Consider the following 72,089-nt stretch of genomic DNA (forward strand, 5'->3'; position numbering starts at 1 on the left):
ATCACTCTATTGGTGGGGATCTTTGTGGGAAGTGCCCCTGCACAGTTCCACTGCCACTGCCAAAGCCAGAGAATTCTGGTTGTAGGAGCAGCTCTAGGAGTGTGCTGCACACAGATCTGGCACCAGGGCAGGGTACGCTGCACGTGATTATGGCAGTATCTAGTGCCCAGTGACATCAGGAAGGAGAACACTACTCCACTGTCAATTCTGGTCAGGCCAGGCACAGAGGCAGGGTGGGCACGGCGCTTCAGCGGTCTCTAGATGCGTGGGGCACTGTAAGGGGCCTCAGTGGTCTCTGGGTGGGTGGGGCATGGTGCAGCCTCAGTGGTCTCCAGGCAGACAGGGCTGGATGCCTCAGCGGTCTCCTGGCGGGCGGGGCACAGAGCCAGCCTTCGCGGTCTAGAAGCACTCTTATTTCTTGTGATGGCAGATGGAGTTTTTGGACTCAGTTTTCCTATGTTACTACTATACATCATAACTTTGAGCTACAACAAAAGGAAAAACATAACTGAACAGGAAAGCCCCAAGCACCAATATTTAACAGAGAAAAGTACTATTGTACATATGTAGAAGTAAATATCATGGGTAAAATAGTAATGCAGTGTAAAAATGCATCTGAGAGCAAAGAAATTTCATTATACTTCTGAACGTATAAAGACGAAAATCAAAGTAGTCAAAGTATGACAAAGAGGGAAAACTTTATATCATTACCATCTAGTTCTTTGTGCTTCCTAGAAAACCTTGGCAAATGTCAAAACCCAATGAGGAAAACCTCATTCCAAGTGCCAAAACCCACAAGCTAGGGCATAGAAGTGCTTCACTGAGCTGCCATGATGAGGTTGGGTTGTGAGAGAAGTAGTCGGTAAAGCAAGCTCAGTGGGTAGGCTTTGTTCCAGGCCATAAGCTAAGGCTAACAAATTTACTTTAGCATTTGGGTAACTTATGAAGTAGCAGTCAATGTCTCAACACCTAATTCTGAGGTAAGACAATGCACTCCTTTGTTACTCAGAGAGTAGTATTTAGAATAATGTCTTTAAAAGGTTACCTCAAATCCCCCTGGGATGAGAGTAAGAAGAGTAAGGCTACCTACTTACAATCAGACCATCCTTGAAAGAGACACTTGACACATGATTTATACGTAAGAAGGATTAAAATTAGACATTACCTTTTCACTGACTCCACATATGGTAACCATCTGTTTTGCTCTGTTAGTTACATTATCAACATCCCTGGAACCACCTAATGAAACCCATTTAAAAATATACAACTCAATATTTTAAAAAAATCTTTAGACCTACACAGAAAATTTGAGCTAAAGGCACTCTTTCAAGCCAAACTGTGGTTATATGGTGCATTCCAACTATAAGCTTCTCTGCCACTCTTCCTCCCATACTCACATCCATTTCTTCAAGAAAGGGCTCTGCTTTCATTCCATCAGTCATTCTTAGGCACCAGGGGCACGTAACAAACTGAAAAACAATCATATCATAACCAAGGACGAACCCCAGATACAATCCTGAAATAGTGACATTGAAAACTAGAATTATCCGGGCGGCACCTGTGGCTTAAAGGGGTAGGGCGCCGGCCCCATATGCCGGAGGTGGCGGGTTCAAACCCAGCCCCAGCCAAAACAAACTGCAAAAAATAAATAAATAAATAAATAAAAATAAATTAAAAAAAAAAAACTAGAATTATCATCTAGCGCTAACTAAAGTAAGTGTTTTATACCATGATGCTGAATAATGAAAGCAGAGAGATAGCTATGACTGAAGACAAAACCATCAGTAAAAAAAATAACGTTTATAAAGTAAAATTTTATTTTGAAAACAATAAGTGGTTAACCCTGCAACAGGACTGTTTTCTCCCAAGTTACATAAAAATTTCAAAAATGGCTATAACTGAGGCTGGGCGTGTTGGTTCATGCCTGTAATTATAGAACTTGCGAAGTGGAAGCAGGTGAATTGCTTGAGCTCACAGGTTTGAGACCAGCCTGAGCCAGAGGGTGAGATCTTTTCTCTAAGAATAGCAGGTGTTGTGGTGGGTACCTGTAATCCCAGCTACTCAGAAGGCTGTAGCAAGAGAATCACTTGAGCCTAAGAGTTTAAGGTTGCCGTGAGCTATGACACCATGGCACTCAACTAAGGGCAACAAAGGTCTAAAAGAAAAGAGAAAGAAAGAAAACTACAATTGGAAAGATATAACGATAGACTTGCCGTGAATAGAAAAAAGTCGTAGAAAAACTGTTGAATCAATTACCACGACCCATAATTTCTCTCTTTTGAGAGATCTGAGAAATTTTAAGAACTATTGTTTGGTGCAATTACTCAATTAAATTTCATAATATGCACATGTAACATAAAATATATTAAGATAATGATTGTTCTTAACAGGGAAATATCCACAAATGCCACCATCTGATTTCAAGATAGCTCAAGACATTAAAGAAGAATGGTGAATTCTTGTATAAACGTTTCAATCAGCAATTGCCTACATAAGCTTTGTAAAGGATCTATTTGAAAACAAACAAATAAAATTTCACATGTCCATTTGCTGGCCCTCTGGTCCTCATAGTAGCTTTGTCCATAGGCATCTCATCTTCTGTGTAACATAAGGTAATAATAGCATCACCAGATACCACTGGTGGTCTTTTTTTTTTTTAAATCCATTTCCATACTTCTTTTAGCCCCTCATGTAAAAATATAAGCAAACTACTGTACTAGAAAGGTATATTTCAATCAGTGAAACTCACTTTTCTTTGCAAACCACAAACGTATTCATGAGGTTTTCATCCGTAGATTGGATTAATATTGAAAATATTGGTGGGGGACTAATGAAAAAATGATAGTTATAAAAGAACAATATAGGCTAGCAACTGGTTAAATAGCATTTATAGAGTAAAAATAAATAAATGTGGGAGGATGAGCATCATATGGCATCATGAATAAGAGATTTTAATTTACCTGAACTTTAGTATCCATAGGACACTAAATATTTTAAACAGCATAAAGGGATTCTTTTTTTTTCTATAAAAAGTGGGTATAATTCACTCCACAACACATGCAACTATACATATATACATGTACCACAATTTGTTAATCCATTCATGGGTCCATGGGCAATTGGGCTGTTTCCACGTCTTGGCAATTATGAATTGGGCTGCAATAAATATTCTGGTGCAAATGTGTTTTTTTGTGAAATTATTTTTGATCTTCTGGGTATATACCTAGTAGAGGAATTGTGGGAACAAGCGTTAGGTCTGCTTTTAGTTCCTTGAGTATTCTTCAAACTTCTTTCCAAAAAGTCCATATTAGCTTGCATTCCCACCGGCAGTGTAGAAGTTTTCCCTTCACTCCGCATCCAGGCCAACATCTTTAGTTTTGGTATTTTGTTATGTGAGTTATCTTAGTGGAGTTAGATAATATGTTTTGCTTTGTTTTGTTTTGTTTTCTGAGGCAGAGCCTCAAGCTGTCGCCCTGTGTAGGTGCTGTGGCATCACAGCTCACAGCAATCTCCAACTGCTGGGCTCAAGCGATTCTCCTGCATCTGCCTCCCAAGTAGCTGGGACTATAGGTGTGCACCACAAAGCCCAGCTATTTTTTGGTTGCAGCCATCATTGTTGTTTGGTCGGCCCAGGCTGGATTCTAACCCGCCAGCTCAGGTGTATGTGGCTGGCACCCGAGCCGCTTGAGCCACAGGTGCCAAGCCAAGTTAGATGATATCTTAAAGTGGTTTTGATTTGCATTTCTCTGATGATTAAAGATAAGCATTTTTTCATGTGTTTGTAGTCCATACGCCTGTTTTCTTCAGTGAAGTTTCTGTTCAGATCTCTTGCCCACATAGAAATGGGGTTATTTGTTCTTTTCTTATTGATTAGTTTGAGTTCTCTGTGGATTTTAGTTATCACACCTTTGTTGGAAGATTCACTGCAAAAATCTTCTCCCAAATGAAGGCTGTCTGTTTGCCTTACCTACTGTGCTCTTGCTCGTGCAGAATCTTTTTACTATGATCAGATCCCAGTAATGTATATTGGGTGTTGCTTCATTTCCCCAGGGTGGGGGTGTCTTCCTCATAAAATATTCTCCCAGACCGATTTCTTCAAGTGTTTTCCCTGCACTCCTTTCTAGTATTTTTATAATTTCATGTCTTAAGTTTGAATCTTTTATCCAGTGAGAATCAATTTTTGTTAATGGTGGAAGACAAGAGTCCAGTTTCAGTCTTCTACAGGTTGCCAGCCAGTTCACCAAGCACCACTTGTTAAATAGGGAATCTTTACCCCACTGAATGTTTTTGATAGGCTTATCAAAGATCAAATGCTGATAAGTAGCTGGGCTCATCTCTTGGTTCTCTATTCTGTTCCAACAATCTACCTCTCTGGTTTTGTGCCAGTACCGTGCAGTTTTGATCACTATAGATTTATAGTATAGCTTGAAGTCTGGTAACATAATGTCTCCTGATATGTTTTCATTTCTTTTTTTAATAGTATTTTTTAATTATTAAATCATAGCTGTGTACATTCATGCGATCATGGGGCACCATACACTGGTTTTATAGACCGTTTGACACATTTTCATCACACTTGTAAACATAGCCTTCCTGGCATTTTCTTAGTTATTGTGTTAAGACATTTACATTCTACATTTACTAAGTTTCACATATAGCCTTGTAAGATGCACCGCAGGTGTAATTCCGCCAATCACCCACCCTCTGCCCACCTCCCCACTCCTTCCCTGAGTAATGCATTGGGTATTTGAAGTTTTTCTGATTCCATTAAAATGAAGCACTATAAAGGGATTGCATTAAATCTGTAGATTGCTTTGGGTAGTATGGACATTTTAACAATGTTGATTCTTCCCAGTCATGAGCATGGTATGTTTTTCCATTTGTTAGTATCTTCAGCTTTTTCTTTGCTCAGAGTTTCATAATGCTTTTTATAGAGATCTTTCATGTCCTTTCTTAGGTAAATTCCCAAATATTCCATCTTTTTTGGCAGTACGGTAAAAGCAATAGAGTCCTTGACTATATTTTCAGCTCGACTATTGTTGGTACATATAAAAGCTACTGATTTGTAAGTATTGATTTTGTATCCTGAGATGCTGCTGTGTTTCTTGATCACTTCTAAGAGTTTTGTAGTTAAGTCCCTGGGATTTTCCAGGTATAGGATCATATCATCAGCGAAGAGTGAGAGTTTGATCTCCTCTGACCCTATCTGGACACTCTTAATTGCCTTCTCTTGTCTGATTGCTATGGCTAAGACTTCCATTAGTATGTTGAATAGCAGTGGAAACAATGGATATCCTTGCCTGGTTCTGATCTGAGTGGAAATGTTTTCAGTTTTACTCCATTCACTCTGATACTGGCTGTGAGTTTGCTGAAGATGGCCTCTATCAGTTTAAGAAATGGCCCATCTAAGCCTATTTTCTTAAGTATTCTAATCATGAAAGGATGCTGGATATTATCAGAAGGTTTTTCTGCATCAATTGATAGAATCATATGGTCTATGTTTTTAATTGTATTTATGTGACATATTATATTTATAGATTTACATATGTTGAACCAACCTTGTAACTCTGGAATAAAACTGACTTGATCATGGTGTATAATTCATTTGATGTGTTGTTGAATTCTGTTCATTAAGATCTTATTCAATATTTTTGCATCAATATTCTTTAATGATATTGGTCTATAATTTTCTCTCTTTGTTGGTTCCTTTCCTGGTTTTGGGATCAGGGTGATATTTGCTTCATGGAATGTGTTAGGAAGTATTCCTTCTTTGTTCCTTAAAAACCTATTCTATGTTTTGGAATAGGTTATGTAATATAGGTACTAGTTTCTGCTTAAAGGTTTGGTGGAATTCTGATGTGAAGCCATCTGGTACCGGCTTTTTCTTTATTGGGAGATTTTGTATAGTTGTTATTTCAGTGATTGATATAGTTCTGTTCAGAATTTCTACTTCTTTCTGATTGAGTCTAAGAAGGTGGTGTGCTTCCTGGTATTGGTCTATTTCCTTCAGATTTTCATATTTCTAAGAATAGAGTTTTTAGTAATCATTGAGGAATTTTTTGATTACTGAGGTGTCTATTGTTATTTCTCCTTTATCGTTTCTTTTTTTTCTTTTTTTATTAATATTAAATTATAGCTGTGTACATTAATATGGTAGTGGGGCACCATATATTGGTTTTATAAACAGTTTGACACATTTTCATCACACTGGTTAACATAGCCTTCCTGGCATTTTCTTAGTTATTGTGTTAAGACAATTATATTCTACATTTACTAAGTTTCACATGTACCCTTGTAAGATTACTCCTTTATCATTTCTGATTGATGATATCAGAAATTTTACTTTTATGGTTCTGGTTAGCTTAGCCAAAGGCTTATCAATTTTATTAATCTTTTCAAAAAACCAACTTTTTGTTTTGTTGATCTTCTGAATGATTCTTTTGTTTTCATTTTCATTTAATTCTGCCCTGATTTTAGTTATTGCTTTTCCTCTTGTGGGTTTGGGGTTTAAATATTCTTCTTTTTCCATTTGGTTGAGGTGACCCATCAAGTTGTTGGCTTCCTCTTTTTCTGTTTTCTTGATGAAGGCTTTCAATGCTACAAATTTCCCTCTTAGGACTGCCTTTGTGGTATCCCACAGGTTTTCATAATTTGTGTCTTCATTATCATTTAGTTCCAACAATTTGGTGATTCCCTTCTTAATCTCATCTTTGATCCAGCTATCATTCAGCCTAAGATTATTTAGTTTCCATGACTTAGTTTGAGCATGAAGATTCCTTTTGCTGTTGAGTTCAACTTTTATTCCATGGTAATCTGAGAAGATGCAAGGAATAATTTCTATACTTTTGAATTTGCTGAGGTTAGAGTTGTGTCTAACCTAAGATATGATCAATTTTGAGGATGATCGTGGGCTGATGAGAAAAATGTATATTCAGATTCATTAGGATGAAATGTTCTATAGAGGTCTGTTAATTCCAGTTGTTCTGTTGTCAACTTTAAGTCTAATATTTCTTTGTTTAGTTTCTTCTTGGAGGATCTGTCCAAAACTGTCAAAGGGGTGTTAAAATCTCCAACTACTATCGTGCAAGAAGATATCAAGTTGTTCATATCTGTTAGAGCAGTGGTTCTCAACCTTCCTAATGCTATGGCCCTTTAATACAGTTTCTGTGGGTCGTGACCCACAGGTTGAGAACCACTGTGCTAGGGTTTGCTTTATAAATTGAGGCACATTCTGGTGGGTGCATAAATGTTAATTATCAAAAATCTCTTCATGTTGAGTGTGTCTCTTGAGAAATATGTAGTTACCATCCTTATCTTTACTTTTGTCAGTTTAAAGCCAATTGTTTCTGCAAATAAAATTTCAACCCTTGCTTTTTTTTTTATTTCCATTTGACTGTATTATAGATGTCCGTCCCTTTACCATGAGTCTATTTTTATCCAAAGGTAAGATGAAATTCTTCTATGCAGCACATATGTGGATTGAGCTTATATATCCAGTAAGCCAACCTGTGCCTCTTCAGAGGACAATTTAAACCATTCATGTTAATTGAGAAGACTGATAAGTTTAGTGTTGTTTTGGGTGTCATGTTTTTCAAATGTCCAGTGTGGGACTACAGGTGCTTGCCCAACACCCAGTTATTTTTTGGTTGTAAGTTGTCATTGTTGTTTGGCAGGCCCGCCAGCTCTGGCGTATGTGGATTCAAACTTGCCAGCTCTGGTGTATGTGGCTGGTGACTTATCCGCTTGAGCTACAGGTGCTGAGCCTGTTTTTGGAGAACTACTATTTGGATTGCAATTTCTAATGTTTCTTCCATTCTATTCATCTTATTTGCCATCCATATTTTGAATGCTATTTTTGACATTTGTGACATTTGTCTATGCATGGCATCTTCAGTTGTATATCCTGTTGTATCTCAGGTGTATCTCCTGTATCAAGCCTGTTTTGATGGTCGATAATCATCCTCTTCTGGCTTGAAAGTTTTCAGCTGAGAGATGTGCAGTCATTCTAAGATTTCTCCCTTTGCAGGTAATGCTTTTCTTAAGCCTGGCTGCTTGCAGAATTTTCTCCCTCATGTTAACTTTGGCAAAGTTAATTACTATGTGTCTTGGAGATGCTTTATTTGGATTGAGTCTTGCTGGGGTTCTGAAACTGTCTGCTATCTGAATTTGCATATCTATTGCCATGCTTGGGAAATTCTCCTTCATTATCTCTTGGAGTAGAGCATCTGTAACTTCAGAACCATCCTCTTCTCCTTCAGGAATCTCTGTAAGATGAATATTTGTTCTTTTGAAGTGATTCCACAACTCTCTCAGGGAATGATCAGTTTTGCTCTCCATTTGTCCACCTCCTTGAGTGTTTGAGAACGTTCAACAACTTTGTCTTCAATTTCAGAGATCCTTTCTTCTGCCTGGTCAACTCTATTACTGAGGGATTCTCACGTATTTTGGAACTCTGCAAATAACTTTTTCATTTTATTGGGCTCTGCTGTCACTTTTCTCATTATCTTCATGTCTTTGGTGACTTTCTCTTTGAATTCATTAATATTTTTCTTTTATTATTTATTTATTTATTTATTTTGAGACAGAGTCTCATTATGGTACACTTGGTAGTGTACCGTGGCATCACAGCTCACAGCAACCTTCAATTCTTGGGCTTAAGTGATTCTGTTGCCTCAGCCTCCCAAGTAGCTGGTACTATAGGCACATTCCACAATGCACGGCTATTTTTTCTTTCTTTCTTTTCTTTTCTTTTTTCTTTTTTTTTTTTTTGTAGTTGTCATTATTGATTTTAGCTGGCCTGGGGTGGGTCTGAAATGGCAAGCCTCGATGTATGTGGCCGGCATCCTACTCACTGCACTATGGATGCCACCTGAATTCATTAATTTTTCTTGAGACAAGTTTAGAAATACTCTTTGGGTTTCAATTTCTAACTTTTCTTCCATTCTATACATCTTATTTACCATCCACATTAGGGATTCTATTTTTGACATTTGTGCCATTTGTCTATGCATGGCATCTTTAGTTCTATCTTCTTTGTCATTCCTTGGGGGAGTTGATTTACTCTGATTTTTCATGTTGCCAGAGTTCTTCTGTTCTTTCCACCCCATGTTTATTTTCCATCTTTTGGTTATTAAAACTGGTATGGGGAGATTTAATTGGTGGTCCCAGGTAGTAGAGTTAATCATCTCCTTGCAAAAGCACTAGGCTTTGTAATTGTGGCTTATTCTCTACAATCTTACAAAGCCCCCTTTCAGAGTTTTGGCTGGAGACTCTAGGAACCTACTTGGTGAGATAGCACAAGCTGGCTCTGTTTTGAAATCAGCCAACCTAAACCCTATCCTAAGAAGTCACGGTATTAGGTGTAAATCTCAGCTGGGGAGAGATACAGATTGCTGCAGAACCCTGCCTCCACCATTCATTTCTTTTCCTCTACAGAACTTCATAGGTCAACTTCAGAATGCCCCTGGGTAGATAGCCCTAGATGCACGTTCCAATCAAATTGTATCCAGCAGTACAAACTATGCTCAGCAGAGTGGGATCCAAGGGTCTCCAACTGTGGATAGAAATCTGCAGTCAGTTCTGTCCCACAACAGAAAGCATGGGGCCCGATTCCCTCTGGTGAGCTCCAAATTGCCTGCCAAAAGTCCCAACTAGGCATCCTAACAATGCCCTTGTCCCCAGGGCACAATCAATGCCAGGAGTCTGGAACCCTGCCTGCTAGGCTCAGTTCCCACCGGGCATCTGTGCCTCTGCTTGCCAGCTTAATTGGAGCTGGTGGTCTTCGTCCCTGCCTATTGGAGTCAGTCAACACCAGCCTCCACATTTCTGCTTGCCAGCTCATTTAAAGCCCAGAGATCATGCTCCTGCCCACAGGGCTCAGTCCACACCCAGCAAGCCTCTGCTCACAGGCTCAGTTGGAACCAGGGATCCTTGCTCACTCCCGCCAACCTCAGTCCACACAGAGACTCCATGTCTCTGCTCACAGGCTCAGTTGGAGCTTGGGATCCTCACCCCACCTGCTGAACTCAAGAGTCTACACTGGGCAACCACTGTCCTGCTTGTGGTCACCATCAGAGCTGGGGGTTCTGCACCTCGTCCCACCAGACACAGCCCGAACCAGGGGTCAACACGACTTCTGGCTGGGCAAAGTCATAACCAGAGGACTGCTCCTCTTCCCTCCACATGTCCCTTTCTTCCCATGCCCTCTTTCTTCCCCACTAGTCACAGATTATGTCCTGATGTTTGGTGGTCCACACTATGCCCAGATCTCTCAGGAAAAGGACAAAGAGTCTGGGCTCGGCAGGGGCAGAACTTTAGATCACCATGTGAGGGGGGATGGGTGGAGTGTGTGTTCAGAATTGCAAGAAAAATATTTGCTCAATTTTATGCTGGGCTGGGTGGTGTCTAGGTTCACAAGTGGGACCTCCCTGAAGGAGACTGCTGTATAGCAGCTCTTTTCAGTGAGGTAAAATGGGAGGCCTTTTGTCCTGTGCTTGCTTCCAGAGAGCCTGCAGCAAGCCTCCTGCTTGGGGGAGGGCTCTCCCATTCTCTAGGTGATAGGCTTTGTGCTTGTAATTTGATTTCTTTCTTTCCTTCCTTCCTTCCTTCCTTCCTTCCTTCCTTCCTTCCTTCCTTCCTTCCTTCCTTCCTTCCTTCCTTCTTTCTTTCTTTCTTTCTTTCTTTCTTTCTTTCTTTCTTTCTTTCTTTTTGAGACAGAGTCTCACTTTATTGGCCTTGGTAAAGTGCCCTGACATCACAGCTCACAGCAACCTCCAACTCCTGGGCTTAGGCAATTCTCTTGCCTCAGCCTCCCGGGTAGCTGGGATTACAGGAATCAACCACAATGCCTGTTTTTTTTGTGTTGTTGCAGTTTGGCTAGGGCCAGAATCGAATCTGCCACCCTCGGTATATGGGGTCAGCACCCTACCCACTGAGCCACAGGCACCACGCTATAATTTGTTTTCTTAAGTGCTCTTCTTTGGAATCACAGCTTGCCAAACTTCTTTCTTGGCTCAGCTCCACACCTTTGGTTTCATAGAGTCTGATTCTGTCCAGTTTTTCTCCATCTTGTCAGGAGCCTTGGCCATACATCCCTAACTTGTGCCCTTTAAGTGGGAGCCCCCCTCCTTCTCCCCCATTTCCTTTACCGTAAAGTGAATGGAATTAATTTTTTCTCCTAGATGGTATGTGTTAGATCATCTGCTGGCTTCATAATAAAATTTAGTACATTGGATACTTGTTTGTCCATTCCTGAGATACTTTACTAAGAAGAATGTAACTTCATCCAGGTTAATAGAAAAGATGTAAAAGCACTATCTTTACTTATAACTGAATAGTTATCCATGATTGATACACACACACACATAAACTCACATATCAATCACATTTTTGTAATCCATTCCTGAGTTGGGCATTTAGGTTGCTTCTATATCATCTTGACAATTGTAAATTGAGCTGTGATAAACAATTTAGTGCAAATGTCTTTATGATAAAATGATTTCTTTTCTTCTGGGTAGATGCCTCATAGTGGGATTTGGGGGTCAAATGGGAGGTCTAATTTGTGTACTTTGAGGATTCTCCATAGATTTTTCCAAAGAGGTTAGCTTGCAGTCCTACCAACAGTATAAAAGTGTCCCTCTCTCCATCCATGCCAGTATCTGCAACTGCTGGACTTTGTGATATAGGTTATTCTGATCAGGGTTATGTGATATCTCAGGGTGGTTTTGATTTGAATTTCTTTGATGATTAGGAATGATGAGCATTTTTGCCTACTTTTTTGCCATTCATCTGTCTTCCTCAGAGAAGGTTCTGCTCATGTCTTTTGCCCAGTGATAAACAAGATTGTTTTCTCCTTTTTTGTTGATTAATAGGGGTTCTCTATCCATCCTGGTTATCAAGCTTTTGTCAGATTCATAATATTCAAGTATCTTTTCCCATTCTGAAAATTGTCTATTTGCTTTAATTCTTGTGTCCTTAGCTGTGCAAAAGCTTTTCAGTTTAATCAAGTCCCATTTGTGTATTTTTGTTGTTGCGATTACCACTAATGTCTTCTTCATAATAAAATCTTTCCCCAGGCCAACATCCCTAAGAGGTTTCCCCACTCCATACATTAGAGTTTGTATGACTTGCATGTCTTAGATTTGAATCTTTTATCCATCTTGAATCAATTTTTGTATATGGTGAAAGATGTGGGTCCAATTTCAATCTTTTACATGTGGTTATCCAGTTCTACCATCACCATTTGTTGAATGGGGGCTTTTTGCATTTGTTTGGTTTGTTAAAGATCAGATGGCTCTAAGAGATTGGTTTTATCTGTTTATCATTTTCTATTCTCTTCCAAATGTCTATGTTTAGATTTTTGTGCCAATACCAGGCTGTTTTGATCACTGTCGACTGTAATGTAACCTAAAGCAGTTTTTTTATGACTAAAAATTGCCTTGGCTATATGCTTTTATTTCTGGTTCTGTACAAAACAAACAGTTATTTTTTCTAGTTCCTCAAAGTATGATGTTGGTGTTTTAATCAGGATTGCATTGAATCTGTAAATTGATTTGGGTGGTATAGACATTTTAACAATGTTGATTCTTCCAAGCCAAGATCATTTTATGTTCTTCTGTGGAAGAACAGCACAGCATCTATCTTGTAGGCCAAGTGCTATTTCCGGTACTAACAGACTTAAGTTTCTATTTCCCTGCAAATGCTAGGCCTAAGTTTCATTTCCCTGCAAACGCCAGGCCTCTTCTCGTAAATCACATGAGCAAAACTTGGAAGCTTGCTGTTTGGAACTTATCTACACCAAGGCTGGGTTGCTTGGATACCTGGTGACGTAAACCTCCTCTTTCACCTACCCTTATATACCCTGGAAGAACTTTGCAATAAACGAGACTTGATCAGACTCCTGTCTTGTCTCCATTCTTCGCACCCCTTTCCCCTTTTTCATTCTCACCCCCTCCTCCAGGTATCCCTGTCGACTGACCCGCGGGCCAGGTCAGTTTTCCATTTGTTAGGTTTCATGAATTTCTTAAGGTTTCATAAGTCTCCTTGTAGAGATCCTTCACCTCTTTTTTAAGTTATATTCCAAAGTATTTCATTTTCTTTGAGTCTACTGTGAAAGGAATTGAATCTTTGATTAGCTTCTTGACTCGGCTGTTATTGGCATATACAAAGGCTACTGATTTGTGAACACCGTTTCTATATCCTGAGTTGTTACTATATTTCTTGATTACTTCCATGAGTCTTGTTGTTGAGTCTCTGGGGTTTTCTAAGTATATGATCATATTCTGGTCAACGAACAAGAATTTGATGTCCTCTTCCCTCAATTGGGTGCCCTTTATATCCTTCTCTTGCTGATTGCATTAGCTACAACTTCCAGCAGCACTATGTTGAATAGTAGTGGCAATAGTGGTAAACAGAGGACATACTTGTTTGGTTCTTTTTCTAAGTGAAAAGACTTTCACTTTTACTCTATTTAGTATATTAGTTGTGGGTTTGTCTTATATGTCATATTCAGCATAGGGTCGTTCTTCAATCAGTTTAAGAAATGTGCCACCTATATTCTTAAGTGTTCTTTTTTCCCCCACTACAAAACTTTATTTCTAATTAGAATAGAATACCATCTCAGATCTCTTCTACAAAAATGAAAACGGCCCCCAATATAACACAGCCTCTTCACTCACTTCAAGACCTATATACACGGAAGTTGTTTTCTGTTTGTTTTTTTTTTCTTTCTTTTTAATTTTTTTGGTTCTTTTTGATTTATTACTATTATTTCTTAAAAACAAATTCAGTGTTCACATTTCTATAAAGAATTAACCCAGGCGGCGCCTGTGGCTCAAGGAGTAGGGCGCCGGTCCCATATGCCGGAGGTGGCGGGTTCAAACCCAGCCCCAGCCAAAAAAAAAAAAAAAAAAGAATTAACCCAGTTTCAGGAAACCCTGCCCTGGCAAGGTAGGTAAGCAGTGCTTTCCCTGCCCACATCTGGTTTGATTTCCTGCCCTGATGCTTCAAGGTGCCCAGAAAGGCAGTAGCCTCTGGAAGAGTAAATCTATGCATGGAACATGCTTCAGGCCAGGTGGTCAGTAAGCTTTCAAGAAAGCAGAGGGGAAGACTAGCTAACTGTGAAACCTTAAAAAATATATATTCATATACTTCAGTGTGTGCCTGATGAGATATCAGGAGAACAAGAGCTGGAAAACATGTCATCCAGGCTTCAGGAGGCAGCGTCTTCCTCACACCCACCGGGTACATAGACATTGGGAGTGTGGGGACAAAGTCTGGCTCTTCCACTGGAGGCGGGAGACTTGCCCAGCTTCCTAGTTCATGTTTGACTCTTTCCTCTAAAACCTATGCTGAGTCCTTGACTGCACACAGGGTTGCACAAACGTTCAACTTGTATACAAAAAAAGTACAAAAGCAACTGGAATATAAAAGTTTTCATACTATATGGCCATCTGTTCAAGTCTATCTTGGAAAACTGTAACAGATATTTAAATACTACAGTGAAAAGTCATCTTCATACACTTTTTTAAAAACATCCGAAGTCATCTGCTAAGATTAAGTGTGTAAAAAAAAAAATCAGTTCCCCACCCATTACCCTCCCTGCACCCTGACTTCCCCCCTCCCTTCTGTAATGGGTGGGGCACACCCACGGTGCATCTTAGAATGGGTACAGGCGAAAGCTACTAAATGCAGAATACAAATGTCTACATACAATAACTAAGAAAATGCCACGAAGGCTATGTTGACCAGTTTGATGAGAATATTTCAGATTGTATATGAAACCAGCAATTGTACCCCTTGATTGCACAAATGTACACAGCTATGATTTAACAATAAAAAAAAAAAAAAGAAAAGAAAAAAAATCAATTCCCTTTGAGGGCACTTTGTCCTTTGAAGAAGAAGGGGTGAGGGAAGGAGGGCGACGGGCCAGTCAGCTAATTTTCCAGCCACAGGTAAGCTTCCATGGAAGCCTTGCTGCTGTCGGCATAGTCATACAAGAGCTCCTCTCCAGCCTCGATGTTTCAGGAGGCGATGAGGATGAGGTGAGGTAATACCGTCCCTGTTGTGCAGTTTGGTTTGTCAATTCCCACACTTGCTGTAATTGATCAGCCTTCACAGACGATTTGTCTCTCCAGTTACATCCACACAGTAGGTTTTGCTCAGATACTGGAAATAGTACATTTAACAGCCTATGGAGGGGTCTTGTACATACAGAGCCTCCCGCTTCTTGGCATCGGTGATTTCGATGGGGTCCCTGTGGTATTCCACCACAAAGTCGCCCCAGGAAAAATGCTTGGTGGCTATCACACCCCTGCCTTTGCCATCAATGAGGTCAATCTTCATGCCTTCTTCTTTCCCACTTTCGATCAATTCATCTATTCTTTTTCTTTCTTCTGACTGAAGCTCAGCTTTGCTCTTCCTGTAGCTCCTTCGAATAGGGTAGAAGTCTGTGAGCTTGCATTTCTGTTGTGTTTTTCCTTGAGCTTTCTCGCGAGAGGTCTGTTTGCCCTTGACGGGCTTTTTCAGAGCTTGCTTGGCAACTGCTGCATTGATAGAATCAGCAGACCAGGTTGGAGTTTTTGGAGGCTCTGCAGCTTCAGACTTTTGGTTTGGAAAAGGTGCCAGGGGACCTTTTCTGACATTTTTGATCTTCTGTTCTTCAGACTTCATGGTATTCCATATTGCATTTCCAGGATTTCTTATCTCTTCTCGCCGCCTGTAGATTTCATCTAATGGTTTCCCCTGGCATTTGACATCGTGATGTGCAACTGAATTTTCTTCCTGAAAGGGGTAACGCACTCCAGAGAATTTGTTTGGACTCCTGTAGGAATAAATCTTTGATTGCCCAGGAAATACGTTCTCCCTGTGGCTGTGGAGCCTGCACCGCCCCTACGCTCCACTGTCTCTAGGCTCCGGGCGGTCGCTGCCACCACCGTGGCCTCCACTGCGCCGGGTTTGAACACATTCCTGCCAGCAGCCCAGACCAGACCATGGAGGCGCGCCCTGCGCCTTCGCCACTGCAGCCGAGCCACTACCGCTGCCGTTGCAGCTGCAGAAGCCACCAGCGCCACTGCGGTGCCCTGGGAACGGCAGGCGGTGCCTCAAGGCACCCCCTTCCCTCAAGGCTTGCAAGGCAGGCCCTGGCTCCCACGCACTGTGGCAGCCCTGGGCCACCTGGAATGAGGCTCACAGGGAGGGAGGCGCTGGCGGCGTGTCCTCAGTGGCCCTCCCTCCCGCTATCCGGCTCCCACCTCAGGAGCATCTTCAGTGTTCTTGTTAGAAAAGGCTACTGAGTGTTATCAAATTCTTTTTTTTTTTTTTTTTTTTTTGCAGTTTTTGGCCAGGGCTGGGTTTGAACCTGCCACCTCTGGAATATGGGCCTGGCGCCCTACTACTTTGAGCCACAGGCGCTGCCCTGTTATCAAATTCTTTTTCTACATTTATTGGAAGGATCATATGGACTTTTTTTTTAATTATTAAATCAAGGCTCTGAACATTAATGTGGCCTTTGTTTTTGCTTCTGTTAATATGGTGAATTACATTTATGAATTTGCATATGTTAAACCAGCCTTACATCCCTAGAATGAAACCTACTTGATTGTGGTATATAATTTTTTTTAATGTGTTGCTGTAATCTATTGGGTAAGAAGAGTATTTTTGAATCAATATTCATTAGTGAAATGGGTCTCTAATTCTCCTTTTTAGTTGGGTCTTTTTCTGGTTTTGGTATCAGGGTGATATTTGGTTCATAGAACATGTTAGGGAAGGTTCCTTTCTTCTCAATGTTTTGAAAAGGGTTCTGTAGCATAGGTACAAGTTTATCTTTGAGGGTTTTATAGAATTGTGGTGTGAAACCACCTGGTCTAGGACATTTTTGTGTTGGAATATTTTTTATTGTTTCTTGGTGTTAGTGCTTGATCTGTTCAAGAGATCTATTTCTTCCTGGTTAAGTCTAGGGAGACAGTATGATTCCAGGTATTGGTCCGTTTCCTTCTCATTGTCAAATCTGGGCATATACTTTCTTGTACTAGTCAGAGATAATTTTCTTATATCTCAGTGGTATCTGGTGTTATTTCTCCTTTTTCACTTCTGATTGAGGTTACTAGAGCTTTTACTTTTCTATTTCTAGTAAATATGACCAAAAGTTTTTCTATTGTATTTATTTGCTAAAAATAATCAACTTTTTGTTTTGTTAATTTTCTGAGTGATTATTTTTTGTTTTTTCAGTTTCATTTATTTCTGATCTAACTTTGGTTATTCTGGTAGGTTTGGGATCGAATTGCTCTTCCTTTTCCATTTCTAAGATGATTCATTAGATTGTTTATTTGCTCTTTTTCTGTGTTTTGGATGTATGCATTGAATATGACAAATGTCTCTCTTAGGACTACTTTTGCAGTATCTCACAAGTTTTGGTAACTTGTAGCTTCATAGTTGTTATATTTGAGGAGTTTAATAATTTCATCCTGTACATCTTCCAGATGTTATTCAGCATAGGGTTGTTTAATTTCTATGCCTTTGTGTAGGGATGATAATTTTTTTGGAGTTAAGTTTTATCTTTATTGCCCTGTGATCTGAGAAGATACAAGGTACAATTTCAATTTTTAAAGTTTTGTTGAGGTTTGATTTGTGACCTACATTATGATTTATTTTATAATACGTTCCATGGGCTGATAAGAAGAATGTATATTAATTTGTTTGGGGATGGTGTGTTCTGCATATGTCTATTAAGCCCATTTGTTCTATGATTGCATTCAAGTGCCTTGTTTAGTTTCTTTCTTTTTTTTATATATATATATTTTTTTATTAAATCATAACTGTATACATTGATATGATCATGGGGCATCATACACTCGCTTCATAAACCATTTGACACATTTTTATCACAGTGGTTAACATAGCCTTTCCGGCGTTATCTCAGTTACTGTGCCAAAACATTTACATTCTACATTTACCAAGTTTCGCAAATACCCCTGTAATATGCACCACAGGTGTGATCCCACCGATCCCCCTCCCTCTACCCACCCACCCCCTTTCCCACTTCCCCCTATTGTTAAGTTGTAGCTGGGTTATAGCTTTCATGTGAGAGTCCCAAATTAGTTTCATAGTAGGGCTGTGTACATTGGGTACATTTTCTTCCATTCTTGGGATACTATACTAAGAAGAATATGTTCCAGCTCCATCCATGTAAACATGAAAGAGGTAAAGTCTCCATCTTTCTTTAAGGCTGCATAATATTCCATGGTATACATATACCACAATTTATTAATCCATTCGTGGATCGATGGGCACTTGGGCTTTTTCCATGACTTAGCTATTATGAATTGGGCTGCAATAAACATTCTGGTACAAATATCTTTGTTATGTTGTGATTTTTGGTCTTCTGGGTATATGCCCAGCAGAGGAATTACAGGATTGAATGGCAGATCTATTTTTAGATCTCTGAGTGTTCTCCATATATCTTTCCAAAAGGAATGTATTAATTTGCATTCCCACCAGCAGTGCAGAAGTGTTCCCTTTTATCCGCATCCACGCCAGCATCTCTGGTCTTGAGATTTTGTGATATACGCTAGTCTCATTGGAGTTAGATGATATCTCAAAGTAGTTTTGATTTGCATTTCTCTGATGATTAAAGATGATGAGCATTTTTTCATATGTCTGAAGGCCGTGCACCTGTCTTCTTCAGAGAACTTTCTCTTCAAATCTCTTGCCCAGCCTGCAATGGGATCCCTTGTTTTTTTCTTGCTGATGCGTTTGAGTTCTCTGTGGATTCTGGTTATTAAACCTTTGTCAGAGATATACCCTGCAAATATCTTCTCCCATTCTGAGGGCTGTCTGCTTGCTCTGCTTACTGTGTTCTTAGCTGTGCAGATGCTTTTTAGTTTGATCAAGTCCCAGTAGTGTATTTTTGAAGCTGCTTCAATTGCCCAGGGGGTTCTCCTCATGAAATACTCACCCAGACCAATTTCTTCAAGGGTTTTCCCTGCATTCTCCTCTAGTATTTTTATAGTTTCATGTTTTAAGTTTAAATCTTTAATCCAATGAGAGTCTATCTTAGTTAATGGTGAAAGGTGTGGGTCCAATTTCAGTCTTCTGCAGGTTGCCAGCCAGTTCACCCAGCACCATTTGTTAAATAGGGAATCTTTTCCCCACTGAATGTTTTTAATTGGCTTGTCAAAAATCAAATAGCGGTAAGTAGCTGGATTCATCTCTTGGTTCTCTATTCTGTTCCAGATATCTACTTCTCTGTTTTTGTGCCAATACCATGCTGTTTTGATCACTATCGATTTGTAGTAAAGTCTGAGGTCTGGTAGTGTGATTCCTCCTGTTTTGTTTTTATTTCTGAGTCATGTCTTGGCTATTCGAGGTTTTTTCTGATTCCATATAAAATGAAGTAATGTTTTTTCAAGATCTTTAAAATATGACAGTGGAGCTTTAATAGGGAGTGCGTTGAAATTATATATTGCTTTGGGTACTATGGACATTTTGATAATGTTGATTCTTCCCAGCCATGAGCATGGTATGTGTTTCCATTTGTTAACATTTTCAGCTATTTCTTTTCTTAGAGTTTCATAGTTCTCTTCATAGAGATCTTTCACGTCTTTTGTTAGGTAAATTCCCAAATATTTCATCTTCTTTGGTACTACTGTGAATGGGATAGAGTCCTTACTGCTTTTTCAATTTGACTGTTGTTGGTGTATATAAAGGCTACCGATTTATGAATGTTGATTTTGTAACCTGAGACGCTGCTGTATTCCTTGATCACTTCTAGGGGTTTTGTAGTAGAGTCCCTAGTGTTTTCCAGATACACAATCATATCATCTGCGAAGAGCGAGAGTTTGATCTCTTCTGACCCTATATGGATACCCTTGATCGCCTTTTCTTCCCTAATTGCGGTGGCTAAAACTTCCATTACAATGTTGAAAAGCAATGGAGACAATGGGCAGCCTTGCCTGGTTCCTGATCTGAGTGGAAATGATTCCAATTTAACTCCATTCAATATGATATTGGCTGTGGGTTTGCTGTAGATAGCCTCTATCAGTTTAAGAAAAGTCCCTTCTAGACCAATTTTCTTGAGTGTTCTGATCATGAAGCGATGCTGGATATTATCAAAAGCTTTTTCTGCATCAATTGAGAGAATCATATGGTCTTTGTTTTTTAATTTGTTTATGTGCTGAATTACATTTATAGATTTACGTATATTGAACCAGCCTTGACACCCTGGGATAAAACCAACTTGGTCATGATGTATAATTTGTTTGATGTGTTGCTGGATTCTGTTTGTTAGGATCTTGTTGAATATTTTTGCATCTATATTCATTAGTGATATTGGTCTATAATTTTCTTTTCTTGTTGGGTCTTTTCCTGGTTTGGGGATCAGGGTGATGTTTGCTTCATAGAACGTGTTGGGTAGTCTTCCTTCTTTTTCTACATTTTGGAACAGGTTGAGTAATATAGGTACTAATTCCTCTTTAAAGGTTTGGTAGAATTCTGATGTGAAACCATCTGGTCCCGGGCTTTTCTTTTTAGGGAGGTTTTGTATAGTTGATGCTATTTCTGAACTTGATATGGGTCTGTTCAACATTTCCACTTGATTCTGGTTAAGTCTTGGAAGGTGGCGTGCTTCCAAGTATCGGTCTATTTCCTTCAGATTTTCATATTTCTGAGAATAAATTTTCTTGTAATATTCATTAAGGATTTTTTGGATTTCTGATGAGTCTGTGGTTATTTCATCTTTGTTGTTTCTGATTGATGATATTAGAGATTTTACTCTTTTTTTCCTGATTAGGTTGGCCAGAGGTTTATCTATTTTATTGACCTTTTTGAAAAACCAGCTTTTTGATTTATTGATCTGTTGTATTATTCTTTTGTTTTCAATTTCATTTAATTCTGCTCTAATTTTGGTTATTTCTTTTCTTCTACTGGATTTGGGGTTGGAATGTTCTTCCTTTTCCAGTTGTGTGAGATGTCCCATTAAGTTGTTAACTTCCTCTCTTTCCATTCTCTTGAGGAAGGCTTGCAGTGCTATAAATTTCCCTCTTAGAACTGCCTTTGCGGTGTCCCAGAGGTTCTGATAACCTTAAATAACCTATCATTCAGCATAAGGTTATTTAACTTCCATGTTTTTGTATGGGTATGCAGATTCCTGTTGTTACTCAATTCAAGTTTTATTCCATGATGGTCCGAGAAGATGCATGGAATAATTTCTATTCCTTTAAATTTACTGAGGTTAGACTTGTGACCTAAAATGTGGTCAATTTTGGAGTAAGTTCCATGGGCTGAAGAGAAGTATGTGTATTCAGTTTTGTTGGGATGAAATGTTCTGTAGATGTCTGCTAAATCTAAATATTGGATGGTTAGGTTTAAATCTAATATTTCTTTGCTCAGCTTCTTTCTGGAGGAAAGATCCAACACTGCCAAGGGAGTGTTGAAATCTCCGACGATTATGGAGCTGGAGGAAATCAAGTTACTCATGTCTGTTAGGGTTTCTCTTATAAATTGAGGTGCATTCTGGTTGGGTCCATAGATATTAATAATTGAGATCTCATCATATTGAGTATTACCCTTAACAAATATGAAGTGACCATTCTTGTCCTTCCTTACTTTTGATGGTTGAAAGCCTACTGTATCTGCAAATAAAATTGCAACACCTGCGTTTTTCTGATTACCATTTGCCTGAAATATGGATGACCATCCTTTCACCCTGAGTCTGTATTTGACTTTTAAGTTGAGATGTGACTCTTGTATGCAACAAATATCTGGCTTGAGTTTTTGTATCCAGTCAGCTAACCTATGCCTCTTTAGAGGACAGTTTAAGCCATTCACATTGATGGAGAGTATTGATAAGTGTGGTGGAATTTTGGGTATCGAGTTTTTCAAAGGTCTAGTGGACATTTTTAATCCTTTCGCCAGTGTGGAAGTTGGAGTTTGATCCGAAGTTTCTGAGTGAGTTTACTTTTGTGGTATAGGATTGGGTTGGTCATTGTGGAGGATAGGTCTGAGAACATCCTGAAGAGCTGGTTTACTTACGGCAAATTTTTTCAACATATGAATGTCATTGAAGTATTTAATTTCTCCATCATAGATGAAACTCAGTTTAGCTGGATACAAGATCCTGGGTTGAAAGTTTTTTTGCTTTAGGAAATTAAACGTGATGACCAGCCAGTGAAGAGGCTGATGACCAGCCTCTTCTGCCTTGAAAAGTTTCAGCAGAGAGATCTGCAGTTATTCTAATATTCTTACCTTTGTACGTTATAGTTTTCTTTCGCTGGGCTGCTTTGAGAATCTTCTTTTTCATGTTAACTTTAGTGAAGCTAATTATGATATGTCTGGGGGATGACTTATTGGGGTTGAATCGTGCTGGGGTTCTAAAGCTGTCTGCTATCTGAATTTCAGATTCTCTAGGCATGTCTGGAAAATTTTCTTTTATAATTTCACGCAGAAGGGCCTCTGTGCCCTTGGAGGCCACTTCATCGTTCTCCGAAATCCCTATAACCCTTATGTTGCTTTTTTTTGAATTATCTGAGAGTTCTCTGAGTGAGTGATCCGTTTTTGCTCTCCATTTCTCTTCCTCTTTGAGAGATTGGGAGCGTTCAAAGACTTTATCTTCAATGTCAGAAATCCTTTCTTCTGCTTGCTCCATTCTGTTACTGAGGGATTCTACTGTATTTTTCATATCTTTGAGGGCTGTAAGTTCTTGCTTCAGTGTGTCTAAGTCTTTGGTGGTTTTGTCTTTAAATTCGTTAAATTCTTGAGACAATTTTTGAATTTCTCCTCGAATTCCTAATTCCATTTTATTAATCTTGTCTGCAATCCAAATTCTGAATTCGATTTCTGACATCTCAGCCAGTTGTTTATGAATGGGATCTTCAATCACATCTGCCGTATCTTTTCTTGGGGGCATTGATCTATTCTGGTTATTCATGTTACCAGAGTTTTTCTGCTGATTCCGCCCCATGGTTATTTTACTCCCTTTGGTTTTTCCCCTGGGGTTTTATGGAGGGCCCGTACAGTGTTGTGGCCTGAGAAACTGGGGCCCTGTCTGGTGTGGTGGAGCAAAGTGGTTCTGTCTTGTTTTCAGCTGGTTTCTGTTCGATCCTATTGCAACTTCTATTCTGGCTTGAAGTCTCAGCTGTGTGGAAAAATCAGCAATTAAGTCACCCCGCCCGCCCACCTCTGGCCCCAGTTGGAAAAGGAGAATCAAACCTTCCTACAATCGCACACCCAGGGCACCGCCTGAAAAGTCCTCAGTCTATTAGCCCAGTTCAAAAGGTCCAAATCAACTGTCTCAATCGGCACTTGTCTCGGGTGGGAGAGTTCAAGAGGTCTCTGGGAACTGGATCACATGGGCCTGGTGACTCCTCTGACACGGCTCACCCCAGTGCAGCGTGGAGTCAGAAGGAGCCACCCCGCAAACAGAGCAGTCTAGGAAGGTTGACGTCTCCTTCCCCACTTTGCCCCTCCGTCGGACCCAGTCATTGGTATCTCTGCAGATGGCTAACCCAGTTGCCTGCAGTGAACAGATACTCCAGGGGTTTGCACCTGCCTGAATCGCAAGGAAGTCTGCCAGGCCCCCGCAGACTGCCGCTATCTAGCAGGAGGAGATGGGGCCTGACATCTTTGAGTGTTTGATGCAGGTGATGGGAAGGAGGTGTTCACTCAGGCTTAGCCCCGTCCCTGATGGATGCTGCTAACAGAACAGAACAGAACAGAACAGACAACTTTGCGGGGTTCTGTCTCTGTTCCTGTCGAAATCGCCTACAGAAGACTGGCTGTTTTGATTTCAAACGTCTTTGCTGCTGGAGATTTGCGTCTGAACACCTCTCTGGGTCGGCCCCGCCCTGGAAGCTTCCTGGGTTTGTGAGCCGTGTCAGGAAATCCCCCGCTCACCGGTGGCCTCCTCTGGTTGCCCAGGGAGACAGGGGGTGTGGCCTCAGAATATCCAGAAGTGAGCGTTCTGCCGTTAAAGAAAAAATGGCTGTTGATCTACCTCCAGGGAACTGCTGCTCTGGTGTGGGCACTCAGGCGACCCTTTTCTCCTCTGTCCCGCGCCCCAGAGTCAGCACTGAGCGGCCGCAGTTTGTGCTGGGTCCACACCACTCAAGAGATCCCCCAAGAATCAGAACTCTTGGGGGATGGGCCCCCAGACCCCGATTGGGAGTGGGGGGGGGAAGCTAGAGTTTCTTTCAGTTTTACGCAACACTACGGCCCGGGGAGGGCTCCTGCACTGCACCGCAGGGAAGTGCCGCCAAGGCTTGATTTCCCCTCAGCAGAGTGCCCTCTCCTCACTCACGTGTCCCAGAGTCAGCGCTGACCTGACGCAGCTCAGGCACTGTGCACTCCCCTCGAGAAATCACCCAAGGATCCGAACTCCTGGGGGATAGTCCCTCAGACCCTGAGTGAGAGTAGGGGCTCTCAGCTCTCAGCGGGGAAGCTAGAGTCTTATTCAGTATTGTGCCTGCCCCTTAATGTTGCCCGGGGAGGGTTGCTGCACCTAATCCGCAGGGAAGTGCCACGAGGCGTGACTCCCCCTCAGCCCGGTGCCCTCTCCTCACTTGCGCGCCTCAGAGTGAATGCTGACCAGTCGCAACTCGGGGACTGTCCACTCCCCTTGAGAAATCACCCAAGGATCCGAAGTCCTGGGGGACAGGCCTCCAGACCTCAGTGGGCTGGAGGGGAGCGCCGGGAGGATTCCCAAGTTTTATTCAGTTTTATGCCTGGCAAGATAACGCCACGACATGCCAGTAGGGGAGGTAGGTCCAGTTTTTAAAGGTCTCTCCCGTGGAGTGTAGTGGGAGGGCCTTTAATTTCTGCCTGCTTGTTTAATTGTGGGGCTCTTGAGCCGGTCTCATGGGGTAGAGGGACTCCCGTCGGCTTGGTGGTGGATTTTGTACCTTTTGTTTGCGTCCTTGTGATCACAACTTGCCTCAGCGGTGTTGATGTGTGTTCTTCAACCTTCTCTCTTGGTGAGGCTAAAGTCCACCACGATACATACTAAATTCCTGTCCCTTAACTCTCCTTCTGGACGGGAGCCTCTGTTGAAAGCTGGCTTCAGTCCGCCATCTTCCTTGTTTAGTTTCTGTTTAGATGATCTGTCCAGTTCAACCAGAGGGGTATTATAGTCACCAGCTATTATAGTGTTATAGTGCATCATATAGCTCAGACCAATCAATGCCTGCTTCATAAACTGGGAACATTTAACTTGAGTGTGTAACTATTTAGAATTCAAAATATCCTCTTGAGATATTGTTCCCTTGATCAGCATGAAGTGATTTTCTTTATCTTTCTTAGTTTTAGTTGCTTTCAATCCACTTGTATCTGAAAATATGGTTGTGACCCATCCTTTCTTCTTTTTTTTATTTGCCTAAAATATTGTTTTCCAACCCTTTACCTTGAGTCTTGTTTTGATGTTTAAGGTTAGGTGTATCTCCTGGAGACAGCATATGGATGATTTGTGCTTTTTATTCCAATCAAGCAGTCTGTGCCCCTTCAGTGGGAAATTAAATCCATTTACATTTATTGAGAGAATTGATAAGTGTGGTGGAGTTCTTTCATCTCATTTTGTGAAGGTCCATTGTTTAGTTTTATCCTTTGTGCCATTTTGGAAGCCAGGTTTTGTCTAGTTTGTGGTTGTTTGCTTTGATGATGGTCCATTGTGATGTTTGGTGTGCAGAATAGGTCTAAGTATTTCCTCTATAGCTGGTCTTATTGTGGTGAATTTCCTCAGTATTTGCATATCAGTAAAAGATTTTATTTCTCCATTAATTTTGAAGCTTAGTTTAGCAAGATACAGAATTCTGGGCTGAAGATTATTTTGTTTAAGAAGGATAAATGTGGCTGACCATTCTCTTCTGGCTTAGAAAGTTTCAGCTGAAAAGTCAACTATCACCCTGCTAGATCTTGCCCTTTAGGTCAATTGGCACTTAATCTGGCTGCTTGCAGAATTTTCTCTTTTGTCTTGACTTTGGACATGTTCATTAAAATGTTTCTTGGAGATACTCTCTTTGTGTTGAGATTGCGCAGAGTTTGATATCCCTCGAAAAGGAGTGTTTCAGAATCTTTAGTGATACTTGGGAAGTTTTCATTTATGATATCCTCCACACATAGGGCTTCCATTCCTTTGGAACATTCTTTGTCCTCTTCAGGAATACTTGTAATTTGTATGTTTGAATGCTTCATGAAGTCTATAATTCTCTGAGCAAGTATTCTGCTTTCTCTCTCTTCTATTGTGCCTCTTTAACTGGATTGGTTAGCTCAAGAGCTGTATCCTACAGCTCTCAGATTCTTTCTTCTCCATGGTCTAATCCATTACTGATACTTTCTACTTCATCTTTAAGTTCCATGATTGATTCCTTTAAGTCCTTAAGCTATGCCATATCCTTTCTATATTCTTTATATCTTTTGCCCTTTTTTTGGTTCTGTGTTTCCACGTGGTCATCAATTCTTTTTTGTTTTTGCCATTCATATTTTAACTTCCCTTTCTATCATTTCCATTAATTCTTTCTTTGTGGAATGCCCTGTGGTTTCTACCTAATGTTCCTTTGGGGGATGCAGTTGCTGTAATCTGCTTTTTCCTTGTCTAGGCTCAGCACTTGTGGCTCAGGCAGCTACGGCATCAGCCACAGGTGCTAGCCAAGACAAGAAATGAGGTTGTGGGTTTGAATCCAGCCCAGGCTCACCAAAAAACTATGACGGCTGCAATTCAAAAAATAGCCAGGCATTGTGGCAGGCACCTGTAGTCCCAGTTACTTTGGAGGCAGAGGATGGAGAATCGCTTGAGCCCAGGAGTTGGAGATTGCTGTGAGCTGTGATGCCACAACACTCTACCCAGGGCGACATATTGAGGCTCTGCCTCAAAAAATAAATAAATAAATAGAATAAATAAATAGGGGGTGAGAGCAAGATGGTGGCCGAGTAACAGCTTCCTTGCAGCTGGGCACCGTGAGTCTGGGGAGATAGGACTCCAGGCATCTCTGGCTGGTGGGATCTGCCTATCATCACCCCTGTGAGGATACAGAGAGTCAGCGAGAGACTTCTGGACCCCAAGAGGAGGACTAAAGGAGTGGAAAACCGGCAAGTGGTCGCATGCGTTCAATCAGTCTAAACCCCCCCGCAACTGTAAGTTCAGTAGCAGCAAGACTGCAAACTGGAAAGACCTTACCTGTGAAATGTTTTGGTGTCTTTGGACTTGGCACTCAGTTGAACTGCCTTGGGGAGAGCCTGAGTGGGAATGAGGAGAACTTTGGCCATTGTCTAGGGCCCTAGTCTGAGCCGCTGAGCCAGACGGAGCTAATAGTGTTAGGCTGTGGGCCACAGGGAGCCATTGTGAGCGATCTGCCCCAGCAAGCTCCACCCTCAGGGTCGCAGAGCTAGAATTGGGGGGGAGCTGGTAACCCAGTGACCAAGTAGCCTAATGGTGAGGTCTGAGCTGCATTGCAGCCCTAACACTCAAGGGCAGAGTGAGACCAGTTTTGGCACACTGGGTAAGTGGATAGCCACTTCAGCAGTGATTCCAGCAACAAGCACTTTCCTGGGAAAGCTTCTGCTCAGCAAGTTTACAAGTTCAAAGTGCCTTTTAAGTGGGCTGAAGACAGATTTAGGGTGTCTACCTGCTGGGGTTTGAGAAATCAGCAGCCTCCAGTCATATTAGAACTGTGATTAACACCTCATACCACAGAAGACCATGTGTTGCCCAGACAATATTCAACAACATATACATACTGCACTGTTTTTGGTTGTGTTTTGTTTTTTCTGTTCCTTTTTTTTTTTTTTGGTTTGGTTGTTTTTTTGTTTATTTTGATGTTGTTGATGTTGGTTTTTTTTTTAATTGCAACATTTTTCGTACGGATCTTTTTTCTTTCTCAATTTTTCTAGTTTAATTATAATTTCCCATTGCTGCCTTTTTTAATAACTAGACCTTCATTTTTGCTAGTGTTTCTACCGCTATTATTTGGTTTTTCACCCAATTTTATCCCATAAAATATTCTGCTTGCTTGTTTTGGTTTGATTTATAGCATTTTTGTCTTTGCTCTCTACTGTACTGTGTCAGATCACGTTAGCAAAGAGCTGCTGACCTCAAGGGACCCAACCAACTGGGCACCCACAGAAGGTGGTTTTTTTTTAAAGGTTGTGTCAAAGTACCATACTGTACACTTATATTGCTCTGTCTCCCTCTTTCTGTGCCTCCCTTCTTTTTGTCAATATTCCTTTTACCACCCCCTCTCTTTTCTCTATTTTTTTTTCTTTTCACTGGGTCCTCCTTTCTTTCACCCCTTTCTTGCTCTTCAACCTTCTCACCCTTCTGATCCTGTACCAAAAGGACTCATCTACCCCTTAGTGCACAGGCACGAGAACTTAAAGAGCAAGAGGAAGTGAAAGGAAAATTAGGGCAAGGAAACAGATAAAAGAAATCACTCAAGAATCAGCAGAAAACTCCAGGCAACATGAAGAACCAGTCCAGAACAACCCCGCCAAGGGACCATGAGGTAGCTACTGCAGAGGATTCCACCTATAAAGAAATGTTCGGATTGACAGAAATGGAATTTAGACTACACATGATGAAAACAATGAAAGAAATGATGGAAACAATGAAGGAAACTGCTAATATAGTGGAAAATAACCAAAAGGAAATCCAAAAAGAGAATCAAATAAGAGATGAACGATATGAAGAATATAAAAAGGATACAGCAGAGATGAAGGAACTGAAACAGTCAATCAGGGAACTTAAAGATGCAATGGAAAGTATCAGTAACAGGTTAGACCATGCAGAAGAAAGAACTTCAGAGGTAGAAGACAAAGTTTTTGAGATAACTCAGATAGTAAAAGAGGCAGAAAAGAAGAGAGAGAAAGCAGAACGTTCACTGTCAGAATTATGGGACTTTATGAAGCATTGCAACATACGAGTTATAGGAATTCCAGAAGGGGAAGAAGAATGCCCCAGAGGAATAGAAGCCATACTAGAGAATATTATAAAAGAAAATTTCCCAAACATCACCAAAGATTCTGACACACTGCTTTCAGAGGGATATCGGACCCCAGGTCGCCTCAACTCTAACCGAGCTTCTCCAAGACACATTCTGATGAACCTGTCCAAAGTCAAGACAAAAGAAAAGAATCTGCAAGCTGCCAGGAGTAAGCGCCAGTTGACCTACAGGGGCAAATCCATCAGAGTGACCGCAGACTTCTCTAATGAAACTTTCCAAGCAAGAAGACAATGGTCATCTACCTTTAATCTACTTAAACAGAACAATTTCCAGACCAGAATTCTGTACCCTCCTAAGCTAAGCTTAAACATTGACAGAAAAATCAAATCATTTACGGATATACAAACATTGAGGAAATTCGCCACAACAAGACCACCTGTACAGGAAATACTTTAACCTGTTCTGCACACTGACCACCACAATGGATCAGCAGCGAAGTAGGAACTCAGAAATTAAAGGACAGAACCTAACCTCCACACTGATGCAAAAGATAAAACTAAGCAATGGACTCTCACAAAATAAGATGAAAAGAATACTACCACACTTATCAATTATCTCAATGAAGGTTAATGGCTTGAATTCTCCACTGAAGAGACATAGATTGGCTGACTGGATTAAAAAACACAAGCCATCCATCTGCTGTCTGCAAGGAACACACCTGGCTTCAAAAGACAAATTAAAGCTCCGAGTCAAGAGTTGGAAGACAATTTTTCTGGCAAATGGCATTGAGAAGAAAAGAGGAGTTGCAATCTTATTTTCAGATTCATGTGGATTTAAAGCAACTAAAGTCAAAAAAGACAAAGACGGTCACTTTATATTGGTCAAGGGAAAAATACAACAAGAAGATGTTTCAATTCTAAATATTTATGCACTCAATTTAAATGCTCCCAGATTCTTGAAACAGACCTTACTCAGTCTGAGCAATATGATATCCGATAATACCATAATAATGGAGGACTTTAACACTCCTCCTACAGAGCTGGACAGATCCTCTAAATAGAAATTAAACAAAGATATAAGAGATTTAAATGAGACCCTAAAACAACTGTGCTTGATAGACGCATATAGAACACTCCATCCCAAAGATAAAGAATATACATTCTTCTCATCACCCCATGGAACATTCTCCAAAATTGATCATATCCTGGGACACAAAACAATTATCAACAGAATCAAAAGAATTGAAATTTTACCTTGTATCTTCTCAGACCATAAGGCACTAAAGGTGGAACTCAACTCTAACAAAAACGCTCTACCCAACACAAAGGCATGGAAACTAAACAATCTTCTGTTGAATAACAGATGGGTGCAGGAAGAAATAAAACAGGAAGTAATTAACTTCCTTGAGCATAGCAACAATGAAGACACAAGCTACCAAAACATGTGGGATACTGCAAAAGCAGTTTTGAGAGAAAAATTCATCGCTTTAGATGTCTACATTCGAAAAACAGAAAGAGAGCACTTCAACAATCTGACAAGCCATCTATGGAATTGGAAAAAGAAGAACAATCTAAGCCTAAACTCAGTAAAAGAAAAGAAATATCCAAAATCAAATCAGAGATCAATGAAATTGAAAACAAAAGAATCATTCAGAAAATTAATGAAACAAGGAGTTGGTTTTTTAAAAAAATAAATAAAATAGATAAACCATTGGCCAGACTAATGAGAAATAGAAAAGTAAAATCTCTAGTAACCTCAATCAGAAATGATAAAGGGGAAATAACAACTGATCCCACAGAGATACAAGAGATCATCTCTGAATACTACCAGAAACTCTATGCCCAGAAATTTGACAATGTGAAGGAAATGGATAAATATTTGGAATCACACCCTCTCCCTGGACTCAGCCAGGAAGAAATAGAGCTCCTGAACAGACCAATTTCAAGCACTGAGATCAGAGAAACAATACAAAATCTTCCAACCAAAAAATGCCCTGGTCCAGATGTCTTCACACCAGAATTCTATCAAACCTCCAAGTAGGAACTTATTCCTGTACTGCAGAAATTATTCCAAAAAATTGAGGAAGAAGGAATCTTCCCCAACACATTCTATGAAGCAAACACAACCCTGATACCAAAACCAGGAAAAGACCCAAACAAAAAGGAGAATTTCAGACAAATCTCACTCATGAATATAGATGCAAAAATTCTCAACAAAATCCTAGCCAATAGATTATAGCTTATCATCAAAAAAGTCATTCATCATGATCAAGTAGGCTTCATCCCAGGGATGCAAGCCTGGTTTAACATGTGCAAGTCCAGAAATGTTATCAACCATATTAACAGAGGCAAAAATAAAGCTCACATGATCCTCTCAATAGATGCAGAAAAAGCATTTGATAAAATCCAGCATCCTTTCCTAATAAGAACACTGAAGAGTATAGGCATAGGTGGCACATTTCTAAAACTGATTGAAGCTATCTATGACAAACCCACAGCCAATATTTTACTGAATGGAGTAAAACTGAAAGCTTTTCCTCTTAGAACTGGAACCAGACAAGGTTGTCCTCTGTCACCTTTACTATTCAACGTAGTGCTGGAAGTTCTAGCCAATACAATTAGGCAAGACAAGGAAATAAAGGGAATCCAAATGGGAGCAGAGGAGGTCAAACTGTCCCTCTTTGCTGACGACATGATCTTATACTTAGAGAACCTCAAAGACTCAACCACAAGACTCCTAGAAGTCATCAAAAAATACAGTAATGTTTCAGGATGTAAAATCAATGTCCACAAGTCAGTAGCCTTTGTGTACACCAATAACAGTCAAGAGGAGAAGCTAATTAAGAACACAACTCCCTTCACCATGGTTTCAAAGAAAATGAAATACCTAGGAATATGCCTAACAAAGGAGGTGAAGGACCTCCATAAAAAAACTATGAAATCCTCAGAAAGGAAATAGCAGAGGATATTAACAAATGGAAGAACATACCATGCTCATGGATGGGAAGAATCAACATTCTTAAAATGTCTATATTTCCCAAAGCAATCTACCTATTCAATGCCATTCCTATCAAAATACCAACATTGTACTTTCAAGATTTGGAGAAAATGATTCTGCATTTTGTATGGAACCGGAAAAAAACCCGTATAGCTAAGGCAGTTCTTAGTAATAAAAATAAAGCTGGGGGCATCAGCATACCAGATTTTAGTCTGTATTACAAAGCCATAGTGGTCAAAACAGCATGGTACTGGCACAAAAACAGAGACATAGACACTTGAAATCGAATTGAACACCAAGAAATGAATCTAACATCTTACAACCACCTAATCTTCGATAAACCAAACAAGAACATACCTTGGGGGAAAGACTCCCTATTCAATAAATGGTGTTGGGAGAACTGGATGTCTACATGTAAAAGACTGAAACTGGACCCACACCTTTCCCCACTCACAAAAATTGATTCAAGATGGATAAAGGACTTAAATTTAAGGCATGAAACAATAAAAATCCTCCAAGAAAGCATAGGAAAAACACTGGAAGATATTGGACTGGGGAAAGACTTCATGAAGAAGACTGCCATGGCAATTACAATAACAACAAAAATAAACAAATGGGACTTCATTAAACTGAAAAGCTTCTGTACAGCTAAAGAGACAATAACCAAAGCAAAGAGACAACCTACACAATGGGAAAGGATATTTGCATATTTTCTATCAGACAAAAGCTTGATAACTAGGATCTATAGAGAACTCAAATTAATCCACATGAAAAAAGCCAACAATCCCTTATATCAATGGGCAAGAGACATGAATAGAACTTTCTCTAAAGATGACAGATGAATGGCTAACAAACACATGAAAAAATGTTCATCATCTTTCATATTAGAGAAATGCAAATCAAAACAACCCTGAGATATCATCTATCCCCAGTGAGAATTGCCCACATCACAAAATCTCAAAACTGCAGATGCTGGCGTGGATGTGGAGAGAAGGGAACACTTTTACACTGCTGGTGGGACTGCAAACTAGTACAACCTTTCTGGAAGGAAGTATGGAGAAACCTCAAAGCACTCAAACTAGACCTCCCATTTGATCCTGCAATCCCATTACTGGGCATCTACCCAGAAGGAAAAAAATCCTTTTATCATAAGGACACTTGTACTAGACTGTTTATTGCAGCTCGATTTACAATCACCAAAATGTGGAAACAGCCTAAATGCCCACCAACCCGGGAATGGATTAACAAGCTGTGGTATATGTATACCATGGAATACTATTCAGCCATTAAAAAAAATGGAGACTTTACATCCTTCGTATTAACCTGGATGGAAGTGGAAGACATTATTCTTAGTAAAGCATCACAAGAATGGAGAAGCATGAATCCTATGTACTCAATCTTGATATGAGGACAATTAATGACAATTAAGTTTTGGGGGGGAAGCAGAAAGAGGGATGGAGGGAGGGGGGTGGGGCCTTAGTGTGTGTCACACTTTATGGGGGCAAGACATGATTGCAAGAGGGACTTTGCCTAACAATTGCAATCAGTGTAACTGGCTTATTGTACCCTTAATGAATCCCCAACAATAAAAAGAAAAAGAAGGTTGTCTGGAATTTTGGGAAATCCAGGGCAATTCATGTTTTAACCAGTTGAATTTTCATTTCTCTTGACTTTAGTCTCATAAGTGTATAATGATGTGCATATTCATGTGTTTTTTACTTACATTTTTATGGGGAAAGAACCTCAGATTCAAATTCGAAATTCATATATTGAAAAGTTACAGTGAGAAATGTAAGCACTTTTCCCTATGTGTTCGCTCTGTGTACACACCCTACATATCAGGAGGAGGGTATTAGGAGCTACGCTGAAGAGGTTTTAATCTTCCTCTGCACCAGAGAGTGCACGGAAGGCACCCCCAAGCTCCTGATTCCATAAGCTAAGCATAGACAGCACTGCTGGTGAGTCCTCCATATTCAAAAGAGGGTTCAGTTCACTTAATTCAAAGAGTTTAACTCCATTCAACCCATCTCTACTGAGACTGTCACTTTGGATTTTTTTTTTTTTTTTTTTTTTTTTTGTAGAGACAGAGTCTCACTTTACTGTCCTCAGTAGAGTGTCGTGGCATCACATGGCTCACAACAACCTCCAGCTCTTGGGCTTACGTGATTCTCTTGCCTCATCCTGCCAAGTAGCTGGGACTACAGGTGCCCGCCACAACACCCAGCTATTTATTTTGTTGTTGCAGTTTGGCCGGGGCTGGGTTTTAACCCACCACCCTCGGTATATGGGGCCGGCGCCCTACTCACTGAGCCACAGGTGCCGCCCCAAGACTGTCACCTTGGAACTGGACAAGGGCAAAAACTTCCTAATTTTTCTCCCTGCCTGTCATGGCATATGTCCCCACTTCCACGTTCACTCTCCCACTGAGCTCCTAGTGATATTGATGAAGTGCAGATGGGATCATCCTGTGTAGGTTGACACCAACATTTCCCTTGGTTTCCAAGACTCTGCAGGTGAAGATGATCCTTAACAGGGCCCAGAGCCCTGGGGGATGCAGCTGCTGCTGACCTCTCACCCTCTTCTCTGCCTGGATGTCTGGGCTCCAGCCTCTCTGGGTGTCCTTTAAGCCTGAATGGTGCTTGTTCTTGCTACAGATCACTTACATCTGTTGTTCCTTCCCCTGCAACGGTCTCTCCACAGTTAACTTCTTACTCTTCCAATTTGATCTGGAGCGTCACTTCCCTGAGCTCTCTCTTGTTCTCAATCAGCTGGTTGTTGATTCTATCCCCCTGTGTACCTCCATGTTGCAGTGAATTCCTGTGTGACACATCTACATGTGTGTGAATGTGTGTTTATGGTGTGTCGTTTTCTGTAGAATGCAAGTTCCATGAAAGCACTTGTCAGCTCTCCTTGTTTGTTATTGCATTTCCAGTTTCTAACATGGTGAAAGGCATAGGATCAAACCTCAATACATCTCTGAATACAGGAAAGAATAAATGAATGGATTTAAAGACCTAGTCAGCAGGTGCAGTTACCCTGCATAACCCTGTGGGTGCTGGTGATTAGTTCTCAATGACTGGTGTGTGTAGTGCAGTATTTTGTATTTGTTTACTCACATTTACCAGTGAGTTTTACCATTTTATATGCTTTGGAGACAGAGTCTCACTCTGTGCTGTGAGTAGAATGCTTTGGCATTATCTTGGCTCACAGCAACCCCAAACTCTTGGGCTTAAGCAACCCTCTTGCCTCAGCCTCCTGAGTAGCTGGGACTGCAGGCATGTGCCACGGCTCCTGGCTAATTTTTCTATTTTTGGTCCAGATGATGTCTTGCACTTGCTCTTGCTTTTGCTCTGGCTGGTCTTGAAGCTCCTGAGCTCATGCAATCCACCTCCCTCGGCCTTGCAGAGCACTAGGATTATAGCCATGAGCCACCATGCCCAGCCTATTTTGCCTTTAATATAAACCCGTTTTAGCTGAGTTTGTGTCAAACGGACATATCTGTACACATTTGCAAAAATGAACACAGGGTGGAAAAACACCAATCCAGTCACTGAGTGTGGTTGTACACAAGTAACAGAGAAAGAAGAGAGCACACAGTGCTGTGCTAGTTTGCTAGGGCCGTTGGAGCCAAGTGTCACCACACCCTGGGTGGCTTGAAACAGCACAAGGGTCTTGTGTCATGATTCTAGAGGCTGGAAGTCAAAAAACTCCAGATGTTGTCTGTGTCGTGCTTCCTTTGGCAGCTCTAGGGGAGAAGTCATTGCCTGCCCCTTTCCTAGTTTCTGGTGCTTTGGGGGCAGTCGTTGATGTCCCTAGGTTTAGATGCATCACTAATCCCTGAACTCTTTGTGACATTCTCCTTGTGCTCTTCACATGCTCTTCCCTCTTTATGTTGTTCTGTGTCCAAATTTCTCCTCCTTTGAAGGACTCTAGTCGTATCATACGAGGCCCATCCTACTGATGTCATTTTGACTTGATGACCTCTATGAAGACCCTCATGTTCAAACACAGTGACATTTGGAGGAATCAACAATAAGGATTTGACCTGTCTTTCCTGGGTACACAAGTCAACCTATAAACAGCTTTGTTTTAAAAGAACAGAAGGACAGAGTGGCTACAGGGACTTCCTGTGTTGGTGTGGGAGTCCATGGAACTGGGGTCTGACTGTGAGGAACTTGTGACATTACTGTGGTAGCCAGCCTCCGGGATGGTTCCCGATGACCTTTGACTCAGCCCTTCACAGCCTGTGTTGCCCTTTCCCTTACTGGAGCAGAGCTGGTCTGGGTGACCTATAGATTATGTCTATAGTATTGGGCATCCCTTCTGAAGCTAGGTTATAAAAGACATTTGGCTGATACCTTGTCCTCTCCTTGAGCACTTGCTGTGAGAAAACCAGCCACCATGTAACAGGGACACTCAAGCCCCGAAGGGGCAGAGAACTGAGGCCTCCAGCCAGTCACCATGTCAGTGAGCCTTGTCAGAAGGGGACCCTCCTGCCCCAGTCAGGCCTCCAGACAATCACAGCCTCACATGATGTCTTGATTCACCTGGATAATCTCCCGAACTCAAGATCCTGAACTCAATCGCATCTGTAAAATGCCTTTTGCATATACGGTAACGTAATTGCGTGTTCCTGGATTAGAGCATGGACATCTTTGGAAAGCCTTTATTCAGCCCACGACGGTCTTTTGTGCCAGAAGCACCCAAACAGGCCACTCCTGAATTGTCAACCTGCAATAACCATGATCAATAATAAATGATATTTGACCTTTCAATGCAAGAAGTGTTTAAGTAATTTGTTCTGCAGCAGTAAGTAACTAATACAGAATAGGGATCTGTAATTCAGCATGTGGTTCTATAGCCCTTGAAAGTCATCATTCTGGATGTCTAATAACTTTTTTTCTGAAATACATATATAGAAAGTGTGCATATATTCTAAGTAAACAGTTAAGTGACTTTTTACAAACTGAAAACAACATAATCTTTTTTTTTTTTTTTTTTTGAGACAGAGTCTCATTGTGTTGCCCTTGGTAGAGTGCTGTGGAGTCACAGCTCACAGCAACCTCAAACTCCCCTTGCCTCAGCCTCCTAAGTAGCTGCAACTACAGGTGCCTGCCACAACGGCCGGCTATTTCAGTTGTTGTTGTTTGGCAGGCCCAGGCTGGGTTTGAACCTGCCAGCCCTGATGGATGTGGCTGGCACCCTAACTGCTGAGTTACAGGTGCCAAGGTAACATAAACTGTCTTAAATAATAAAGCCTGGCTAGATCCTGGATGTTCTTACACTCCTTGTAAGAGATTTTGCCTGCTCACTCTCACATCCATTCTCCGCACTTTTTCATTCTGCTGCGTAATTACAGAGAAACAACTTTGTTTCCTGTTTCTTGCCTTCTGATGGGTTCAGCCAATGATTCCGGCAATGATGGACAATTAAAGAAGGAGGAGGAAAGCCAGGGTATTTCTCCTTTGCTGGGTCTTGCTTGAACAGCTATACCTTCCCCTTCTGGATCCCATTAGGAACTCCCCTCCTCCCCAAAGCTAGCTTGTGCTGGACAACACTGTTGATGTCCCTTGGATGCACCAACTTCTCAGCTTTTCCTTTTTGGCTTAGGCTGGCTGTGTCTTCCTGCTGATTACACAGACACTATATTTCTCAAATTCCTCTCCTTGGAGTGTTCCCACTGAGTGTGAGGCACAAACCCAGCAGAGCAGCAGGCGGGCGGTGGAGCGGAAGGGCTGGTGGCAGGTCCCCAGGCTTCCTCCTTGGTAAATGTACTGCCCTCTACTGATAGCTTTCTTGGCCTCACCTCTTCTCACTCTGTCTAGATAATTCATGTTCTATGCTGCCCTCATTTTTTGTTCATATCCTTTCTCTGCAGGATGATGAAAAAGCGTTGGAGCCAGAGTCCTGCATTCTAATCTCAGTGATGTGGGAGTGAATCTGCCCTTTCTGAGGCTCCTCATTTCCCCCAAGAATTAAATGATAGCAATGCCACTGTTGGTGTTTGATCTGCCAAACTCAGTTACTCCTCACAATAGCCCTGGGACGATTGCCCCCATTTACCATAGAGACAACTGAAGGTCAGGGAGGTTAAGTAACTTGCAGAAGGTCACACAGCCAGTGAGTACCAGAGTTGGAACTTGAGCTCAGGCAGCTGGGCTCCAGAGACTTGACTCTTTTCAGGGCCCTATTTCCTCTACCTACATGTTTGGTCCCAGACCAGCCCTCCCTCCCCCAGGACCCAGGGTCTGTCTCTCTCTCCTCTACCCACTACGAGGTTCCCCAAGGGTTAAACTTTAGACCTTTCCTGATCCCCCATGAACTGAGATGGGCCAGGTTAACCCAAACATAAATGGGAGGGGACGTCTGCACTCCTTTCTCATGTGTTGGAACCCAAGACCTGGATGCTCGTCTCATCTTTTTCACCCCCCAGCTGTGTGACGTTGAACAGGACATTTTGCTGCTCTGGCCCTCAGAGCTGAGTGTGGGTAAATCCTCTTGTAAACTGTAGGGATTTTTTAGGCAGACACTTTCAAGGTGCATTTATGAGCTGACATGGTGACGTCCTGCGGTGAGCACCCCCTCTCTGTCCCTCAGTGTCCTTTATTTTCTCTGACCGCTGCTGGCCTCCAGCCTGGGGGCCCAAGATGGGGATGCCACAATTGCAATTTCAATCAACCACAATGTACTGTCAGCCCCTTCTCACGCAGACTCAGCTTCCCTCCACACCACCCCTTCCCTCTCTCAACAGCTTGGCACACTCTCGAGCGGGCTCAGTTTTTCCTGCTGCCTCTCCATGTCTCCCTCTCTCTTTCTCTTTAAAATTAGAAGAGTCCAAATCATTTGAGAAGCACAGACTTGCAATTTTGTGAGGGGACCAGCTGATCTGCAGGGCAGAGCTGAGTGTGTCTCTATGATGGGAGCTGCCCTGGTCCTCTCTGTCTTCCTTTGCAGTGGGGCACTCATTGCCCTAGAAAGATCCCTGGACAGGGAACCCGGAAGACCAGGGCTCTACTCCTTACTTGCCCTGAATAGCCTCACCAGCCTTAGTTTCCTCATCTACCAAATAAAGCAGAATGACCCCAGCCTCGGGGAGGGGCCGTGAGCCATTCATGGTCACACAGCTAGTGAGTTCTCTAGGGAGCTGGGAATTGAACTTACATCTCATCCTGAATCCTCACATTCTGTGTTCCTAATCCCCATCCTCTCCTCGGTTGATACATGTGTGTTCCTTTAAGCAACAGTCCAAAAATAAACTTCACATAGTTAGAACCTCTTACAAAAAAATCCAATCCAATAGCCACACTTCACCCCGTCCGTAAATACTCTCAACTCTCTGAGTGAGTGTTCATGTTGTTTGCAAAATTCAGACACGATGTTCCTCTGCTCTGTTGTGTTTGCTTCCCATTATTTCACAGAAGCGTTCCGTGCTGCCTGCCACAATTCTATTTCCAATGTTAATGTCTGCCTAATAGCTTCAAAGTGACACACTGTGATTCCCTAACTATTCCCAATTGCTTTGTGATGAAGGAGGTTTCAGCATCTCCTGTCATCAACAGCACCACTCCAGGCCTCCTCAGATACAGAGCTGTGCTCTGCCTTTTGATTTCACCCTCCTAGGATTAATTCCACAGAAAGTGGAATTCTGGGTTTAACCGGACTCAGCACTATTGACATTTGAGCCAGATAATTCTTTGCCGTAGGGTCTGTCCTATGTGTTGTACGATGTTGAGCAACAGCTTTGGTCTCTATCCACTAGATGCCAATAGTGTCCCTCAATTTGTGACAGGCAAAAATGTCTTCAGACAGCACCAAATGTCCCCCGGGGTGGGGGCCGCTGGTTCTGAAGTTACCCTCAGTTGATAGTCATTACATGGAAGGGTAGGGGTGTGTGTGAATGGATGGAACAGATTTCACTGACTCTAGACAAAGTTTAGGGCAGTCCCAGGGAGTACTGAGCACAGGGAAGGAGCACTGAGGGGGAGTCAGATGTTGAGCACGAGGTCCAGCCCTGCCACAAAATCTTCGCTTCTCAATGCCTCAGTTCCTCATCTGTAAAATGGGCGTGATAATAGTCAACTCATCTACCAGGCTTGTGAGGCACAAGTAAAGGCATGAGTCTAAAACACTCAACACAGCACTGGCCACAAAAGGCAGCCTGTCGTCTTTGCCTGTTCTGGTGGGAGCCCTGCCAAGGCTTTCCATCTTTGCCTTTGCTGATCTTGGGGAGATCAAAGTGCGGCACCCAGGGCACAGGGCTGAATGGAAACTATTCTTGGTTCTGCACGCACCCTACCTCTCCTCCCCCCCCATTCCATCCATCCTGTGGGTTATTCCTCTAAAACTTGCTTCTGTGACCCTCGTGTCTGTTTAGTCATCCATCCGAGATGGGCTGAGCACAGAGAGTGCCGGGCAGCGTGGCAGTGCAGATCCAGAGCATTGTTGGGCACACTAGGTGCAGCGTCTACTGCATGGATGAGCAAGCTATGTGTCCCTGAGCCATGCCCTGGGACACCCATTTCCTCCTCTATAAAATGCAGAGCACCTGGCTGAAGGTTTGATCAAGCGCTTCGCAGAGAGCCTCTCATGGAGCACCCACAATGTCACAGGTGCTCACTGGGCACCTGGCATGGCTGAGGGTGTGTCTCCTCCCCAGAGAATGTGTAGATAGGTGGGTAGGGATCTTATCTAAGGCCAGAGTGTGCGTGACGTGGTCTCTCTCCGGGAGAAGTACGTGGAGGAGCTTGTAACAGTGAGGCAGACCCTCCAGACAGACTTGTAGACGTTTATCTAGTGCAGCAGTGCTCAACCTGTGGGTTGCGACTCACAGGAACTGTAGTAAAGGGTCGCAGCTTTGGGAAGGTTGAGAACCACAGATCTAGTGCAGGCATCCTCAAACTGCGGCCCGTGGGCCACATGAAGCCGTGTGAATTGTATTTGTTCCCATTTTGTTTTTACTTCAAAATAAGATATGTACAGTGTGCATAGGAATTTGTTCATAGTTTTGTTTTGTTTTTTAAACTATAGTCCGGCCCTCCAACAGTCTGAGGGACAGTGAATTGGCCCCCTGTTTAAAAAGTTTGAGGATGACTGATCTAGTGGGTTGCTGACCTGCAGGCAGACTTGGAAGAGGTGGCCAGTGATAGTAATATGGAGAGGTAAGCTGTAAGGGTCCTGGTGGGGCTGGGCAGAGCAGGTGGGCTACACCCTGGGAAGCTCTACAGTCTCTACCTGGACGAGGAGACCACATGAGCTGGGGAACCCATGGCCACTGTATAGACAGAGGGATACCTGGCTTGCTTGGGGTGAGGACAGACCATTGAAACCACCTGGCCCTGCTTGCCAAGACTTTGGTAAAGCAATGTGTCTGGAAGAAGGACTGCAGTATGTGATGTTGGGCAATTTGATGTCTAATCTTGGCCTTATTTGTAAAGTGGACATAATAATATTAGGATGAACCACATAAACTTGACAAGATTTGCGCTACGGACATGAGGTTTTCTGTTTTCAACCCACCGTCCACCTCAGAGGGCTATTAGGGAATACATAGATGTAGATCACTTAGAACAGTGCTGGGTACATATGTGTGTGTAAGTGGAAGCTGTGTTTGCACAGAATAGTGAACATTATTATACAAAGACGAGGGCTGTTCAAGGATGCAAGGTCGTACTACAGTTCAGCAAAACCACCCAAATTTAATGTCAGGGCTTCTCACCTTTCCCAGAAGACAGACTGTTCCTCACCATCTCCACTCAAGTCCTAACCTGCCACAGCCCACAGGTGGGCTGCTCAGCTGCAAGGAGTTGGAGGTGTCCTAACTGTGTACGTAGGCCCCCGCTGGTCAGTCTCTACAGGTGGCTAAGCATCCTATTCCCAGGAGCTGCCTTTGTAGCCTTGGCTTGTTGCTTCTCTGGGAAGCTGTGGCATCTCTGCCCTCATCCCAGTCTCCGTGTCTAAGCCTGGACTTTACACAGTGCTTTTTAGTAAGGAACCTGCAGGTGCAGTTTCTACCCAATGCTTACCAGCTGACCCTGCACGCACCTGACTAGGCCAAATTGGAAACCACTTTTTCCTGGTCTTCCTCTCTGTGAAAGCTGGTTTGTGTTACAGCCACAACTGTCAAATGACAGCTCTTAGTGTGCAGCTTTCTCGGTTTTCCCACAAGGGCCCTGACCTCAAAAAACATCAGGGTTACACAGCAAATTCACATCAACATTGAGGTAGAATCCAGTTCTGCTGAGTTTCCGACCCAGACCTTTGTTGTGTACAGCCCTGGGGACAGGTGGGGGCAGGGGGCAGGTGCTGGCCTTGGAGAGGTGTGGGTATGAGACAGGCAAGGGAGGGAGAGAGGGTAACAAGCAGAGATCCAGAGCCCAGGTTTGTTGAACTCCTGAGAAGTAGAATAGGAGAAAAGCCCCACAATGGTCCTGCCTTTCTAGAACCTGCATCTTGATGGGTTTATGTGTGTGTGTGTCCATGAATAAACTGGACAGCCGTGGTTTAGCCGGTAGAGAGAACCAGATGTCTATATTGACTATATTAGAGTTGAGCTTGCCTAGTCAAGGAAAAAAAAAAATGGAAGGAAACACAGCAACATTCTAACATTGGGGGAAGGTAGAGCCTTGATATTCTTCCTATAGAATCTATGGTTGAGGGTTAATATTCCTCTACCAAAAGTTTCATAAGATGCTATACTGGCAACATTAAAAAAAAGAAAGGAAGGTTACCAGTTATATTAAATGTGTCTGCTAAAGTCTCTGCATGTAATAGAGAAAAATTACTTTCCACAAATAGAGCACTTGACTTAGAGTCAAGAAAATACACCCCTTACGTACATCTGCTATACTCCTTATGTTATTTAACTTCACCAAAATTCAGTTTTCATGTTTAAAAGCAATAGGCCCCGTGTTGTGATACCCAATAACTGGTTAAGTAAAAAAAACCTTGAATTCATATTTAATGATGGAATGAAACAGGTATTTATTCAGTCACTTCAGTTTTCACATATATGTTTCATATTATATGTGTATGAATATATGTCTATATATGTAAGAACAAGTGATTTATCATACTGCTTTGTATACAAAGACATGTGAGGAAAGAGCAGTTCCAATTTCTACCCTGGGGGGTATTAATACAAATAGTGCTTCTCAATGTCTTATCTTCTGCACAGTCAATTTAAAAAAAATTTCCCTACATGGGTGTCTTCCCAAGGATCCTGTCCCAAGGGTCTGTCCCTTAGCGGGTCATACCACCAGAAATATTAGAAGCATTCTCACATATGTTAAACATTGGTTTATGGATTTATATTAAAATAATTCCTACTTCCAAAATTATCTAAACCCTGTAAGACAGACTAGAGATATTTGAACATGTCATTAGCAATAATGTCTATGTTCACATATTTGAAAACTTTATTTTTAAATCATACCCTGCAGAACAAATTGAGAAGCCTGTTCTTAAAACTGGAGTTTAATTTCAGCTGTGTATACACAAGAATTAAAATATTTTCTTTAAAATATATTTTAGAGTACTATGTTTATGACCATAATAAGTAGTAAATTCTTTTAAAGATAAAAACTATAATTTTGTATTAGACAATGAATTTGGCCTTTAGAGTAACAATGGTATAAGCCCCAGAGAACAAATACGGCCACTGGCATAAGATCACAATTTTCTTTTATTTTAGAAATTACTACAAACTATCTAGAGATGGATTTGAGATTTCATTTCATTTTGAAAATTCAATGAACTAATTTTAGATGATATTCTAGAAGTCAGAATCAAATAGTTAGAAAATAATATGTAGTGCAAAAAGCGAATTAATGGTTTTTACTGATTTTTATCAGTTAACTATTTTGCCAGTATAGCTGTTCCTCAACTTACAATAGGATCATATCCCAATAAACCCATCTTAAATTTAAAATATCATAAATTAGAACATGCATTTAATACACCTAAACTACTAAACACAGTAGCTCAGCCCAGCCTCCCTTGAACATGCTCTGAACACTTACAAGAGTCTAGAGTTGGGAAAAGTCATCTCACACAAAGTTTATTTTATAATAAAGTGTTAAAAATATTTCATATTCAATTAAATACCATATTGAAAGTGATAATTAGAATGGTTGTATGGGTACTCAAAGTACAGTTTCTACTGAATGCTTATTGGTTTTGTGCCATCAAAAGTTGGAAAGTTGTTAGGTCAAACCATCGTAAGTTGGGGATCATCTACATATAGATAGAGCTTTAAAATTCATAATTTTCTATCACTTACATGGTTTTATGGGAGAAAATATCTTCTCGTATCTCTTATGTTCAATCATACGCTGCTATCAAAGTGTCATCCACATTCCTCACCCAGATTTTATACATATCTTTTTGCACATATGTTAAAACTTTAAAATGGCAATGGGGTTTGGGAAATACTATCAAAAAAGTGATCCCTTGGAATTTGAGGAAAGAGCAGAAGTAGAAGTTCTCTCTGACTTTCTCCCATCCTACTCCATGAGGCAAACCATGAAAGAATTCTCTACCCTTTCCCTAAAGTGGGCCTGAAGACTTCATTTGAGAGAAGCCTTTTGGTACCCTAAGGAAAGGAACCTCTTTGTCCCTAAAGACAAAGGGACACAGAAACGAATCTGAACAAACACCGCTTGCTAAATTCCATTTACTACCATTAGGCCACATCTTCCTTGTCCAATTCCACTTCTGCTTTACTGTCCAGTCTTCATCAAACCAGGCATAATCCACTTATTCCTATCAGACTCTAGCATGTAAGAACTTACTCTCAGAGCTAACGAGCCCTTTAATGTTGACAGTATTTCACAGAAGGAGCATAAGAAATATAAGCAGGGTGTGCAGTAGATAAAACAATGGGAGGCCTAAGGTGGGAGGGAGATGAAAGAGCTGTGGAAAGCATCTGACCATGCACAGTATAGTTGGAGTAGAATCAAAAGGTCTTGCGTGCTTCAAAGTAACAATTGGCGTTGACTTTCAGAGTGTCCTGACCATCATCTAGGAGAAATAACTGTTAATTAATTGTTAAATGTTTTAGGTTATTTCCTTGATTACCTAAAGTCTTCTGTAAGTAAAATGTTTACTCTAAGAAACGTTGCTATAAAAATTTAAGAATAAAATATCACCAAAAGATGGAGGTCAAGATGTAGTCCAAAAACATACAGTGGACATTAAAATGTATTTCTGGCAGAGCACTGCAGCTCATGCTTGTAACCCCAGCCCCTTGCAGGCCAAGTTAGAAGAATCATTTGAAGCCAGAATTTTGAGACCAGCATGTTTCTGGAGGGCACCATAGCATCTCTACACACACACACACACACACACACACACACAATCAGCCAACATGCAGAATGTCACAGATCTGTAGTCCCCGCTACTCAGGAGGCTGACCTGGGAAGATGGTCTGAGCCCAGGAGTTCAAGATTGCTGTGAGCTATGATGGTGCCCCTGTGCTTCCGCCTGGCAGCCTGGGCAGACACCAAGAACTTTCTCTAAACATAAAAATTTCTTATTTATTTGCCAAGAAAAAGAAGGCAAAGAACACACTTACTGCTGCCTTCAGGAGATCTCAGTAAAAATTATACAATTTATTCAGCAAGTCTGCACTTGAACAACAGGGCAGAACTTATATTGTATTCAATTAATTGGGGGTTTCCAATCACAGTCTCACTCTGAGAAAATGCAAAAGTGAGATACTTTCCAACAGATGTGATTTTTCAGGGAAGTTTTAGGTTTAGGGAAAAAATTGGAAAAATAGTTATTTCATTGATATAGATGAAAATATGACATTTTGCATGAACATTTATCACTATGGTGAGTATCTTTAGAAAGAGATAAAGAGAAAATGAGCACAATTTCCAAGATATTGAGGTTTCAGTTGAATGAAGGTCATAGTTTACTTTTTATTTGTACAGTACTTGGTTCTTATCACTAATTTATTTAAAACTTCCATCTTAAATTTGATTATTTTTCGTTCGACTCTTCTTCTGAGCAGTTAGATGCTTTTGGAGTGCAAGTATATGTCTTATTTCATGATGTTTCTCCAGTGACATTGCACATTGCTTGTTATATAGTAAGCACTCATATTTTGCTTATTTACATTGACACAGCAAAAATCAATATTTTCATTTGCTTAGGCTTTAAATTGGTTCCCACAGAAACCATTATATTCACCCAGCTACATACCTATTAGTGTGTTTCATATAAAATGGAATAACCTCAAGGAGCTAGTTTTCCTTTCATTTAACTAGCTTTATTACTTTTAGCGCACAGTGTTAGTGCTTTAGGATACAAAGGAGCCTATTTGGTTATTTGATAGCAGGCTTTGGACTGCCAAGTACGTTAACAAACTTAAGGAATGTCATAAATATATGTTAAAGTATATGTAATAAAACTGTCCTACACATGTAACGTGGCATGAAGTAACTTTTATTTTTAATCTACTAAGTGTAGCCATTGTGATTTTGATAGCAAGCCTAACAGTTTATATTATTGGAGCTCTTACTGACAATTTCCTTTAATCAATTCTGATAAAAATTACAAATAAAAAAAACAGCATAAAATTGTCTGTTACTTACAGGTCTAACAGTCTAATATAAATAAGTAATCTTTCTTTCAGTAGTGGGAAGAAGGAGTCTTCTGCTAAATCTTACTCCATACTTCCATTTATCTTCCAAGAGTTAGGGTTTTACTTTGTCATAGGGCTGACCTGCAGTGGTACAATCACAGTTCACAATAACCTTCAATTCCTGAGCCCAAGCAATCTTCCTGCCTCAGTTCCCCCAGTAGAAGTACAGGTCCATGGCACCATGCCCAGATGATTGTTCCATTTTTAAAGGGACTTTTCAACACCATTGTTTGTTCTTTTAGCCCTTCTTGAAATTACTACCACTTTGAGTTATCAGATAAGCTAAACTGATGGGGAGTTTTTCATTTGCACATCAGCAAAATCTGCTTTCAACTAATTTAAAATAGGATGACTTTACTGTGAATAATGGCATATAGATCACAAAGATATAAGCAAAGTGGCCATCGGAAGCAAATGGTACTAAATACGACATATCTCCAGATTGCAAACCATTCCTCCTCTCCTGCATGTGGCCTCCTGTGTCCTCTCCTCCCCTGGATTTCCTTCCTTTGGCTTCCTCTCCTTTCCTCTCCTGGCCCCTGTCCATTTTCTTCAGACATTGATTTTGTTCTGATAGGGCAAACTAATACTTTATGCTGAGGATTAGCATCATCAGACACCATCTCCATGTAGAGCACTGATCTCCATTTTCCAAATATGGGAAATACACTTGTATTGAAAAGCATTGTTACTGGGTGGTGAATCAGGCCTGGGTTAGCAAACTTTTTCTATAAGAGCTAGGGAGTAAATATTTTGGGCTTTGCAGGCCATGCTGTCACTGCAGTGATTACTGACCTCTGATATGATAGTGCAAAAGCAGTCACAGACAATATATAAATAAATGAATGTGGGTGTTCTCCAATAAAATTTACTTACAAACACAGAAAAGGCTTCGGTTTAACCCACAGACCATATCGTTTGCTGGTTTGGGGTTAGGCTAAACCACCTCCATTATCACTCCTGGTGGTCTTCATTCACTGAGGACTCATATTTGAAGCAGCCTGTCCAGGTTATTCATTGCTATTTATGTTTAGGGTTTGGTTTTGATTTCTCAGATACTTCTAACCCTCCAAATTGGTCTAAGGCATTCACCAGAATAAGAGGTCACTTGATATTATAACAGCCTGTTCTCAGTCAACAAAGAGTGAAAGTGCTGTGCATTCTTTTTTACTGCTTCGATGCATGATAATGGCAAATCTCTGGGACTGCTTACTTCCTCTGGTAGCTGGCTTAGAATTTCCAATGCTCCTGAACTTTCTTAGAAGGCAGTGCAGAATATTTGCTCTGAATTAAAAGCTCAATCTAGCATCAAAACTAGTTTCTTTTGCTTCAAACACTAGTACCGGCTGGGTGATGCTTCTTATAATCAAACTTTTCTGTCTGCTTCAGAAATACCTGACATAGGAGACCTACTCCATCTGTAATTCCTGATGCTTTTCTGAAGAGCCCTTTACCTACTGTTTCTAATCTTCAGTTTAGATTATTGGTTTGTTAATTTTGTTCACCATTCTCATCTATTATCTTCTATTTCTGAGTGATTCCCAGGAATATATGTTGCTGGAATACGAGTCCCAATGGAGAGAAAGAGCACCCAAACACTGTATTTAAGAAAAAAAGGCTTTTATTCAGCTGGCAGAGCTAATGGCATAGAAGAATTTAAAATGGCCTCACTCCTAGACTCGATCTTTTCCTTTTTATCTCTAAGTCAAAATGTTCCAACCCATGGGTACCTTTCTTACTGGCCAGATTGAATCAAGTGGGAGAAATTATTCCAGCCCCTTCAGAACTACAGTCCAGGATTTCACAGAAGTGGAAATTTTCAGGTTCCAGGAAGTTAAGTCTATATATTCCTAAGAGCTGAGTCACCATGGAGAGGACCCCGCAGGTGTATCCTGTGGTCTCCTTGAGAAGACCTCTGTTCTCCTAGATGTCACCCTTCCTGTGTATCCTCTGTCTCTTATACTATCCAGGAAACTTTATTCATGCATTTATTTTTGGTTCCTCTTTCTGTTCACTTTGTACCCGGGACACTTATAATAATAAAATATAAAATTTTATACTATAAAAATATCCAGTAGCCAGATGAAAGCAGAACAGACTTAAATACATAAGTCCAAATCTTGAATGATTCAAATGAGATAATGCAGATAGGTGTATAGAGGGGGAATTACAATGCCTACTTCCACCCCCCTACCCTCTTCTAATATTTCCAAATCCCTGCAGTTTAGCAATCCTACACAGAAATTACCTATTCATTGCAAAGTGAGACTGGCAGTATCCTTTGGGCCGATTGGCCCCTGACCCACTCAAGCCAAAATATAAGCTTAGCAGTCATGATTAGCTTTTAAAATGTCCTGGCTAATAGGAAAAATAGTTAGGATCAGCAAAATTCTCCCTGGGAACTGAACCAGAAATATGCCTAGAGGATCACTCAGTTAGCGGTGGGGTCAGAGCAGATGGTCACTCAAAGAAAACAGAATTGTTAAATTATATTAATGCAGCACTGCTGTACGGTGGCCGTGCATGCACTCTGTCCCAGTAGGATGAAGGCCCATTCATCCGACTCCTGCTGGGGTGCATGAGGCTTCCTCCACACTCAACAGTTACCTGGTCAGCTGCCCTGGGGCTGTCCTGCCTGCTGGACTCAGGGAGATGGGGAGAGATGAGGAGGGCTCCAGTGTGCCCCAGTCCTGAGCCAGAGGTGCCCTGAGCTGAATGAGAGAAAGAAGGTGAAACAGGGCAGACACGGGGAGCTGCACATCCCCCCATCCCTCCTGTACCCCTGAATATGGCAGCTAGGGTGATGCTTCCCTGTTCTGTCTGTCCCGCCCTTTCTGGCAGAGGGACACACTCCACATTGGGTCCCCCAATGTGTTGCACCCCACTGTCACCGCCTTTGCCTGGATGTACTATGGCTATTGTTTGAACATCTGATTACTCTATGACCTGGTGGCATCCCTGATGGCCCCGAGTTGGAGGAAGCAGAAGGAAAGGAAAGCTGGGTTTTCAGGGCCTCGATTGGGAACCAGGGTCAGTGGGGAGAGGCTGTGTCTGTCCAAGGGTGCTTGGGGGTAGGGAGTGCCACTTAGCTTCTTGACACTGGGACAGAGAGGCCCTTGAGGAAAAAGAATGGCTGGTCTGAGCTCCTGGCCAGTGGGCCTCTTGGCTGGGGCACAGTGAAGACTGCCCCAGTGTTTTCAGTACTGCAGGGGGTGGAGCAGGTGGTCAGCCAGGCTGTGCCAAGAGTGGCTGCCCTCACTTGCCTTTGTCTAGGGTCCACTGCATCACAGAGAACACCTTTATCAGGATGCTGTGGTTCCACAGAGGATGATGAGCACCTTGAGCAGCAGCACAATGGAACAGTTCATATGCCAGGAAAGGCTGCCTGGCTGGTCGGGGTCATCAACGGGGATCCACCAGCTTGACCTGCTGCAGCACAGGGCAGCCCTCACTCCTCCCAGCTCCAGGTCTACTTCCCTGCAGTGTCCCAGTGACCAGCAGGGCATGTGACACTGACTCAGGGTCCAGTAAGGGTGTGTGAAAGGTGCAAGTGACCCAGGGAATGAGTGACATGGACTGAAGATTCCCATCTCTGAGATGGGATCTCAGAAGCCTGGAATGTTGCTAACCTCTTGATAGAACTCTATAACAGACACACTGGAGTAATCCCTGCCCCAAATGGACCAAAGCTACACTGCTTCCTCTTGGTAAGCAATCTAGCTGACTCACACGGTGGTTTGAAGTTCTGGGGACCTGGGCCACCAGCCATAGGGGCCACAGGAGGATGGCCAGGTGGTGGCCACCCAGGCCCTTGTTTTCATGTGTCCATGCTCAAGTAATCCTAGAAGGGAAGACAGGGCCTTCTGCCATTGAGCTCTTAAGTCCTAGGAGGAGCATAAAACCCTCAGCCTTGAGCTCATGCAGCCTCCACATGGGATCACGCTGTGACACAGAAGGCCTGCCAGGAGGGCTGGGGGACTATGTTGAGTCTGGCTGCCACCTTCCACCCTTAGGCAATGTCCAACAAGAACAAAACCAGGGGGCTCAGGCCATCCACGTGCATGGTGGCAAACACCAAAGTTGCATCTTCCTTCCACGCAGACATGCTTCTTGTAGCAGCATATGCAAAGCAGCCCCTGCCCCTCTGCTCCCAGGGCCACATAAGTTCCAGGTGTGACAGCACTAGCCAGGAAGAGGCTATCCTGAGGGATATCAGGCCCATCTTTGTGTGTGGGGGGAAAGGCCAGGTCCTGCTGAGGCACTACATATGTCGCTCTCAGGGTGTCACCTAGCCTCACATTGCTACACAAAGGAGAGTGGACCTCGGAGACATGGAGGGTCACACTCCCCACCCCGTCCAGAGTCACGCAGCCTGAAGAGAAAGTTCAGGGATGGTCCCGCGCCACACCCATGACTGCCAGGACAGGAAGGGTGATCTCAAAGAGCCTCTGAGGAAGGCCTCCAGCCAGCTGCCACCCCCTCTTCCACACAGGATCGGATCTGGCTGATGGAATATTGTGGCTACATATGTCCATCTATGTGCTGGAAGAGCTGGTGCAAATGTGCGCAGGGGCTGCCTGTTTCTGCAGGAGCCAGGCAGGGTTACCCGGAGCGGCCAATGTTCAGGGTTGTACAGGAGATCAGGAACTGATGTGGGCTTCCACATCTGCATAGCCCTGGCTCTCTGCAATGCGCAATTCCATCTGAGGCCCGCAGGTGAAAGCCAGCAGGAGTCAACGCAGCTCCTGTGCTCAGGCTGAGGTCGCCACTGCTCCTGATGCACATGCCACAGCGCTGCCTTCCACAGTGGGTGCCGCCTGGAAAAGGTCAGACCCTGGTTAGAAAGGAGGGAAGAGAGAGAACGAAGGAAGAAGGAAGGAGGAGGCCTGAAGGGGGCGGGGCCGCTGCTGACTGGCAGTCGCCACCAAGCCGGTGCTCAGCTCTGGCGGCCATGCCTGTCAGTGAGGAGGCGGAGGCACAGTGGGTACTGGACCTCGGTCGCCGCCTGAGCAGCGCAGCTGCGCTTTGGCCTGCGCCCTCCTCCCTCGCGCCACACCGGCCATAATCGCGCAGACTCCTCCCTGGTTGGATGTGCCAGAAGGTCCTTAAGAACAGATGTCATCTCAGCAGGAGGCTCCAGGGGAGCAGCGCAGGAGGCACTGCGTGGAGAAGATGAAGACCTGGAGCCGCGCTTGGTCCTCCATCCCACCGCCTCCACTCCCGCCCGGCCCTCCAGGGGTCTCCCAGGTCGCGCCCAACGGCCGCCCGTTATTTAAAGGTCCCGCCCTAAGCCCGGTGCGCGGTACATTCCCCGCACTCTCCTGTGCCGACTACTGGCCGCGCCACGGTTTCCACAACCCCTCCCTGTGTTTCCCCGAGTGACTGCGATCCTTTCCGTGGAGAGTTCAGCGAGTTGGGGAGAGTTTTATTTTTTCAGGAAAAGACCCTACAGGCTCCATGAGTCCCCAGGTATGCAATCGGGTTCCTCCCTTGGGGAGAAGCCCAGGCCTCGGGTGGGAGGTGGGGGTGAGAGAGCCCTTCCCTTGTCCAGCCGTGTGCTCAGCCCTTAGTCCCCGGGGTGACCTGTGCGCCACTGTGCCTTCACGGGAGCCAGCCTAGAGATGCCACTGCCAGGGATCCCCCAGGTGACCTGTCCACTTCTGACCCTTGGACGGGGCCAGCTCAGAGATACCAGGGCCTGCAGCAATCCCTGAGGTGACCTGTTTGTCACTGACCCCTGGCAGGGCCAACTTGGAAATGTTGGCACTGGCAGGGGGCCCAGAAGTGACCTGTGGGCTACTGCCCCTCAAGGGAGTCATCTTGGAGATACAGGACCGGTGGCCCGTACCGCAGGGCGGCAGCTGGAGCTGATGAAGGTGGGCAGCTTGCTGAGGGCTCCTGGCTCAGCCCCTCGCCTGCATAGGCAGCTGCTCTGGGGGAATTTGGGGGTGGGGGGTTCCCGCACCCACCGCAGAGGTCTGGGCTTGACTTTGCCTCTGGGAGGTGGAGGTCAGAGTGGGAAGGGTGCTGTGGGATGCTGACCCTGGTCACTGGGGACATGGTGGTTTGGCCTGGCCTAGACCCATGCTGGGCCACCCACAGGTCAGCGGGCTATGAGGAGGGTGGAGAGGACTGAGGCAGGGGTCCCTAGCCCTGCTTCTCCTTGGCCCTGGTGACTCCCATGGCTGGAGAGGGGTATTGGCCAGTGCCGGTTTTGGGGCTGTGTGTGTTTCCTGCGAGAGCTTGGTGGTGGTGGTGGAAACAGGCAATGATTAATAGGGTCTCTCTAGACAAACACAGCCATTAAGTTGTGGGAAGGCTCCAATGGGGGCCAGAACTCCTTGGAAGGGTGCCTACCAGGTGTACCTGGGACCAGAGCCTTTCAGCTCAGAGAGGAGTTGGTGTTGATGTTTCTGGCCATGTCCTCGGCTCCCCATCCCCCAACACAAGTCACTCTGATATTTGGCTCTGTTTTCGCTATGGCAGTGGTGCCCTTCCAGCCCCTCTGGGAACAAGTGGCCGATGGAGGGATCATCTAGCCTTCCTTAAGACCCATGCCAAGGTCATGGGGACTTAGGGGTTGCACAGCCTTCCTACTTGTCCTGATTTTACTGCTTTTCTAAATCTTCTCTCCAGGGTCTTAGGGTGGGCCAGAGGGCCATTGAAGAGGGGTGAGAGCCTTGTACCAGGGTTAGAAGTGTCTGAGCTTCCCAGGACCTTGGTTGTGTGGCAGAGCCATCTAGGGGTGTTCATGAACCTGATGTGTATGAGCTGTCGTGCCAGCTCATACTTTGATGTACTGAGGCCGCAGTTTGTCCTCATTGCTTTTCCCTTTCAGAGATGGAGGGACTGTGTGTGTGTCTGTGTGTGTGTGTGTGCGTGTGTGTGTGTGTGTGAAATCAAGTCTTCCCAACTGCCTCCTTTCGTGGACAACTCAGTCCATTCCTCGGGGTTGAGACTCCCATGTGGGGAGCTGCCACTGTATTTCACTGCGGTCACACCAGCCTAACATGTCAGATTCCTGAGGGTGATGTTCCTAAAAGGCGTGGGTGATGGAAACAGTGATACGGGCTTACAGGCTGTAAGATATAAACTGGGTTATTGAATCACTGCACTCGAGAGGGATTAGACTCTTCTGGCAATGTAATGGCACCTGTGGGCTTTTTCTGTAGTGAGGCACCAAATACACATTATGCCAAAAAAAAAAACAAGTAAATTGACCTGAACCTGATTCATAGACAACAACTCCTGAATGAGTTGTTTGATATTCTCCATTTAAATCTGGAGAAGAGACAAATGCTGCCTCTTCTTTATTAATGTTTTCTCTAATTATTTCAGTCATCCTGAGGAGATTTGGGCATATATGGGAGCCAAAATATTAATGACAGGAACAGCACCACTGAGGCCAGAGTAGGGGTGACAACAATATTTTGGGAGATATCCTGAGGGCTCGGAGATTTTTTGAGATAAGAATTGTGCTAAAGAAGTCCACCCCTTTCCAGTTGCATGATTTCTCTTCAAATCCTATTGCTAGGTTTTATTTTCCTAGCTACGAAGCAGTTCTTTATAAATCATGCAATGGGATACTGACACTGAGCCAGCGACTTAGTTTTCTGTGGTTGCTATGGGAGCAACAGGCAGTTGTCATGCATGGCTGGCGTAGCTCCCAAGATAGTGGGTGAAACCTCTGGCCAGGACAGGGTGAGAGGGGGTGGCAGGGAGAATGGCTTTGGTGACACAGCCTGAAATCTGCTCATGGCTGCTTGTGACTCTATTGTTAATTTTACTCATGTATCTCTAGCGGCTGTTTTTAGAGGTGTTAAGTACATAAGATCAAATTTAGGGCATAATTATCTGGATAATTCAAGTTGAATAAAACCTCATTTACCATACGTTTTTGGTCAGTTGAAGCAGGGTGGCTGAATTATATTTATAGACCACCTAGAAAAATTAAGAAAAAAACACTATCATTTTAAATATACATAAAAAAAAATCTATCTGGAAGGAGGGATTCCCAAATGTGTAAACATTAAAATTGAAAAGAAAATTTAGAGGTTAATTTCTTTTTTTTTTTTTTTTTTTTTACAGTTTTTTGGCCAGGGCTGGGTTTGAATCTGCCACCTCCAGCGTATGGAGCCGGCACCCTACTCCTTTGAGTCACAGGCACTGCCCGAGGTTAATTCCATTTTTATGTGAGCACTAGTCTGTGCCTTTGCTTTAACTGTTTTTTTTTTTTTTCTCCCCTATATTAATCTTTTCTTGAAGACCGGCTTGGGACCTGTCCTGTCTGTGAATAAAATAGTATCTAGTGGTGTGACACTTTGGGATTAAATAAGAGAATCTGTATCCAGTCTTCAGCATAGGGCTGGGCACAAAATAGCAATAGTGTTTTCCCCAATACTGTGATTAACCTTTAATTGTTTTATTCCCTGACTATAAAAAAAGAAGCTTGCTGCCTATACCACTTATTTATACATACTATTTTAGCTTTTTAAACTTTTCTATTTTAGATGTTAAGTTTTACATGCATAATGGAACTGTAGACTCCTTGGTATACAAAAATGGGCAACACAAAACTCATTGAATTATATTAAATATCGACATTTACTTTCTTTACAAAGCACGTGGCTTTCATTTATTTATTTTGTACTCAACAGAAAATGAAAATGTTAGTAAGAAGAGAGAAAAGTGTTCTGTCTCTTCTCCTGAACAAAATCCTTCAACAACAGCCCAGTACTGGCAGGTAGGTGCAAGGCTTTGTACTACACATGTGGTGTGTGCTTGAAACTTAGTATTATATGATGAGTTTTTAATGTGGATCCACAGTTTTTAATCCACAGTTTTCAATGTGGGTGTTTGTTTTTTGTTTTTGTTGTTGCCCAGTAGCACCAGCATTCTCTGTTGGAAGAGAAATGGAATATAATGATGGAAATTTAATAATGGAAAATTTGACTTCTGTCCTAAGCTTATTTAAAAAGACCCTTTTTGTGGGAATAATAAAGCCTTTTAGATCTGGTGTGTATGCTCAGTTGGGTTAAAATTGATTCAAAAGTGAATTTCACATCATAGAGTACAAAAACGTGCAGGTTCCACATTTTACCAAGGTTTATTTGTAGAAACAATTGAAAATCAGGATATTGAAAAATAAATATTTTGTTATGCATAAAACGTTACTTATCTTTTTTGAGACAGAGTCTCACAGTGTTTCCCAAGGCTAGACTGTTATGTCATCAGCCTAGCTCACAGCAATTTCAAACCCTTGGAGTCAAGTGATCTTCCTGTCTCAGTATCCCAAATACCTGGAGCTACAGGCATCTGCCATCACAGCTGGCTAATTTTTCTATTTTTAGTAGAGACAGGCTCTCTACAGCATGGTGGCTCATGGCTGTAATCTTAGCATTTTGGGAGCCTAAGACAGAAGGATCACTTGAGTTCAGGGGTCCAAGAACAGCCCAGGTAATATAGTGAGACCTTGTCTCCATAAACAAACAAACAAACAACAGCAAAAATAATAATAAAAAAATAAAAAGGGAAAAGAAAAGAACACTCTCAATGTTAAGCTAGTTCTTTGTTTGTTTCAAACAATAGTAGGGCAATAGTCACAGATTGAAATGCTTTCAGGACCCTGAGAGATGCAGAGGACAGAGTAAAAAGTGACAGAGAGAGAATGTGTGAACTTTTCTGATGAACAAAAGTTTTTGAAAACTCAGTTTGGGCCAAGTGAAATATGATCATGGGCCGTGTTTCTCAAACTCTACTATTTTGAGCTGAGCAACTAGAGTCAAAGTTCCACAGCAGCAGAGAATAAATCTAACTTATCTACCCAGTACCTTAATTTAGCACAAAACCTACCCATTATATATAGATGCTCAGCTGGTATTTCTTTGATGAAAAATTAAAAATAATAAGTAAATAAAGGCTGCCCTATTCTTTCACTAAGTCAATTTGTCTCCACTTCACCACCCACAACTAATCAATTTAATCAATTGACAGATGTCAATAATCTGTATTTTTATGTTTTCTTCTATCTTTCCTGTCCATTATCCAAGGTGGATATGCAATGTTTCTTAGGTAAAATTACTGCAGTAACTTCCTGATGGTCTTCCTTCAGGATGTCCTCCTCTGTTTTCTTCAATATACAGATTGAATTTCCTTGATCCAAAATGCTTGGAAGCAGCAGTGTCTTGAACATTGGATTTTTGGGAGAATTTTTGCATATTCAAAATCAGATATCTTGGGGATGGGTCCCAAGTCTAAACACAAATTAATTTCTATTTTATATATAATTTATACATGTAGCCTGGAGGTAATTTTACACATTTTAAAAATATTTTTTTTCCTAAAATAAAGTATGTATACATGGAGGTCAGCTGTGGAATTTTTACTGTAGGTGCTTAAAAAGTGTTAGCTTTTAGAGAATTTCAAATTTTTGTGGGGTTTTGGGGGTGGGGTGGGGTTAGGAATGTGTAACTGGTATTACAAGACATTATGTCCTGCTCAAAACCCTTTAGTATTTTACACAGAGTCTAAGTCCCATAGCGTGGTAGGAAAAATGTTCATGGTCTGGTCCTTACCTCATCTGCTGCTCAACTTCCTCAAGTCCTTATAATTTTAGCTTTTCTGAATTTTTCAGTTACTGATGCACAATTTTTGACACATTCTTCCTTCCACTTACAGTGCCCTTCAGCTGTCATTTGTCTGTCTGTCCATCTTTTAAGACCTTGCTTCCTCCAAGACCCTTTCCTGACCAACTCACTGTCAGAGGGGGACGTCTGTTTTTGCTCCTCTTTGTACCACAGTGCTCTGCATTTCTTTCATTGCATTTATCTCACTGGCTCACTTTTGTGTTACTTGTCTGATTTGCCTATTTTATTGCTAACTCCTCGAGGCCAGAATCCAAATCGATTTCCCATGTCTGACACATGGCAGGTGGCCAGCAGGTACCTTAATCACTATTACAAATAACTATTATATGGCAGTGTATGCTCAGTGAATGTTGAATGATAACATTTAGTATGAGTAAAGCAGAAGAGAAGTGCTAGGTGTCATATAAAAGATGCCAAGCAAGGATTTAGTTGAGAGAAAGTTCTCGTAGTAGAGATGACGTTTGGAATGAGCTTTGAGATATGGGTAAATAGAGAGGAGATAATGCTATTTAGTTATTCAACAATTATCAAGCAGTGACCATTTGCTAGCCACTGGGCCAGGCTGGTGATGTTCTCCAGCTCCTGTCTAGTCTGTGTCATGTCATTGTAATCTCTATTTGATTACTACTTACAAGTGTAGACATTTTTAAGACATATTCTGAATTTTGGTTTATTTTCTTTTGTGATTTATGATGAAGATATACCACCTCTAAAACTGCACTTGAAAGTGGACACATTTTTGCTTGTGACAGAGTCTCACTTGGTCACTTTGGGTACAGTGCTGTGGCGTCAGGCTGGCTCACAGCAAGGTCAAACTCTTAGGGTCAAGTGATCCCCTTCCCTCAGTCTCCAAGGTAGCCAGGACTGTAGGTGCCCGCCAAACAGCTCTGCTAATTTTTCTATTTTCAGTGGAGATGGGGTCTTGCTCTTGCTCAGGATGGTCTCCAATTTGTAAGCTCAAGCAATCCACCCGCCTTGGCCTCCTAGAGTGCTGGGATTACAGGTGTGAGCCACTGCACCCAGCCTTATACTCACTTTTACAATGAATGTTATTAGTGATAAAAATTGAGAGATACTACTGTGGCCAGGTTGCATGAAAGCTATTTGCTAGTTTTAGTAAAATATGAGTAAGGTCGTAAAACTCTTTTTTGCCTTTCAGAAGTGGCTTCCCATACCAATTTGAAAATAAATGTTAACACATAAGAAAAAGACGGCAGGTTAATTCTTAGACTCTGGTCATACATGTTAGATCATTTGAGTGCTCTCTTACTTTTGTTTTTCTTTTGAGACAGAATCTGACTGTGTCACCCTCGGTAGAGTGTGCTGGTGTCATAGCTCACAGCAACCTCCAACTCTTGGGCTTAAGCGATTCTCTTGCCTCAGCCTCCCAAGTGGCTGGGACTACAGGCACCCATCACAAGGCCCAGCTGTTTTTTGTTGCAGTTGTCATTGTTGTTTAACTGGCCGAGTGGGGTTCAAAGCTCCCATCCTTGGTGTATGTGGCACTGTAACTGCTGTGCTATGGGCGCTGAGCCAACTCTCTTACTTATAATTTGTAAATCTTAATTAGCGGCTAAATACGTTATCCTCTTATCATCCCCTAATTTTCATACTCTAAAAGACTAACATAAGTATTTATCTACATTGCACTCAAAATAAAAATAAACACCTCAGAATCATATAACTGCGAAATACATTTTTAAGTAGGAGACACTAAAGTTATAGGTTTAAAATAAAACACAAAGGTTGTTCTTTTTTCTTTTTAGAAAAGTTTTTTCTTTTCAATTATTAGAATGCTGAGATGTTTACTTTTATTCTAGTGATTTATCTAGAGATAAATTCCCTAATTGCTTCACATTAGCCTTTATTTATAAGCATTAAAATAGTTCACAAGTTTTGCTTAAATCACAGGTCAGCAAACTTGAGCCAGATAGGCATCTTGGTTTTGTAAATAAAATTTTATTAGAACACAGCAACACCTGTTTATTTGTTTATGCCATGACTGATTCTCCAGCACAAGGGCAAAGTTAGGTAGTGTTGACAGAGACTGCATTGCTTTCAAAGCCTAAACTATTTATTATCTGACCCTTTGAGTAATATTAATAGTTTGAAGATTCCTACTTTAAAGCATACTGCTATCTGATAGATTATTACTATAATTTTAAAAAGCAATTATTTATTGATACCTAAATCAAAACACAAAAGGTGATTTTTCCACTTCCAAAGTTTTCCTGTTACGCAATGAAACATTAAGGCTGTGTGAAATGCTACTGCAGTTATTCTTCATTCATGCTTTCTTTGATAGCATTGCCTTTGCTGTTTTGATGAGAGCAAGTGAGACTTCGTTCTTGTTGTATACAAATTTGAAGATCACCATGTACCATTATATCTTATCCATTCTCACACACCCCAAAAAATTGAGAGAGAAAAAATTTTCTCTGTGATGAACGTAGACCTTTTTTCTCTGCATAATTCTAATTTATATTATTGCATATAGAAATTCCCTTTTCTTTGAAAGGTTTGTGATGGGTTTACTTGCCTTGTTATTGACCTTTATGTCTTTATTACACAGAAGAAAGCTTATTTTGAAATGAAACCTTTATGTGTAAAAACCTTAAAGTCATATTATGTTTCATGAAATATCTGAGCTATTTGTGAGATAAAGTACTTCAGCTGTTTAGTAAATTGGGTCTTTTATCTGTCAAAGAAGAAGATTTTTTCCTTTTAAAATCTTCTACTTATCAACAATAAAGTCTTGAAGAAAAAAATCTTCTAATTATTAGTTTGGCTAAATGAATGATTAACTTTATAGTGAACTGTGATTCTGTTTTGTAAAAAGTGGGTTTGGGGGGTAAAAAAGACTAAACAAGAAAATAACATTATATACAAAAGAAACTTGTCTGGTAAACTTTTGTCCTGAAATAGAATGATTGGCTATTTTAGAAAGTGAAAGGAAAGACGAAACAGAAAGTTTAAGATGTTTGTAGATCGTGCAGTTGAAATAGAACTCATGAGAGAGAATTTATGAAAAAGTGTACAGGTGATCCAGTAGACTTTGCTTTATAAAATGTAATTGCCTGTTTCCCTTTAATTTACAAATCACACTACTGGAAGTTATCTTACCTTTTCAGTAAATGGCCTGAAAGAAATAATCCATGTGTTGTCTGTATTGGTGAAGAGGAAAGATTGAACTTTAATTAGGTTTATAGCCATTTAACCTCCTGTATTGCTTTGAAAATCTTTTGATTTGTGATTCCATTTAAACAAATGTTTTAAGCCTTTGATGTTTGGTAATTCTTCCAAAATCAAAAGTCGAAATTCATTTCTTTTTTTCAAATAATATGACCATTGAATGTCTGAGAAAGAAATATTTGGCTTATTTGGTGTATTAGAACTGTATAGGAAATATTGTCAAATATGAAATGGTGGTTAATTTTCTGTGGATTATGTTTATATATATACATATATTCTAACATTATAAAGTATTAGTCTACCTTAGTGTATGTTATCAGTAATAATTATTAATTCATATCAGAAAGTGTGTTTTTTTTTTTTTCTAATAATGGGCTAAGTCCAAAATTTGTTCTTCAGGAAAAGTAATGGAAATATTGACAGGTCTCTTAAATAGAAATTTCTGATAACTTTAGAAATCATATACCATTGGACTAAGAGCAAACTTCCAGGAATTTAATTTAAAAGCTAAAACAGAACAGAAATTAATTACATGGGCCTGAACCAATTCTTTTTTGACTTTTTTGTTTAAAACATTACTGATTCTGTGTTCTGTTTTCCAAAAGTCAAAAAGAAAAAAAACTTTTCTGGCTTGGTGCCCATAGCACAGTGATTATGCCACCAGCCACATATACTGAGGGTGGCTGGTTCGAACCCAATCCTGGCCAGCTAAACAACAATGACAACTGCAACAACAACAAAAAATAGCCAGGCATTGTGGCGGGCACCTGTAGTCCCAGCTACTTGGGAAGCTGAGGCAAGAGAATTGCTTAAGCCCAAGAGTTGGAGGTTGCTGTGAGCTGTGATGCCATATCACTCTACTGACGGTGACATAGCGAGACCCTGTCATGAAAATAAGAAACCACTTTTCCATCTTTTGAGCTAGTTATAGCTTTCGACAGTATATGTACTTACAAGCAAAATTCAAAACATTTTTCTCTTTCCTTGATTTCTTCAGAACTTGAAAACCATTTATAAGTATTTTTAATTTCTGAGAATATAATTATTTATGTAAGATCAAAAAGAATTTGTTTTCTTCTATGAGATGCAATAAAAGACTGGTTATTTTACCAAGTCTTTGACTGAATGACATTTTCAGAGGTGACCAGACTGAGGTAAGGCATTAAGGCTGATAGAAAGCCCATTAGAAAAACTGGCCAGATACCTCATCACTAACATTTCCTGATCTGTAGTGAGTAAAACATGTCACTTTCTGACAGGTCTGGGAATTCCAATTTACTCTGAGACCTCCAGAGAAGAGGAATTTACCGAATACATATAGGTATCTTCTAGCATAGATAAAACCTTGGCTTGTGAGAGACTTTCAAGTCTGACCTCAGATTTTTCTATAAAATGTTCTAGCAGAGCGGCGCCTGTGGCTCAAAGGAGTAGAGCACTGGCCCCATATGGCTGGAGGTGGTGGGTTCAAACCAGCCCCAGCCAAAAAATGCAAAAAAAAAAAAAAAGTTCCAGGAAATGCAATTGTAAAAGAAAGCCTTTAGTTAAAGCCTCGGTAAAGCTGAGATGGTTAATCAATATTCTCACTGCACTTGATACAAATCATCAGACCTAGTATACTGAAAGTACAGTTTATTTTGACAATTAAATTGATTCTGCTGTAATTTGTTTTTAGTAAAATGGAAAATTGGAGAAAAATATGATTCAAAAATAAAATACTGTGGCCCACCCGTATTAAAGTACAGCCTTGTCTACAATGCAGGCTCATGGAATGAGACATAGCTGTTTAACTAAACTGATCTGTAACAGGCCTAAGAGACTAGCCGACGAATATAAAATTATATACAATTGTCAAATTTGCTCCAGATCTTATTTTTCTTCCTGCATCTTAGCCCTGAGATAACATAGTAGGTTTTAATATGTAAAATCTTTTAATTTCAAAGTGGGTACTGAGGAAAAAAACAAAATTCAAAATATTTACCCCAAGATACATGCCACTCACATATTTCAGGATGATGCCCTCAGAAATAAACTACAAGAGCTTGCTGAGAATACTTGTCCCAATCTACAGACTAGATGCCAAAAAAAGTCTGATTAGAGATTTGTCTGACTCTAAGACTGATGGGGAAAAAAAACTTCAAAAGCCTTAAGACTCAACAAAAATCACCTGTTGGCTACACTGGATGGAATCTGTGCAATATTGAACACTACCTTCTGGGTCTATGTAGATATCTCAGGAGAAATTAGAACCTGAATAGCAAATTTCCCAGTAAGTGGTGTCGCTACTACAGGGCCTCACAAGTGGCTCCACACCCAGCTGATTTTCAGGTATGTTCACTTAAATTTCCCAGAACTTCAGATCAGTTCTATGGTAACTCCTAAAACTAAGTATTATCTTAAAGAACTGTGCTAAGGCAGTGAACAAGAATACTAATGTTCTCATCATGCAAACCTTAGCCTCAAAACCCAGAACTTGTAGATACCTGTAGGTTGACTACTAAATGGTTTCATTTTCTTGCTCTGGAAACAATTCTGACTTCATCCCTGTCAGTGTAAAAAAGTCAGGTTGGGCTTCTATTTACTTCTTTACCGTGGAGTAATTTTTGAGATGTATCTTCCAGATCCTACATTCCAGAGGGCCCTGGACCCTCTACTCAAGATGCTCTCCCGACTGCCTTTAGTAGATGACCTTTGATCTCTGCCATGGCAAGCCCAGCCACCTCCTGAGCTACACTATGCCACCCTTGTCCTGCTTCCTGAAATCTGCATATGTTCCATCTGGTAACCAGGTTATCCTCAGGACTTGAAGGGAAAGACATGATGAACTCAAGGGAAAGTGGACAGGCCTCCAGGACATCCTACTTATGACCCGTATAGTGGTCAAGTTGCCTGGATTACATCATTCCCGAATCCAGCCTTATCCCCCTAATGAAAACCAACAAACTCATGCTGGACCAGTGGACTACAGAAATGTGCAGAGATGAAGGTTAAAAGCTTCAGTTGTTGGAGCACCAGCTGAGGGTTCGCACTGCCCTGGGCCTGCTAAACAAAACAGCTTCAGTTTTCAGGATGGGAAGTATATTGTTCTCAGACATCTTTGTTTGTCGTTTTATTTAGTGTTCTTCTTGTCGTCTTTAGTTAACTGTGCTTACAACTTTTGTTGTTCTCAATATAACTTTAAACTTAGCCATGGCCTAAAGAATTTGAATCCCAGGACAAGTGCAGTAAATCTCAGTAATTATTTCCATTTAAAGTCTATTTCATAAATATGAATTGCAGTAATATGAGTGAGGAATAAAAGCAAATGTAGTGTGCAGACTAGGGCAGACTTGACACAACTGATCTGGTCAGTTTGGTCCTGACTGACCTTCACCCCATGGCCAGACAGGTTCATCCCGAGGGCTGACACAGGCTCAGGAGAGAGCTGGGCTCTTTCTCTTCTCTAGCGTTGCAGGATTTCAGAAGGGCAGATCCCAGCCAGGACAGGCTGGTCTCTCTTTGCTTCTCTTTTCTCTGGGCCCTGCTTCCCTCTGGGAGAGCTTCGTGCTTTAGAAGGCTACTCTCTGTGGGGCAGCCCGTCTGGTGACATTGTCAGCATCTGTGGATCAGCTTGATGTGTGAAGCACGAAGTCGAGTCCTGGAGGGAGAGGAGGACAGCTCGCTGCTCTGATTTCCTGTGTGTTGCCCCATTTTTCTGGATATGTGGTCCAGTACGTGGAGTGTGAGTACGTGATACACACGGTCCTCATCCAACACTCTTCTTCGGTCAGCACAGTTCTTAGTTCACACCTGGCACACAGCAGGCGCTCAGTAAATGTCCATCTGATGATTAATGCAGAGCCCATGTCACAGAGTTTGCTAACAGGATGATGGATCACCTCACTCCTGACTCAATCAGCACGTTGTGAGTGGTTCAAAATACAGGCCCAGTGTTTCAACTTCAGAGACACCCCAGAAAGGAAAAATTGCTCCTTGGATGGAGTGATTTAAAGTACCACTGCTCTGCTGTCCAGGAAACATGGTGAGAGTGAGAACAATGCTGGGGTGTGATGCGGCTTTGGAGGGAAAGCAGACGGCAAGTCCCCAATTTGGCATTTTGCTCCATGTGGGCTGCTCCCCATTTCCAGTTCCTCCTTCATGGAGACACACTTGTGTTGCCTTCTCTAGTGTCCTGGGGAGAATGGACTAGGGCAGGAGGAACTGAGCTCAGGGTGCAGGGCAGTTACACGCCCGGTGCCTCCTGAGATTTGTGGGGTTCTCTCCTCTCCCCTGCTGAGGCCTGACTGTAGCTCTGTCAGCATCACTGGCTGTGGGCCCTCAGCCTCTTCTTTATCAGAGAATCCTGGGGAATGGAATTTGATGGATTTGCTTATTAGCCTCTTGGATTACTGAGGTTGATTTGATTGTGTTTTCTTTCCCTCATTGTGCATATGAATCAAATTGTTAGAATACATCTCAGCAAATCCTTTTCCTATATCCTGGACAGATGGAGAATGCCACTGTGTGGGAAGTGCAAGGCAATGGATTTCAAATGTCACCACATTGGCCCATCTCTCTATTTTTTATTTTAGATTGATATGAGGGTGCAAATGTTTAGGTTACATTATTTTCATTTTTAAGGTGAAGTTCAAGTTGTAGTTGAGCCCTTCACCTGGGGGCCTGCTGAGCCCCCTCACATTGCGTATATTTGGTGACATCCCACCACTCCCCCCTGCCTCCCCCTCCCTTCTCTTGCCTCTCCCCTCCCCCTCCCTAGACTATACTTGTGTTTTTCTCTCATGTGGGTGTGTTGTTGTTTATCTATTTGGTTTCATATTACTATTGAGTACATTGGAGACCCCCCACCCAATTCTTGAGATACTTCACTAACAATGTGTGTAAACAACATCCAGGTAAACACAAAAGATGTAAAGTCTCCATGTTTTCTTATGGCTGAATACTATTCCATGGTATACATATACCACAATTGGTTTATCCGTTCGTGGGTTGATGGACACTTGGGTTGTTTCCATGTCTTGGAAATTGTGATTTCAGCTGCAATAAACATTCTGGTGCAAATGTCTTTGTGGTAAAATGATTTTTTTCCCTCTGGGTAGCATCTATCTTCTTACAGGTGAAAGCCAGGCCATCATTTCTGTTAGTCCTTAGAGTCAGAGCTGGAATGTACAGGGATTGTCCAGCCAAACCTGCAGAGTGGCCACCGGCTTGGGACGCTGCATGGTGAATTGGAGGGAGGTGCTAGTAGCCCTGCCTGGGGGTCTGCTCCATCCCTGCCAGATCCTGTCACTGAGATCTCCTCACAGGTGGGGTGCCAGTTGCCTTGTTGCTGCTGATTCCCCTCCCCCTCCACCCGCTCCTTGGAGTTCCCTGCCTCTACCACCTCCCTTCTCCTGCTCCTTTGCATTGTGGGCCCAGCAAGTCAGTTTAATCACACCTCTCAGCTCTCTCTCTACAGGACTTGGAGAAAGTCCCCTCTTATATTTTATAGGTTTCTTTCTCCATGTAGCCACGGGCCACTTTCACTCCTCACCTCTCCCACTCCCCCCATACTGTGTCTGGTACATGTCCTGCAGGAGGCACGTATCCAGAGGTTTATAAAACAGGGAGAGGTGTTGGGCATGTGTTCCTGATTCACACACAAGCCGAGCTGTGAGGGCCTAGCTGTTCACAGTGTGGCTCCTGGACCAGCAGTGACACCTGGGGACTGTCAGAAATGCAGTCTCAAGCACTGCCCACCCTGCTGAGACAGCCTGCATTTGACAAGACCCCCCAGTAAATCCCTCTGCCCAGTCAGGTCAGAGCAGCTCTGATCTGGTATTATTCTGTGTCTTCCTTTTTCGACTTAACAATACACAGTTGAGCTCTATCTGTACTGCTCCATATGCAGCCTGGGTTTTGCTTCTAATTGCTGCATTTCATTGACATTTGCCCACGTTGTTTACTTCTCCACTTCCCTGTGACGGACGTTTCCTCTGGCCATCACGATCATATTAAGTGACCCTTCCCTTCTGGCCAGAGATGATTCTCTGCTCCAACTTGGGATCATTCCTTCCTCCAAGGAATTTGTGCCTGGGTCTGAGATGTGGCTGCCCAGCCTGGGCAGATATTCTCTGAATAAAAGCTTGGCAGCAGTGACATGAGCACAGGCTGAAAGAGCAGGGCAAGGGGGAGGCCACAAGGGAGGAGCAGAGAAGAGGGACACAGAATGTCCTAGTCCCTTCCCGAGGCCCAGTGCACTAGTGCCTTTAAAATGCTCTCGTTTATTTTTTCTATTCTTTTCATTTCTTTTCTCATCTTGTGTTTTCTTTTCTTTTCTTTCTTTCTCTTTTTTTCCTTCTTTCTTTCTGTCTCTCCCTTTATTTTCTTCTTTTTTCCTTCTTTCTTTCTCTGTATTTTCTTTCTTTCTTTCCTTTTTCTTTTTTTTTCTTTTTTTCCTTCTTTCTTTTCTCCTTTCTTTATCTGGCTCTCTTTGTTTTTTTTTTCATTTTTGTATTATGGTTTTATGTATTTATATATAACATAAAATTTACCATTTTGAAAATTTTTGTGTGTACAATTCTGGGGCATTCGCACTGCTCTGAAACCAGGATACCATCTCCAGAACTTTTCCATCATCCTAAACTGAAACTGGGTACTTCTCCCCCTTTTTTGCTGCCAGCTTGTGTTGGTTTTTAGTCTGTGTAAAACAATAAAATGTAAAGAATAGGGCATTCTTTGTCAGTCAGCACTCAGGATGTCACCTGAGACTGGCCTGGGGGCTAGAAACTGCTTACCTGTAACAAGAGGCATGTGATGGGTCAGGAGGTTATAACCTCAGCTCACAGGGAGGCTCCAGTTGACACAGGAATTTTTCTGACCTCAGATAGAGCATCTGATTTCATAAATGCATATTTTAAGAAAGAAGACAATAGCTTTCATTAACTTTCAAAGGGTCTCAAGAGTAACCTCAAAGAAAGGTTACTAATGGATGTGTTTGTTGAGGAGGAGAAATCATTTTTTCCTCTCAACTCCCACACAGCGCTCAACACACCACTTTTGATAGCCAGTGCGTGGGTCCCTGCCCTCCAAAAGGAAGCATTTAACAATGGTGTGTCCACACAACCCAATTCTGACACCACCTACCCGGGGTTGAAGAGGATGCTGCAGGCTATAGGATCAGTGCCCAAGATGGCCCCATGGTAGGTGCTAACTGGAAGTAGCAGGCTGTCACCCACACTGACCGACTGGCCGTATTGGAGTTCCCACAGTTTGCTCAAATGGCTCATAGAACTCAGAGAAATGCTTTCTTACATTGACTGGTTTATTATATTAATAAAGGCTACAATACTCTGGGATTACAAAACCCCTGTAATCCCAGCACTCTGGGAGGCCAGGGAGGTGGATTGTTTGAGCTTAGAAGTTCAAGACCAACCTGAGGAAGGCTGAGACTGTGTCTCTACTAAAATAGAAAAACTGGTTAGGTGTTGGGCAAGTGCCTATAGTCTCAGTGACTGGGAAGGCTGAGGCAGGAGGACCACTTGAGTCCAAAAGTTTGAGGTTGCTGTGAGCTATAATGATTCCAGGGCATTTTACACAGGGCTACAGAGTGAGACTCATCTCAAAAAGAAAAAAAAAAAAAAAAAGGATGTAATAAAGAACACAGAGCAGGGGAACACGAAAGGACACAGAGAACGAGGTGTGGGGGCTCCCTGCCCTGTTTGTGGTGCCACCCTTGAGGGTCCTTTGGGGTTCCCTAAAGGGTTAATTACCTAAGTATGATTGATTAAATTACTGGCCATTGGTGATCAACTTGACCTTTATCTCCTCTCCTCTTCTAGGAGGTCAGGGACTGGGGCCAAAAGTTTCAACCCACCAAACATGTGGTTGGCTCTCTTGACAACCAGCCACCAATTATCACTTCCACCCTCCCCAATTGTCTCCTCATTGGGACCAAAAATGCTCCTGTCCCATAGGAAGTTCCGAGGGTTGTTTCTGATGCTCTGTGTCCAATGCTTAAGTCACCCAGGACATCAGAAAGATCTTCAGAGCTTTGTGTGACGAACAAGGGCTATAAGGGAAAAAAGTTAAATGTATATTTCTTATTATATGAGAGTGTCACAGATGATCTCTTCCTTTATTAGGGGAAGTAGACCTGAGAATTTGCAGCTGCTTAGGACACAGTCCCTGCCCTGCCTGGGCTCAGTCCTCAGAGGACATGGGTGGGAAGTGTGGGAGCCGGGAACTGACTACCCTTGAGGAGCAAATTCAGGGGCAGGACACCTCTGGGCTCTGTAAGCAGCCCCAGTCCTGCTATTAGGGACACCCCAGGGAAATGCAAAAGGAACCGCCAAGTCCTATCGGAGACTTTCTCAAGGAGAGCAGTGGGCACCATCTCCACCTAGTCTTCCTCCAACACCCAGGGACCCTCAGAGTCTCTGTGAATCCGGTGGCTGGGAGTTTTCCAAGCAGGAGACCCTGGGCCTGCAGTCACACACCCCTGCCTTTGAAACATGACTCCCTTCTTCCCTGCTTGCAACCTCACAGTCACTTTGCAGCTCTGCATCGCAGTTTCTTAATCTGTTAAACAGGGACGCTCCGTTTCCCTACTGCCGGACAGGGTCGCTGTGCATTCCAGGCCAGTTAGTGAAGGTGGAAATGTGTCTTCACCTGAAAAGCTGCTGGAGATGCAGCCCCTGGAGGGGCCGAGGAGCCCCACCAGCCACACCAGCCATTAGCTGAGTGATCTGACAGATGCTTACACTTCTTGAACCTTAGTTTCCTCATCTGTCAAGTGGGACTAAAATAGTTCCTATATAATAGTGTTGTTCTCAAAATTAAATGAAGAAATCTGTGTATAACACTGACTGTCTTGCACATGCAATGTACAGACATGAGAGCTACTGTTATCATGAGACAGAGCAAAGGTTGGGGAATGAAGTTTTTCTATGTTTGATACAGTGTCTTTAAGACCAGATGTCACAGGCTGGTAGACACACAATGTTTGTGGCTAGTGAATGTTTTGTTTGGCCCAAAGTATTTGTAAAAAGAAATTTTTATTTGCTGTCAAGGATGAAAAATGAGGAGATGTTGTAGAAAGTTCTGACCTTCAAGTCTTTAAATTCTTTTGGAAAAAATTGGAAGAGGCGACAGTGGTGGGCGGGAGCCCAGCAGCTGTGACTCATGGGTGCTTGCTGTACACATGCCGCAGGCCTCACCCTGTCTGGCCTCCACCGACCTGACCCCTGTGGGTGTTGCTCGCCTGGTACCTGGGGGCCTATGGGTGTGACATCCAACTTAGAAATGCTTTATCCAGTTTGGAGCTGGGATGTGAAGAAGGTGGAATGAGCAGGACAAAAAAAGAATAAGAGGAGAAAGACTTAGGTTGAATCAAATATTTTGAAACCAACTTTTCTGTTATTTTAGATCTAAGAAAATTCCATCACCAGACCTTGCCTCCCAGTCAGAGCAGCCATGGTAAGCGCTCAAGCTGTCTATGTACCATGAAGCCCTGGCCACTGTCTCCACTGCTGCCACCAACTCTGCAGAACGAGAGCCCCACATGTAGTGTTGAGCGACAGGAGACACAGCTGCCTGAGGGCACTGGCCAGGCCAGGTCACTGCAGCCCTGGATCCTGTCATCCAGGTGACCTGTTGGGGGGGGGGTCATTGCAGACTCTGACAAGGAGATGTCACTGGTTAGTGACCAGCCCGGCTGACTGTACAGAGTCACACCTCCATGTGACCTGTGTGGGGAGGTACTTAGTGGCTGTGCCATCAGCTGTGATTGGTGTCAGGCTGTGACCGGCTAGCAATTGTACCAGCCGATTTTGTTTTCCTTTTGCCCTGCCTCACTCTTTCTTCCTCATTCTTGCTTCCCCGGGGATGCATCTCCAATGAAGCTTTAAATTCATGATTTTCAACCTGTGTGCCATGAGAGGTTCTCAGGTGTGCTGTGACAATTCCTAAAGATCATTCATTAAACTATTTTTGAAAGAAGTTCCAAGCACAGTAAGTATATTCCTTTTTAAACTCTTTTTCTTTTGATCCATGTAATTTAAGGGCACTGAAGAAGTTAAACTATAGGTTCAAGTGCACCATGAGATAGGTTGAAAAGCACTGCTTAGCCTGTAAGCTTTTCCACAGGCTCTGTTTTCTAGGGAAACTGAAATAAAATGTATACGTTCATAGTAGAAATCTTGTAAAATGCTAAGAAAAATAAAGATCGTAAGAGAAAAATAAAGATGGTAAAATAACTCACTTACAATCTACTACCCAGTGATACCACTGTGGATACATTGCAGGGTTCCTCAAAATTTTTAAACAGGGGGCCTGTTCACTGTCCCTCACACCATTGGAGGGCCGGACTATAGTTTAAAAAAAAAAATCTATGAACAAATTCCTGCACATATATTATTTTGAAGTAAAAAAACAGAATGGCAACAATTACAATGACACCGCCTCATGTGACCCAAGGGGCGCAATTTGAGGACTCCTGCTAGAGAATTTGCTGCAGCTTCCCCTCTCCCCCCTGCTCCTCTCCCCCACCCCCTCTTCCTCTGCCTCCCCTTCCTCCCCCTCTCTGTCTCTCTCACTACAACAGGTGAGACTAGGAGATTTCAGGCTGGCAAGAAACAACTTGACAAGGTACCTCAGAGAGGGCTTCATACTTGCCTTGCAGTAAAGAAGTAGCTTTTATAATGAAGATGCTGAAGAAAAGGACAATAAATTTAGGAGCAAAATGAGAAAGAGAGGTTAGGTGCAGGAAAGAACTTCAAGACTGCCTGCCTGGAGGGAATGTCCGCTAACTGGGGTTTCCAGGACAGGGAGAGCAAGGACCACTCAGAGCACTACCTTTTCTGGCAGAAGAGAAACTAACTATGAAAAAACTGGCATTTTTAAGCCAAGTAATTCATGGAAAAGGAGAGACAGAAATAAGAGAAGGGGAAAAATAATGCAAATTGAGTTTATTGTGTTTAGCAAAAACTCTTATAGGATTAATTACTCTTTGAATTTTCAAAAGAGGTTGTTTGGCAATGTGGAAAGAAATTGTAAATAAATATGTATACTGTGTAAATACATTTTTTTTTTTTATTGTTGGGGATTCATTGAGGGTACAATAAGCCAGTTACACTGATTGCAATTGTTAGGTAAAGTCCCTCTTGCAATCATGTCTTGCCCCCATAAAGTGTGACACACACTAAGGCCCCACCCCCCTCCCTCCAGCCCTTTTTCTGCTTCCCCCCCCATAATCTTAATTGTCATTAATTGTCCTCATATCAAGATTGAGTACATAGGATTCATGCTTCTCCATTCTTGTGATGCTTTCCTAAGAATAATGTCTTCCAATTCCATCCAGGTTAATACGAAGGATGTAAAGTCTCCATTTTTTTAAATGGCTGAATAGTATTCCATGGTATACATACACCACAGCTTGTTAATCCATTCCTGGGTTGGTGGGCATTTAGGCTGTTTCCACATTTTGGCGATTGTAAATTGAGCTGCAATAAACAGTCTAGTACAAGTGTCCTTATGATAAAAGGATTTCTTTCCTTCTGGGTAGATGCCCAGTAATGGGATTGCAGGATCGAATGGGAGGTCTAGGTTGAGTGCTTTGAGATTTCTCCAGACTTCCTTCCAGAAAGGTTGTACTAGTTTTTAGTCCCACCAGCAGTGTAAAAGTGTTCCCTTCTCTCCACATCCACGCCAGCATCT

At 42.2% G+C, this 72,089-nt stretch overlaps 1 pseudogene; it reads right to left on the reverse strand.

The window, feature by feature from the left end:
* Nucleotides 1-14,933: 14,933 nt before the first annotated feature.
* Nucleotides 14,934-51,626, reverse strand: LOC128588779 (N-lysine methyltransferase KMT5A-like; annotated as a pseudogene).
* Between the last annotated feature and the right edge of the window lie 20,463 nt (nt 51,627-72,089).

Source organism: Nycticebus coucang, chromosome 6, assembly GCF_027406575.1.
Source record: "Nycticebus coucang isolate mNycCou1 chromosome 6, mNycCou1.pri, whole genome shotgun sequence".
Classification (NCBI taxonomy): domain Eukaryota; kingdom Metazoa; phylum Chordata; class Mammalia; order Primates; family Lorisidae; genus Nycticebus; species Nycticebus coucang.